Source organism: Typopeltis vanoorti, chromosome 15 (assembly GCF_054136105.1).
Source record: "Typopeltis vanoorti isolate ZY-2024b chromosome 15, IOZ_Tvanoo_1.0, whole genome shotgun sequence".
NCBI classification, from domain to species: Eukaryota; Metazoa; Arthropoda; class Arachnida; order Uropygi; family Thelyphonidae; genus Typopeltis; species Typopeltis vanoorti.
The window spans coordinates 10066080-10138168 of record NC_143563.1 but is presented as its reverse complement, the minus strand read 5'-3'; the positions used below and the strand labels follow the sequence as shown (position 1 = coordinate 10138168).

At 36.7% G+C, this 72089-nt stretch overlaps 2 protein-coding genes across 5 annotated transcripts; one reads left to right on the top strand and one right to left on the bottom strand.

Annotated features, from left to right (window-relative positions):
* Window positions 1-11470: 11470 nt before the first annotated feature.
* On the bottom strand, window positions 11471-35305 carry LOC150098369 (clotting factor B-like). Of its 3 annotated transcripts, XM_090405469.1 has the most exons (4): window positions 35208-35305; window positions 27917-28410; window positions 27409-27584; window positions 11471-11535 (listed from the first exon to the last, which is right to left on the bottom strand). In XM_090405469.1, exons 2-4 carry the CDS (start codon window positions 27929-27931, stop codon window positions 11532-11534), a joined length of 195 nt encoding a protein of 64 aa, XP_090261595.1. In that variant the 5' UTR covers window positions 27932-28410; window positions 35208-35305; the 3' UTR covers window positions 11471-11531. The 3 variants fall into 3 exon arrangements, with proteins under 3 accessions (XP_090261595.1, XP_090261593.1, XP_090261594.1); XM_090405467.1 differs by lacking the exon at window positions 11471-11535 and having other exon boundaries at window positions 27356-27584; XM_090405468.1 differs by lacking the exons at window positions 11471-11535; window positions 35208-35305 and adding an exon at window positions 35139-35160 and having other exon boundaries at window positions 27356-27584; window positions 27917-28627.
* Window positions 35306-35567: 262 nt separating this feature from the next.
* Window positions 35568-69547, top strand: LOC150098368 (clotting factor B-like). Of its 2 annotated transcripts, none has more exons than XM_090404707.1 (8): window positions 35568-35721; window positions 46388-46476; window positions 61547-61615; window positions 61813-61889; window positions 64936-65048; window positions 65190-65446; window positions 65530-65684; window positions 69204-69547. In XM_090404707.1, exons 2-8 carry the CDS (start codon window positions 46413-46415, stop codon window positions 69399-69401), a joined length of 933 nt encoding a protein of 310 aa, XP_090260833.1. In that variant the 5' UTR covers window positions 35568-35721; window positions 46388-46412; the 3' UTR covers window positions 69402-69547. The 2 variants fall into 2 exon arrangements, with proteins under 2 accessions (XP_090260833.1, XP_090260832.1); XM_090404706.1 differs by having other exon boundaries at window positions 35574-35731.
* Window positions 69548-72089: the final 2542 nt, after the last annotated feature.

Here is a 72089-nt window from a genome sequence, read left to right as displayed (position 1 = left end):
AATATCAAGTTTGTAGCCTTTGTTGAAGCCTTTCTTCATATATCTAATAATTTATTAGGATACCTCTTGGCAATACTCATAGAAGGGTTGTAAGTTCTGCTCACTACAAACTTGATATTAACTAGGTCTACCTACTCACTGATGAGACCTCAATAAAAGTTGAAACCGGTCTGGGTAGTGGCCTTCTCTCATAATGTAGAACAGTAATACAGCTCCTAGGTGCTAAGTTCACATTATGGGTAAATATCAAGAAGAGTGATCGGAGCTTGCTCCACCTTAGACACGAGTTGCCTCAGCTTGCACTACCTTAAGGGTCAGTTGCTGCAGTATAAAGGTATTTGCTTACGCTTGGAATCGCCGAACTTTATATATATATATATATATATATATATATACAGGGTGTTCGGGATAAATTTGACATATTTATAATTAATTATATTTTTCCGTAAGTTATATGTATTAACACACACTTCTCTTCATTTAAAAGTTTGGACCCTTCTTCATTCATATACAAGATGTCAGAAAGGATGGATAGCTGGAACCCACCTGAATCATGGAAGAGAATAACTTGTATCATGATGATTCGTGCCCGCCATCAAAATAAGGATATTACGACTGCTGCCCAATGCTCCCTGAATACAGTAAAAACAATCAGGCATGAACTAGAGACTTGCAATGGTGACTACGAGGATGTAGCAAGAAGAAAGATCCCTAGCAGACGATCTGATTGCGTTCGTACAGCAGAATTCCTCGCAAATCTGCAGGAACAGGTGTTGAAGAACCCTGGCATTGGAATTCGGGCTTTGTTCGTGGAGTTGCTAACTGTAGTCAAGCCCTGGATAACAAGGGTAGGCAATGGTAGGCCGTATGTATGGCAGCAGGATTCGGCCCCTTGCCACACCTCTGGGAAAAGTCAAAAATGGTTGTCTGAAAATTTCTACGACTTCACCAGTCCAAATGTTTGGCCTCCAAACTCCCCAGACCTTAACCCCATGGATTATTTTGTATGGGGCGCAGTTGAAAAAGACACCAATCGCACTTCCAGTAATACAAAAGCCCAGTTAATGGATAAAATTAAAACAGTTTTTGCGGCCCTTCCCAGGGAGACTGTAGCATCAGCTTGTTCGAGGTTCCGAAGCAGAATTGAAGCTGTGATCGATGCTAATGGTGGTTATTTTGAGTAAATCTTGTTGATAGTATTGTAATTAACTCTGCCTGTAATGTTTTTTTGTCAATTCATTAAATTTAATAGATACAAAGAAGATTTTCTTTTTCCTTACGAAACTGTCAAATTTATCCCGAACACCCTGTATATATAGTTTCTACTATATTCGGCATGAAACTCTTTGAGTTTCTTATTCGGCTAAGAAACGATATGGGATGTAATATCCCTTAACTTAAACATTCCATACTTGGTTTATTTGGGATCAGTTGAACTCCAAGATGCAACACCGTATGAAGTTCAACGCTTAATGCTTCACGAAAATTTCACGCATGTCCATCCCTACAATGATATTGCTTTGATCGAACTGTCGGAAGAGGCTAACCTCAACAGCAAGTTATTTCCAGTCTGTCTTCCCACACCATCGATGTCAGATCCCTCATACATCAAAGAGAAGACCATGGTCACAGGTTGGGTATTCATCATATTTAGTAGGTTTAGAGAAAACAGTCCTTCTTTCCAGTAGACATTTTCTCCCTATGTTTGGACTAACTACATTTTTATTTTCACCAGATGGATCCAACAACTATAACCTTCAACAGGCTGAAATCCCGATTATATCAAATTCGCTGTGTAACGAGACATGTACACAAAGGAAATTTAAAAAGCCTTTACCAGATGGCTTTGCCAGCAGCATGTATGCACTGGGGATCAAGCTGATGTATGCACAGTGATTAATCTGCAATATTCTATAAGTTCAGTTCAGGTTTAAATATGCTTAAGGTTACATTTATATATATCACACGACAATGACCGTGTGAAGAAATGGGTTGGAGAGAAGAAATTGATATGCTTTGTGAGTACCGGTGGGTTGAAATGATGGATAATAGAATAACGCAGAGATAATTCCAAAGAGCAGGTGCATGTGGAATGAGAGAGGAGTATAAGAAATTGGATCGATGCCATAGGCTGATTTGCATGAGTGTTTGATGACCAACCGCTGCTCGTGCTATTACACGATTTTAGGAAAGTGAAGGGGCGTTAGCGGCCGGTTTACTGGAGCAATCTCCATGGAAACGTATGGAAAAAACAACGCAGCAACAGAACATCTATGAGAAAGCGAGTGTAGAAAGTTCGTGAAAGGGATGTCGTCTATTAAGAGAACAACTCTCTCCCAAATATACCGAAGCTTTTTTACGGAGGTTTTATGTGAACCACCCCAATGAGACCAATCCTGTTCCAAAACATGATTCGTTATGGAATTAAGATTTGAGTTTCTCCATATTTATCCATGTCATGTGTTCAAAGTAACGTACTTTTAGATAGAAGATTTTTTACATTGGCGGAATCATACTTGTACTCACTACGTAAATGGTCAGTTGCCAGGAGTTGAATTAGGTAGCTTTTGATGACTGTTTTCTATTACTTTTGAGACTGTTGACTTCACTGAAGTAGGGGGACTAACAGTTCACTTTCTTATCTCTCTTTATTGAGAATAGTATATGGGTGGATATAAGTTTACTTTCAAGCAGTTGCATAAATGACTGATAAGTATGACCTCATATAGATGCGATTAAAAACGAGTGTTATGGTTACAAGATGGGTGATAATATCAGGAACATATTTGAAATACAGAAATTACTATCAGAAAAGTTCCTTAAGTAATGTCTCAGTAAAGCTGAAATTAAATAAAAAAAATCACACTTTATAACTAAACTATTACGAAGTAACTTATGTTTCTAAAATAATGATTGCTTGGAAATATTTGACTTAAAATATGACTTCATGATTATAAGTAGAATTAATATTTTTGTAGTATATTAAATAGGTTAACTGCAATCGAGTTGGCTGCAGATGTTCAGGCGTATGGCCACGATTCAGTGTAAGATTGGAGTAAAATAACTTAAAAGAACACACATCCCTCGTTTATTTATTTATTTTTTTCTCCAATTTGGACTATACATGCAAACCTCAAATGTATTATTTTGTTTTTGTTTTCAGTTTCAAAATATTTCTAATAATTTTAATTATTCACATTAGATAGAGTTAATATATTACTGAATGCATGTCTTCACTGCATCTCAGTCATGCAATTTCACCAACTCTATAAATTTTGAGATTTTTTTCCTTTTCATTTAATGAACAATAGTGAACCTTTTGCTTGTTCATTTTAGGGTGTTTCCGGAGGCCCTCTGGTGATGCAAGAGAACAAAACGTGGTACCAGATTGGAATTGTTTCATTCGACTATGACTGTGCACAGCCGGAATATCCACCCACATTTAATCGAATCACTTCGTATCTTGATTGGATTAACAGCTATTTGAAAGAAAATGAAGAGTTCGTTTCCTGTAGTGAATAGACTTGCATTTGTTAATTCATTATATTGGATAATCTTGTTTTTTGTTTCTTAAAAATAGTGATTAAGTAAACAAAATGGACAATACAGAGCTACTGAAGGCATCTTTTGAAAGACATATATGTTTAGTTTTAAGAAAAGCCTAATACAAATATATGCAGTTAGAAATGCGACTTTCTGGCTTCCGCTTATCTGACTGACATTGATAAACTAACGATGTGTGAGCGCCACCTATATTAATCGATTGTCTGAGCAAAAAAATGTGTTTATATTTCTGGGTACATAAAATTGGTTTTTCTTCCTCTTTGACTCTAACAATTACCAGAATACATATTGCGATGTGTGGGCAAGAGAAATGTAAGAAAGGGGGATTCTGTATTTTGCTTGAAGAGTTGAGGGTGTGATCTGTGGGACAGGCAGAGTGAAGGGAGATTTCCACAGAACAGAAGTAGATGGAATGAAAGAGGAGGTAGTGAAAATGGTTCGATGAGTTTCAAGACAGACTGTAAAAGGGTGTTGGTTAGCACTGGCTCTTGTTTTATTGATTTTGAAGGAGAGTGGAGGAATAATAGTGGCCAATTCAGCAGAGTCTATGAAAGTATGCGTAGAAGAGGCACAAGGCAGAAACAACGTATATGAGAGAGGAATTTAAGTGGGTTTGTGAGAGAGGGATTACCGATTAGCCCGATTGCCCTCTTCTGGATGGAATCAATCAATCTTAGACAAGATTGTGGTGAATCACTCAAAATATGGGAGCAATATTCCATAGCTGGGAAGATTTGGGATTTGTATAGAGTTAGCAGCTATGAAAGTGTGAAGTAATGTCGTTTACGAAAAAGTACACCACGTTTATTGACTGCTGTAGTTGGAATGTGTTAGTCCCAGGAAAGATCGGAAACGCAGGTCAGTCCAAGAAGTGAAACCTGATCGTGCTTGGATATGCCAAGTATTACTGAAGGTATGGAAGAGATGCGAGCTTTTTCTTTGCGAGAAATCCGACAAGACTGAGTTTTGGTGGCATTGAAATTTACAAGGTTGTCTTTATCCCACTGTGATATAGCTAGGAGTTCAGGACCTGGTCGTGGTAGATTTTGAGGATTCTAATATTTGATCAGTAACGGATTTGTCGATGAAAAGGAAGAATGGAGTGTACTCTCATCGGCAAATCTGAGGGTAGGATTGGAATTTTCTGATAGCAGGTCTTTTATATACCCATCTTTGCCGATGATGGTATATTCCAGTCCTCCTTTTCATTCGACAAATCTGTTAATATCTGAAAGAACAGAACCCTGAATACTCCTGCATTGGTGGGGAATCTGAGGAGAGTAAACCGCCGACAATGACACGTATTAAACGACTAATGAGAAAATTTTCGATCCAGTTACAGAGCGAGGAAGGCAGGCCATAGAATGGCACTTTCATAAGTAGGCCCCCCTGTGCTAAACCCGATCAAATACCTTAGAAATGTCGAGGGATAATTTCACTACGAAAGCGATTAATTTGTTGCTCCGAAAGTACTTTATTCTATTTCTGACAATTTGAGTCGCGACATTTTGAAAATCCATCAGCATCCACTTCCGCATTTCATCTTTGTAGCAGTTGATTGTGTTTTTCGTACGCTTTCACGAAAGGGCGATGTTCACGATCACCACACGTATTTACTCTTCGTGTTCTTTGTGTTATGCGTTTTATTTTTTCTAATTTGAAACGCTAGTCTGGAGTTTAATTTCGGATAGGTACTAAGCTGTGCACAAAAATAGTAGCCCAGCACCGTAAAAAGTGTAGAAAGAAACGGGAAAATGAATATTTATATAGTTGGAGAATAGAATAAAATCTATTCCCCAACTGTAGGCCGCCCAGCTCCATGACCACAACCAAGAGCTACCAAGGGACCTCCGCTATTGTTTTCTTATTTAAATATAACATAATGTTTTGAAGAATCAGCGAAAATTTATTTCTTACTGAGATATACAATGAAATCATCTTTCTGATTTCTATTGAAACGAATGAAACAACATTTAATATAAATTTTTTTTTTTTTTTTTTAATCCATCCGTATTTTCTATCCTTCACTTCATTGTTACAGTAATATTCAAGTCGAACCCGAAATCGCTTGAAGGAAAACTTTCTATCCATGATATAAATAAAGGGTAAAGTAGAAACTTCGTGTGTGTGTAAATTCCGGTGTGTGTGTGTGTGTGTATACATATATATATATATATATATATATATATATTAGGATAACCAAGTTATTTTATAAACTTGGTTATTTTAACTCCTAATTTGTTTCAGGCGCAAACTTAATTGAACCAAGTTTATAAAATATCTTGATTATCCTAATATACAATATTCCCAAGTTAAAAAATTTATTATATCTATATCTTCTCCAGAGATTTTTATTAAAAATAAAAAACACCTTGTTGCAACTTGTATGAGTAAAGTTGATAAGGTTGGAGAGGGGAAAATGCTGAATAAAGCATCTTGCTTCACCCTTAAAGACATAAATGTCAATTGTCAATTGTCAATGCTGAATACTCTTGGAGGTAACGGATGGCAATGCTGTAGCTAATGAAGTTTTAACTGAAGCTCGACTATTGCTGTTACCCTCCTGCCATGATCAGAGCTTTAGTTGCCCATAACAACTTATCCATACACTGTCCTCTACAGATAACGGGGAAGATGAAAAGCATTCTTGCTTCGCCCCTTTAAGCCAGTCCTTATAAGGACTACTATATACTATAGGAGTTTTGACCCTTGGACGGTAATGGATGGCAATGCTGTAGCCAATGAAGCTCTAACTGAGGCTCGGCTATTGCTGTTACCCTCCTGCCATGATCAGAGATTTATAGCCCAATACTATACTATAGATTACGAAAAATGATTGAATCGACCATGAGCTGCGGTGATTGGTTCACTAATACCCTTGGATGGTAATGGATGGCAGTGCTGTACCAATGAAGTTTAACTGAGGTTCGGCTGTTGCTGTTACCCCCTTGGGCGATGAGATTTGAGAGTTTTTGAGTTCGCTCTCTTAAGGTTTTTGCCTTAAGGGAGCAATTTGAGTCTCCGGGGAAGGTGTTCTCCGGCACGGCCCGCTGAGGGGCTTTTTCGGTGAATTATTTTCCTCGGAATTTGAGCGGTTCCGCTCGATGGTGGGGGAGCCCGTCACTAAGTGGAACTAACGCTGAGATGAGATATGGACGGTCTTTCGCCCACTATGGAGTGGCCTAGAGATCGTCCGATTTTTTGAGATGTCACCTTTACTTACATAGTCGGTGATTAATACCCTTGGAATGTAATGGATGGCAATGCTGTAGCCAATGAAGTTCTAACTGAGTCTCGGCTATTGCTGTTACCCTCTTGCCATGATCAAAGCCTTAATAGCTCAATAACACCTTATCCCTACACCGTCCTCTCCCGATAACGGGGAAGATGAAAAGCATTCTTGCTTCACCCCTTTAAGCCAGTCCTTATAAGGACTACTATAGGTTCTGGAGCTGGGTGAAAGATTAACACTGCGAAGAAAAACCCTTGGAGGGTAATGGATGGCAATGCTGTAACCAATGAAGTTCTAACTGAAGCTCAGCTATTGCTGTTACCCTCTTGCCATGATCAGAGCTATAATAGCTCAATAACACCTTATCACTCCACTGTCCTCTACAGATAACGGGGAAGATGAAAAGCATTCTTGCTTCGCCCCTTTAAGCTAGTCCTTATAAGGACTATGTACTATACTATAACCTTAGTATTGGTATATATATTTAGGGTCTAGCTACTCACTGAGGAGACCTCAAAAAAGGTTGAAACCGGTCTGGGTAGTGACCCCACCCATAATGCATTGCAGTATACATCTGCTAGTGAGATGTGCTTTACATTATGGGAAAATACTAAGAATAGTGATCAGAGCTTTACCCACCTTTACAATGAGTTGTCCTGGTGTTGCACCATCTTTAGACTTGAACTTTGTTTCAGGCGCAAACTTAATTGTTTGCATACTTGGGATTAGGAGTTAAATAACCAAGTTTATAAAATTACTTGGTTATCCTATTATATAATATCCCCAAGTTAAAAAATTTATTATATATATATATGTAATATATCATGTATATCACGTATGGCTAAAAGTATAATGAAACATGAGACAAATTGTAAAAGGAATTTTTCATTAAAAATTAGAATATCTACTATTCCAACTAGTTCTTTGTTCCCCAAAATCTTAAATTACAAAAATTCAGATTATTTTTTTCCCATTTCCTGTAAGAATGCAAATGCAGCTTGGTTTCAAACCGACAACAGGTTACTCATCGATCACTCCGATTCTAAGTGCTTCAGAGGGTACTAAAAAGAAATTCGATTCGATTCTATTATTCAACTGTTTCCTAGGTAACAATTGTGTTCCTTAAGAACTACAAATTCACAAATTAATATTTGTAGTTTCCTTCCCCATCTTCACAAACTAGAAACAAATAGGCTTGGCAGCACTAGGCTTAGCTTCACAAAGACCTAATACGCTTAGCAGCACTAAGACTATTGGGTCAACTGACATCCGCACAATAACAATAACACCGTTTTGCTCGGAACTCATTCACCGACAAAGCACTGCAAATGACTTGGCAATTCGTTTCATTCATTCACCACTCTTCAATCAAAAAATCTTTTCCTCACGCCCTTGTGAAATGCCAAAGTAACTTAATGCCAAATAATAATAATGAAAAGAAAGGTTGTTGCTATGACAACTGCTTGGCTTATGCTACGAACGTGGATCAAAAAGTAGAAGGGTATTACATGGATGCGCTAACTTAAATGTTCAAAACAAATAATCACAGAAATATCATCGCATAACAATTTTTTTTTTTTTTTGCGATATTATTTTTGAATTATTTCTGTGCCGTTTGTTTAGCAATTAATTTAATTATTTTTTTCTTTTGACGAAATCACGCAATTAAGCTATCCTAACGATGTGCTTAAAGAGTTTTCTAAACCGGATGGTACTATCGTACCAGAATGTTTTTTTTTTTTTTTTTCATATGTTGATTGACTGTGTGTTATTCATGGTTATTTATGACTGAATGCTGAACTACAAAGCAGGAAATTATGACCAACTGAGGAGAACACTGAGTTCAGTGGAATGGGATCGGTTGATGGATGGAAAGAATACCGACAGTGCATGGGAAGCATTTAAACAATACTTAAATGATGCGATATCAGATTGTGTCCCGAGAGTTCAAAGAATAAATAGAAATAGGAGTCAAATGGATGTAACATTTGACCAAGAGATTCGTAAGAAACAGATGATGTGGAAGGAATACCGTGTGCATAAGGATGATGTCAGTTATAACAATTATAAGCAGCAGGCCAGAAGAGTTGCATCTCCTGTACGTAAAGCAAAGTCTGAGTATGAAAAGAAACTGGCTTTGCGTGCTAAAGACAACCACAAGAATTCTATCGACACGCTGCAAGTAAAAGAAATAATTTATATGAAAGAATAACTCTTCTTAATGGAGATGGCGCAACATTGATCACACTGCTCCCTCTTTACTGGATGAAGAAACTCAGGCGTATGAGGACGAGATATTAAAGCTGTTGCGCGAACTGAATAAGAATTCAGCAATGGGGCTGATGGGATATCAGTTCGTGTGCTAAAGGAGTGTTCAGCTTAACTGCCTATTCCTTTGACCAGGCTGTTTAATATGAGTCTCAGATCAGGAAAGATTCCATAGGAATGGAAAGAATGTATGATAATTCCTTACCATACATTCGTATCTCAAGAATATAGTAATGTATGTTAACCATTACAACACATTGGTATCTCAGGACTGCTGATGAAGATTTTTGAAAAATTGGTTAGAGCTCGCATTCAGGAATGGGTTGACAGTGAATCTCTACTTTTCAATGAGCAACGTGGGTTTATTGAGGGAAGGTCGCGTTTTAGCAACTTACTCACATTCTATAACAATGTTACCATTGAACTGGACAAGGCGAATGAATACACCATGATACGTTTGGATTTTGCTAAGCTTTTGACAGAATACAGCATGGTAGACTTTTGCATAAATTGAAGAATATGAGTTTGAAATATAGAAAATTAGCGTGGATAAGAGGAAGGATGACTGACAGATATCAAAAAGTAGTCTTCGTGGGATGTGTCTGTTAGAGCTAACGCACTAGGCTACCAGATAATGACAGTATCGGCAGAGCATAAGAGATGGACATCTTTACTTCATGGCTCTGTTGATGGCGCTTCCCTTTTTGAATCTTACAAGGTGCCGCCCCTCTTTCAATATTAGTGGATTAGGGATGGTACCAGATTACTCCCAGGATATGAATATTAGGACTTTTGCCCACGAGAGTCCGTACAGCTCGTTGGGGGTAGAGATGATATTAACTGTAAGGCTGGCTGCCACTACACTGAACCTCTATCTCACATCTCTCAGTGTTGTTTCAGAACACATGGAATCCGTGTACGGAGAAGGCATGTTGCTGTGGTATCCATATTAAATAATCGTTTAAGAAATAAAGGTTGGAGACCATGGTAGAACCTCACGTCCGTACACAGCAAGCATAAGGAAACCAGATTTGATAATAAATAAAGAAAAAGAAGTATAGGTTATTAGTGCCCAGGTAGTGGGTACTGGGCGCCCACTCACCTAGCCATCTTAACAAGGTGAAGTATTACAAGCAGAACCAAGACCTTGTAAGGCAAATACAAGAGGAGTTTGGTGCAACTCCTCACTTTGCTAGTGCTAGTATCTCTTTGTGCGGGGTTTGGTGATCCACTAGTTATAAAGATCTCTCTTTATTATGACTCTCATATGGAGACTTTAAAATTGTGTCCCTGCGTGCTCTACAGGGCACACTTGTAGCTTGGCGCTGATATCAGCGTATGCTGATGTCAGTTAGAATGCCTCGTGTCGGAATCGGGTGATCTCTTGTAAAGACTTCGGCCTAGTAAGATTAGTAAGTGTAATAGCTCACTCACAGTATAAAATTTAATTAAAAAAAAAACAGTGATGTAACACAAGGATTAGTGCTTGATCCACTGTTATTCAATCCGTACATTAATGAGATTGGGAAGGATTTGACAACGATATAGAGCTGTTTGTTGATGATGCAAAGATAGGTAGTGTAATCAGGAATGCTGCTGATGTGCAGCATTTGCAGAATGATTAGAATACGCTGGAATTGTGGGCATGGGAAAATGGGTGTCAGTTCAATGTCTGTATATGTAAAGTCACGCACTTCAGAGTGAATAGATATCCAATGTCGTATTATATTAGTGGGATTATGCTAAAATAAAGTGACGAGGTTAGGGAACTTGGAGTGATAGTAGACAGGAAGTTGAAGTTTAAGGGCCATGTGGCAAAGATTACAAATACAACTCAAAATATAATTGCAATGCTGAAATGAACTTTAACATTTAAAGATAAGGATGTCATTTTGCCTCTTTACAAGGCTTTCATAAGACCTCACTTGGACTATTGTAAGCTGGTCTTGTCTCCTGGTTTCTGTCGTGATTCTGATATATTGGAGAGAGTGCAAAGGAGAGTGTTAAAAATGATATCAGGATTGTGGAATACTGATTATGAAGACTGATTTGTATACTGCAGATACTAGCAAACAGGAGAAAGAGGGGTGACATGATTACAAGAGTTACAAACTTTTGAAAGAGTCATACAAGATATCAGTTGATGGAATGTTTCAATTTATAGAGGGTAGGTAGGGGTGAGAGAGCTAGATTTTTCTCTTACAAGGTGTTGCGTGGTTACCATTGGACGTTGTGTGCGCAAACAGGTGAATAAATTCAGGATTAAGTATGATAACTGGTGCGTGTAGTATGTCGCCTCCCTCGAAGAGTTTCTGATTCCCTGGAGGTCTCTGTTAATTATTATATTATTATTGAGTCGACTAACATAGTTCTGAAGTTGACGTTCACATACAATGATCCCCTTCACGCAAAACGACCACTGCAGTACAACATTATACGAGCTACGCTTGTAGTATTTTCTATTTCATTAACTGTATTTAAAAAAAGAGTTCTTGATCAACACAAAGGATAATTTAAATCTTTTGATAATATATAAAAAAGAGAGAGAGAAAGAATACTTCATTTACCATATAACATATTTTAAAATTGTATATTTAATATGTAACACAAAATTGCTCTTATTGTAATGAAGTATGGGAATGTCCTGTCATTCACTCTGATCTAGCAAATTATTTTGCTGAAGTTGTTTGGTTGGTGTTTCTGCTTAACGAGATCAAGAACATTGTTATGTGTTTGGGGACAATTCATGAGGAAGACTGTTACAGAGGACAAAAGCAGATACAATAAAAGCGGAAAAGGAGAAACAAATTCAGCACTATTACAGCAATTGGTTAAATGATTGGCAGTTGTTGGACACATTTTAACAGGGTTAAGGGAAAACACAGGAACAGTAGATATCAATTCTGCCTTCAATGAAAGAACTCTCATAAAAGACACAAAGTTGAATTCTCTTTAATTGTTTGAAATGACCCCCGAAACAACTGAGGTAAAGGTGAGGCGAGTCTTGCATATTTTCCTAGCTGGTCTGCCTGTTTCCCAATATAAAAATCCCAGTTTCTAGGAGGACTTCTGTCACCGTCTTACAAGATTGGTTCACTCCCCCTTCAGTTTTAATGTTGTTACAAAAGTAATAACCCTCTTCCCAAATGGGAATTAGATTCAAGTCCTTCAAAACAAAGGACATTTTCGTTACCATTTGTACTAAGGAAGCTCCATATCAACTCTGTAAAATAGTGATTGCACTGAGAAAGAGAAGAGAAGAGATATAATCAATCTGCTGATCTGCACTTTTTCTGAACTTTCTAAGAGTTCAGAAAAAGTGCAGATCAGCAGATTGATTTCTAAGAATGATTTAGTGGTTTTGTTGTCATATTCTGCTATTTTACAGACTTGATATGGAGCTGTACAATGGATGCGAACGTTTCATGAAGCTGTACAAAGTTTAAGTCAAAAGATCTGATATTGATATAAAGGTCTGATGTTGTTGAGTAATTAGTTTTAAAAAAAGTCCAGCGAAAGTTGAATCTAGATGTTCTCGATTGGGCGGAAAAATCACGTGTTTAAACTCAAACTTGTTTAATGCATGTTGGTTGGATGACACATTAAAAACATTCAGGTACTAAGTATCGTTAAAATTCCTGCGAAAACTTCGAATTTCCTTTGACAGTCAAAATGAGCCTTTGAAGTCACTTTTATATCAAATAAAGGGTATAGGTTTACACATCTAAAGCTTATCCTATTATTTCGTAGAAATGAGATAGCTGTAAGCGAGGCAGCTCAAAATTGATTCTACAATGAGTATCAACTCCAGTAAATCTTATTGTAAAATCCATGTAGTAATATGATGCTTACTTCTACAACTCTCATAGCTGAGCACCTCGTGTTCGTGACTACGCAAGTATAACAACTGTAGTTCGCTCTTCTTTGTAGAGGTATTAACTTCGTATTAGTAACTGCAAAACGTTCGAGTGGTTGAAATTAAAGAAATGTTTCCACACGTATGTATAGTGTTTCTATAACGACATGGGAACAATAACAAGGAGTGTAGTTAATATCAAAAGAGAACAAGAGACAGATAGTAAATTGGATTTTAAAACTTAGGCGTGCACTATTATGAAATAAACGTTGAAGTGACATTTTCTTTCTCCATAGTAGATCGAGTTGCCTCTAATGTTGGAACAATTGCTGGATCAATCTCAATCTGGATTCATCGAAGTAAGCTAACTCTGTCTTCCTTCTTTCGTGAGCTACACGTGTTTTTCTGAACAAAATTACTTACCGAATCTAAACCAAAACTCAAGATATTATTCGTCAAACTAAACGATATTACATTCACTAGGATTTATACGACTTAGCTAATCCTAATCTTAACTCCTAATCCGCGATAGCCACCTGGAGTCAAAGCTGAAATCTCCATCGTAATACTAACAGATCAGACTAGTACTAGTTGATCACTTTGGTTAAAGCATTTACCCAGTCATCACCTCTGTTCAAGAGCTAAACAGCTCTTAGGAAGTGTGGGTAAACTTTTAAGGAAGGTGGATTCTAGAATCCACTAACCTACTAACTTTTGCCTAACCCTGCCTTTCGTGGGGAGGTAAAAAACACCACGCCCACGGGGTGGCAGTAATAACCTTTATAATAACCTAACTTTAAAAAGACAACTTTGAAAACGTTTAGCACTTAAACAGTCTCTGTGAATAACTTCATCGACTGTCCCAGCTACTGGCCTAAAAGAAAAAAAGAATTGACCCTGTTGTCTGGAGGAGCGTGCTGATGCAGCCTCCCCAAGACCACAAGGACATAAAAATAAAAATTAAATTAGCAAAGGACACTTTAGAGGGTAGTTAATTTTAAACTGTTATACGATTTAAATAGAATTTCTTTACTTTAAAAACCAAAAGGGAGTTTAAATTACATTAAAATTACATATAATTGTCTCAAACTTTAAGGGAATTTAATAACTTTTAGAGTAGCAAAACTTTGAATTAACAGGTTAAATGTTTAGACTTTTTCTTATGTTTTTTCTTGACTTGATCTTGACATTTAGAAACATCAGTGTCTCCACTGATAGACCTGGATCTTTTAGGGCCAACATTTTCAGGTTTTATAACAGACAAGTCGTCAACACAACTGTACATTGTTTGGTTAAGTCTACCTTTTTATAGTTATCTTTTGGGGTTTCTTGACTGAGTGTCAAGAGAGTACTGTCATCTGACTTGATCAAATGTTCAAGCCTTATACATTCCTTGTGGAGGATGTCAAACTCTTCTTTAGGATTTAAGTTGTTAACAATTTCTTCTGGAGATTGTATGCACTCTTCCTCTAAAGGTTCTGAAACTGTATCTTTATATGTACTGTGGGTGTCATCTAATGTAGAGACTATAACAGACGGTGGAAGAGTGGCAGGAATATTTCCTTCTTCCTCAATAGTGCACAATATTGGTTCTTCTTCTTCTATAACAGTAATACTATTATGTGGAGTTGAAGGAACATGGTCTGAGTTGGACTTATAACTGATACTTTCTTTTCTGGTAGCAGGAAGAGTGGGAAACTCTTCTAGAGCCAGGAGTGATGTGTTGAATTTAGAACATTGATATTTGGAGTGGGAAGAATTCCCACATTGACTGCATGGATCCTTGCACGTCACCTGGGAGTGTCCGATTTTGGCACAATTGCCACATTTATTTAAGGGACAGTCTCTAGCAGTATGATCTTCCTTTTGACATCTTCTGCACAGCCTGGTCATTCCAATATAGTTGACCATGATTGTGTAGTTACAGATGTCCACAAAATTAGGGACAGCTTTGGTCATTTTAATCTTTAAATGTATTTTATCCCCTTGCTCTATCTGTGGGTATTTCTGAAAGTGAGGGCGGACTATTCCTAGAACCTCACCAAACTTTCCAAAGGTATTTTTTAGAGTTTCATCGTCTATTTCAGCTGGTAACTTTCTTAAGTAAACAAATTTCACACCACTGCCGCCTACGGTAGTGGGAAAAAATCTCTGACCTTGAAGTAGAATACCTTCTTCTAAGAGTTTGTCTTTAATGTCATAGGTTTTAGAGGTAACTTCGTATAATCCCTTCTGGAAGTCCCAGCAGTTAATACACTTGAGATTCTTTAAATTATGATCACCAATAAGATCAACGATGGCATCAGAAAGCTCTTCAGGTTGATATGCTTTTTTTAAAGTAAATCTAACTGTCAGGTCTCTGTTTACTTTCTTATTAGTCATCTTGAGATAGAACAGGTACTATCTAATAAACAAATTAGTGGCTTTATAAAAGACAGCTTCTAGTAAGCACAGATGCTACACTTTAGTGTAGGGCAATCACACCTTATACATACAAGGCGGTGGAACTGATGGTGTTACGGGGAGACTATACTAACTGACAAGTATCTATCACTCGATATCGAGTGATATATCAAAGTCCTTATAAGGACTGGCTTAAAGGGGCGAAGCAAGAATGCATTTCATCTTCCCCGTTATCTGTAGAGGACAGTGTATGGATAAGGTGTTATTGAGCAATTAAAGCTCTGATCGTGGCAGGAGGGTAACAGCAATAGCCGAGCCTCAGTTAGAACTTCATTGGCTACAGCATTGCCATCCATTACCATCCAAGGGTATTGGATTCCATCAGATGATATATCAAAGTCCTTATAAGGACTGGCTTAAAGGGGCGAAGCAATAATGCTTTTTATCTTCCCCGTTATCTGTAGATGACAGTGTAGGTATAAGGTGTTATTGAGCTATTAAAGCTCTGATCATGGCAGGAGGGTAACAGCAATAGCCGAGCCTCAGTTGGAACTTCATTGGTTACAGCATTGCCATCCATTACCCTCCAAGGGTATTGGATTGAATGAATCAATCACCGCATCTCACGGTCGATTGATTCCATTCCTCCTTTTCCCATATATCAAAGACCTTGACTATTCTAATGTCAGAACGGTGTGCTCATATATTATAACAAAGATAAAAAGTCAAACAGCTATTTTTTCTGGCGAAGTTAATTAATTTAAGAGGATAAAAATCCCTTATTATTTTATAGCCAGTATGCAAAACTCTGAGATCTAAAACTACGATCTAAGAGTTTCATGCCGAAGAACTATCGGCGAATCCCAGCGTAAGTGAACACCTGGTAGTACAACAGTGAGGGAGCTTGCTTCACCTTTGCTTCGAGTTGCCTTGGTGTTACTACCAGGGGTTCACTTACGCTTGGATTCGCCGATAGTTCTTCGGCATGAAGCTCTTAGATCATCGTTTTCGATCTCAGACTTTCGCATACTGGCTGTAAAATAATAAGGGATTTTTTTAAATTTAATTAATTTAATTTAATTAACTTCGCCAGTAAAAGTAGCCGTTTGGCTTTTTATCTTAGGATTTTGTAGTTATTCTCTGAAGTGAACGTATTGCTTTTATTACAGATAAGGAACATGAAAAGACGCAACAGGATATATATATATATATATATATATTCACCATTTCATAAACATAGAAAGTATCTTTTGTTTCTGTTTCATTAAATTACAGCTCAAATACTTTGCATTATGAGGTATAAATCTTATAGGTCGAAAGTAGCTTGAAAAAAATCTAAAACAATAAATACATTTCTAAGACCTATGGAACTTAATGGAAGTGACGTTTGCATCCTCTGTGCTAGGCCTCACGAAGATGAGACTTATAGTTCGAGTCTAGTCGTAGTCGCACACTTGAGGAACTTTTTCTAAGCCTTTCTTCGAGTTCCCTAGTTAGCCGATCTCTGGCACGGGTAAGAGGGTTGTTTCACCCCAGAAACTCGGGTTTTTCATCCAGAAAACTCAAGAAAATCGATCGTAGAAACAACATTATTTCAGTCAGTAACATATACTGTAAGGGTTAGGTATAAATAGATGGCAGCACTTGTTTACCGGTCTTTTCATCGGTGGCTGCCTATAATGAGTGATAGACATGGGCCTGCTGTCTCTGATCGGCTACTGGTGGAGACTAAATTACCCTCTCAGTCTCCAAAACCTAGACTGGGTTTAAACGTCTAGCCTAGCTGATTATTTATTTGTTTATTTAAATACATTTCTAAGGAAACTTCTATTTAGACAATGGTTGTACATTTTTTAACATAATTAATGTTTTAAATTTTAGCGTTAATAATTTAATTATATCCAACGGAATTTCTGAAGATAAAGTGAGAACGGTAAGAGTGAATTGTCACCTGGGTTTATGTTCAGCGTGTTGTAAGTTTATTGCTAAAACAGTACTTGTATCATTGCAGAATGCGGCCTTCGTATGGAAGACTTGCAGCTTTTGTTTGACGAACTACCAATAAACGGAACTTCTTCAGATGCAAGTAAGTATCATCTACGTTTATTGTACACTCATCAAATCAAAAAAAAAATCAGCTAACGCCTTTTTTTTTTTTTTTTTTTTTTTATTCCCGTATTTACGGGAGTAGGCGAGGCCATTTAGCCCTATCTAACTTTTGGAGACTGAGTGGGCAGTTCAATCTCCACTGGTACCCAATCAGAGACAGATGGCCCAAGGCTATCACTAATTAAGCGGTACGCAGTGAAGAGAGACGGCTCAAATGTGCCGCCATCTCGTGGTCTCTAACCCTAACACAATATATTTAATGTCTGAAATAATGTGGGTTCTACCTAAAATATTTTGTACTTGTCTATACATGATAAACTGCTCAAATATACATTTCCTTAATAGGTGGAACCGATGCGGGTCTCCACTCTTGGCCGTGGATGGTAAGTGATGGAATCTCATATTCGAGAAATTTATTCAACGAATTTAAAACTTTGAAGCAGGCAATGTGTCCTTCACTTCTCAATAATACAATTTATTTTATTTTGCTAATATTTTCCAGTTAATACCCTAAATATTTGAAGATTAAAATATTACAAAAATATTTCAGTGTTTTTTTCAATTAAATTAAATCGTATGCCTCGCTTCTTTTTTCCCCAAAAAAACTCCTTTGGAAGTCCCGAGAAATTATGCACACATCTCCTAATACATTCAAGATCTTCAATTAATAATTCTCTGGTATCAAGAACACAAACAACCATTTCATTATTATAATATTTTTCTCTTATTTATAATAGTATGAAAGCAAATATTTATCCAGTTCGACAAATTTATAAACTTAGTTACACAAAAAAATCACCAATCCCCACAAGGCTATCAATAATTGGCAGCATGAGTTCCGTTTATAAACTGTATAATTTGTGCCACTCCCGAAACAACAGTTCTTTTTTTGATTCTTTTCACTGGTAATTTTATTTTTGCTCTTTTAATGATCGTCACTCGGAACTTTATGTGTATTGGTTTCTAAAAGATTATTTTTATTTCTGATGCAGGTAGCAATATTCGGCAATGGGTACTTTCACTGCTCTGGAACTCTGATTACCAGAAAATTCGTACTCAGTGCTGCCCATTGTTTTTTCGATCAACTGTAAGTATTCGCGAAATCTACCCAGTGATTTATTATGACCCGATTTCGAATAGTTATTTTCTTATAACCATATATTTTTACAGTATTTTCATGAAGGTGTCTTTCTATTTTTCTTTTGTTAGGGACTTGTATTACTTCATTTATTTGGAATCCATTATACCCTAAGATGGAACCCTACATGAAGTGCGACGAGTAATACTCCACGAAAATTACACCAACATTCACATCTACAACGATATTGCTTTGCTCGAACTGTCGGAAGAGGCCAACCTCAGCAGCAAAGTATTTCCTATCTGTCTTCCCCCACCATCGATGTCAGATCCCTCATACATCAAAGAGAATGCCATGGTCACAGAATAAAGATACCCCACATTAAGTAGGTTTAGAGAAAACAGTGTTTTTGTTTTGCAGTCATTATTCCTCCTCCTATATTTGGGGTAATTACATTTTTTCCTTTCTAGATGGGATAGTGAACGATAAACTTCAGCATGCCGAAACCTCGACGGTATCAAACTCGATGTGCAATGCGAAATATGCAAGGATATCCAAAATGATTTTTCCAGATGGTATTGTCAGCAGCCTTTTATGCTCTATGAATCCAGCTGGTGTATGCATGGTGAGTAATCTGTGATTTCTTCAAGATTAATTGAGGATTAAATATGTTTATATCTATTTATACATATCACGCGACACTGACCGTGTGAATGTGCACCAAGAGCTTAGAGAGAAAAAATTTTATGTGCTTTGTGAGCACCTGTGGGATGAAATGATGGAGGATACAGTAACATGGAGTAACCAGGGCCTTTGAAAGGAATTTTATGAAGGGGTACAACGTCTGACAAGAATTTTATCAGGGAGTTCAAAGTTTCTTTTGGGCCCCTTAACTTCTCCATCAGGCATTCTGTTGTAATGCCTCCCGGATCTCCTTTTTGACTGAGGGCAAAGATAAGATGTATCCACTGCACCCCTCTCAGAGGCTTCTGAGATAATTCCAAAGATCAGCTGTTAGTCCTCATACTCCTCTTTGTATTCCATATATAGCTGATCTTTGGAATTATCTTTTCAATGCTGTGAAGTGATTATCTTTTGGAATAATCACTTCACATCATTAAATCATGTACAAGTGATTTTAGAGGGCAGTTTACTCTTGCTGAATCCATGGAAACATTTGGAAAAGACAACGCAGCAACAGGGCATCAATGTAGATGCTCGGTTGAGTAGATGCTCTTAAGATAACGACTCTCTCTCTTTCTCTTGAATATAACGAAGCTTTGTCAGGGAAGTTTTAGGTGAAACCAAATATGAGAACAATATACAAGATGGCAGATTTGAGAGTTATAGGGTAAAAGGAGAGGTTTATCAGAAAAGAAGTGTTATTTAGAAGTAAAAGGGGATACCATGCTTTCAAGGTATCCCCTTTTACTTCTTTTGGGACACCCTGTATATATATATATATATATATATATATATATATATATATATACAGGGTGTCCCAAAATTCACGCAAGAAGTAATTTTGATAGAAAACAAAGGTTTTTAATTAAAAATTGTAATTTCGTATTGATTCATAAAGTATACAGTATAGGGTTATGCATGGAATAGCATATCGGGTAAATGGCCTCCACGGCTTTGCTGGCACATACGCACTCTTTTGTCGAAATTTTCCATGACCGTTTTGCATAAATGTGGCTGAATTTCGTTGATCTCAATTTCTTCCTTCAAGGCGTGGGTGGTCGTGGGTTTGTTGGCATAAACCTTAGACTTAAAAAAATCCCAAAGAAAAAAGTCCAATGATCTGGGCGGCCAATTCTGATCACCAAAATGGAAAATTACACGACCAGAAAATGACTCATGCAGTAATTGAATTGTTTCTCGGGCTGTATGGCATGTGGCACCGTCTTGTTCAAACCACATATCGTTCACATCCATATCTTGCAATTTCGGCACAGAAAACTGGATTTTCATGTCGCGATAGCGAGCACCAGTAACTGTTATTGCCTTACCAGCCGCATTTTCAAAGAAGAATGGACCGATGATGCCTCCAGCCCAAAATCCGTACCAAACAGTGACACGTTGGTACGGATTTTGGGTTGCAAGTGTCAGTTGTGACACTTACAACCCGTTCCACTCCTATATATAACTTCAAGGATAATACTGTTAATGGGTTCAAGGATAATACCTATCCTTGAACCCATTAACAGACAGAGCACGGGTTCAAGGATAGGTATTATAGATTGTGTGTGTGTGTGTGTGTGTGTGTGTGTGTGTGTGTGTGTGTGTGTGTGTGTGTGTGTGTGTGTGTGTGTGTGTGTGTGTGTGTGTGTGTGTGTGTGTGTGTGTGTGTGTGTGTGTGTGTGTGTGTGTGTGTGTACTTAAGCTATTATAATTTAGCTTACCTTTCCAAAATAATGACCGTGGAGAAATATGAATTAAAATAGACTTCATGATTTCAGAAACACAACGTTTTTTTTTTAAATTTTAATATTACGATTTTACGTTAACAATTCTAAGTTTAAGATTGGAATAACATAAGCTAAAATTTCAGACAACCCTCGTCTTTTTCTTGTTTATTTCAGGGTGATTCCGGAGGCCCTCTGATGATGTCAGAAAACAAAACGTGGTATCTGATTGGAATTGTTTCACTCAGCTATAAATGTGTAGCACCTGGATATCCAGGCATAAATACTCGAGTTACTTCGTATCTTGATTGGATTAACAGCCATTTGAAAGGAAATGAAGATTACATCTCCTCTAGTGACTAGACTTCCATTTGTTACTTTATTATATTGAGATAATATTGTTTTTTTTTGTCTTAAAAGTGTTCAAATAATAAAAAAATAAAAGAAAGGATAATAGAAAACTATTGAACGTATCTTTTGAAATATTGTAAGATTTCAAACCCCTTTTTTGTAGATGTATGCTTAGTTAAAAGAAAAGCATAGTAAAACTATATGAAGTTATACACTATATAACTATATATAGATAAAGTAAAGGTGTATGAGCGCCATCTACATTAATCAATTTTTTGAGCATAAAAGATGAGTTGAATGCAATTCTTTTAGGTTTTCAATTATTAATAAAAGCAATTCAAGAGCTGGTATGAGGGTTTCGTATGCTTTGACAGCTTTGAACTGTCAAATCAGTTCAAAGCTAACTGATTTTGTAATAGTCGTTTTATAGTGATACGATGTTTCTTATAGTGCTTACTTACTTTCTATGTTCCCACGCCTGAAGAAGTCGGATGATCCGATGAAACATGTTGCGTTTTGAATAAATTTAATTGTTATTCTAGTCTCGGTTATAGTCAGTATGCACACACACACACACACACACACACACACACACACACACACACACACACACACACACACACACACACACACACACACACACACACACACACACACACACACACACACACACACACACACACACACACACACACACACACTGCTGTATCATCATATACGATAATTAATTAAAGTAGAAAATATTACGCCCCTTTATTTTATTTTATATCTGTGTATATATTTAAATAGAGAAAAATAATAATAAAAATAATTTTACAGAAGCTCCTTATTAGCTTTCGTTAAATGTTACGACGATAGACAGCCTACATAATAAAGTCCATCTAGGAATTATTCACTTTAACCGGTTAAAGTGAATAATTCCTAGAGGAATCTGGTAAATGTAATAAAAACATGTTTACAGGTTTTCATTCTCAATAGAAATTATAACAGCTTAGGTTAGGTTAGGTTAGTTTATAATGAAAAGAGTAAGGAAAGTACTTCTTTTGTGCTCAATGAAATCAGAAATCAGAAATCATTATAAAATAACCTAAGCTAAACTAACTTAACCTTTATTGGTTAGGTTAGTTTATAATGAAAAAAGTAAGGAAAGTACTTCTTTTGCAATCAATGAAATCATAAATCCTTATAAACTAACCTAACCTAAAGTAACCTGGATGTTGCATATCGAACCAGAGTGCAGTCGTAGTTTGTCGTGGGCAGATTAATGGGGATGAAAGATAAACGTTCTTGTGGGCCGAGCTTAATGATTGCGTGCAGATAAATGGGGATAAATTAAAGTTATTGTGGGAAGATGAATGGGGATAATAGATAAATCAGAGAAGAACTGATCAGTTTTTTCTCCATTGATGAGGAAAGGAGTACAGCAACGACATTTATCTATAATCCCCATTCATCTGCCCACAACAACTTTTATTTGTTATCCCCATTCATCTACCCGCAATCATTAAGCTCAGCCCACATGAACCTTTATGTTTCATCCCCATTAATCTGCCCACGACAAACTACGACTACATTCTGGTTCGACATGCGACATCCAGGTTAGGTTAGTTTAGGTTAGTTTATAATGATTTCTGATTTCTGATTTCATTGAGTGTAAAAGAAGTACTTTCCTTACTTTTTCCATTATAAACTAACCTAACTTAACCTAAGCTGCTATAATTTCTATTGAGAATGAAAACCTATAAACATGTTTTTATTACATTTACCAGACTCCTCTAGGAATTATTCACTTTAACCGGTAATTATTAATAATAACGGATTTATCACTTTAACCGTAACACACACACACACACACACACACACACACACACACACACACACACACACACACACACACACACACACACACACACACACACACACACACACACACACACACACACACACACACACACACACACACACACACACACACACAATGTGTTAAAGATACCAAGTTATTTTAAATATAAACGTGTTTTTTTACTCCATATCCCAAGTAAGCAAACAGACAAGTCAGTCAAGTTTGCGCGTGCAAGTGTTGCAAGTCTAGCTGACCCTGCACGTAGTGCAAGTCTAAGGCAACTCGTGGTAAAGGTCGAATAAGCTCTGATCACTATTCTTAATATTATGGTAACTTGTGTTACTTAATAATGGTAACTTGTGTTGGTAAAATATTTATAAACTCTGTATTACTTAAAACTTAGTATTTCTTAGCTTGGCTCCCACTGATGAGACCTTAATAAAGGTCGAAACCGGTCTGGGTTGTGACACCTTGCCTTTAATACATAGCATCTTAAATCTCCTCCAGGAGATGTGCTTTGCATTAAGGGTAAATATTAAGAATAGTGATCAGAGCTTATCTAGCTTTACCACGAGTTGCCTTGGACTTGCAGTACGTGCAGGGTCAGCTAGACTTGCAACACTTGCAGGCGCAAACTTGACTGAGTTGACTGTTTGCTTACTTAGGAAATGGAGTAAAAAACCACGTTTATATTTAAAATAACTTGGTATCTTTAACATATATTATACCCAAAGTAAAACACACACACACACACACACACACACACACACACACACACACACACACACACACACACACACACACATATATATATATATATATATATATGCAGAATGATTTGAATAGGAAGGATTTGACAAGCGACATACAGTTATTTGCTGATGATTCAAAGATAGGCAGGGTAATCATGAATGCTGTTGATATGCAGTCTTTGCAGAATGATTTGAACAGGTTTAAATTGTGGGCATGGGAAAATGGGTGTCAGTTCAAAGTGAGTAAATGTAAAGTCATTCACTTCGACATGATTAGATATCCAATATCGTATTATATAGGTGGGATTCGGCTAGAAGAAACTGATGACGCTAGGGATGAGGACTGCAGACACTAGCAAACAGGAGAAAGAGGGGTTATATGATTGTGACTTACAAACTTCGGAAAGGATCATACAGGATTTCAATGGATGGAATTTTTTAATTTATGGAGGATGGGGAAAGAACGACAGAGCATCCTTGGAAGCTGAGAATGAAGGTCGCCAAGAAGGGTGTGAGGGATAGATTTATCTCTCAGAGGGCGGTTCGTGATTGGAATGGATTGCCATTGGATGTTGTGAGTACAAGCAGTGCGAATGAATTCAAGAATAAGTATGATAGCTGGTGTGTGTGTAGTAGGTGGTCTCGCTCGATGAGTCTCTGACTCACTCTGACTCTCTCTGACTATATATATATATTAAATACATCAAGATTTTTTTACTTGGTTAAAATAAAGTAAAGCGCATTCAGCGGTAAGTTCATTCGTCTTTCGAAAAGTGTCTTCAACATTTCCTCTGTTTAAGTTAAGGGGATAAAAATCCCTTATTGTTTTTCAGCCAGTAAGCGAAACTAAGATCGAAGACTACGATCTGAACGTTTCATGCCGACGAACTGTCGGCGGATCCAAGCGTAAGTGACCACTTGGTAGTGCCACACCACGGCAACTCGTTGCAAAGGTGGAGCAAGATCCCTCACTATTCTTGATATTTTCTCATAATGTATATATATATATGTATATATGTATATATGTATATATAGTGACACACCCTTCGGGAATCATATAGCAAAAGTATGTAAGTTCTTTTCACTTAAACTCTGATATACTAGGTCTGGCTACTCACTGATGAGACCTCAAAAAAGGTTGAAACCGGTCTGGGTAGTGACCTTCCCTCATAATGTAATGACAGTATTACATCTCCTAGGAGCTGTGTGTTTTTACATTATGAGAAAATATCAAGAATAGTGAGGGAACTTGCTCCACCTTTGCAACGAGTTGCCGTGGTGTGGCACTACCAAGTGGTCACTTACGCTTGGATCCGCCGACAGTTCGTCGGCATGAAACGTTCAGATCGTAGTCTTCGATCTTAGTTTCGCTTACTGGCTGAAAAACAATAAGGGATTTTTATCCCCTTAACTTATCAACCTCTCCAGATAAAATAGCCGTTTGGCTTTTCTTCTTATTTCCTCTGTTTATTTTCTGTTTGAGAAATAGGCTATTTGCGTGATTATGGTTAAATATTTCGCGATATGTTGTGGAACATATTCCCCTACAAGTCCAGTGAAACATCAGTGAATAATTTAGTGAAACATCACAGAAAACGAGACGAGCAATTCATCTTGAAACGAAGTTGCAAGTTATAAAGCAACATGAAACTGGTAAGTCCGTCAATGTGATAGCAAATTACTTCAGATGGTCTCATTCTATAGACGGCCATTTTCAAAAATAAGGATAAAATCGTAGAGTCAGTGAAAGAATCTGCTTCTATTAAATCAAGTGAAGAAGTAACGAAAAGGTCCTCTGGGAGATATAGAAAATGCATCATGGATAGAGGACCTGAATCAAAAGCGCATGCTCCTTAGCACTATGACCATAACCACCAGGGCACAAAGTCTCTTCAACATATTGAAGAGGAAAGCAGGGCCCGATTACGAATACGAATTCAACGCTTCTTCCGGTTGATTCATGAGATTCAAGCAGAGTTTTGCACTGAATAATGTGAAAATGTATGGGAATCTGCACGTGCCAATGGAAAGCCTGCCAAAGAGTTTGTGATGAAATTGGATAAAATTATCATGGGGGGGAAATAATTTGCCACAACAAATATTTAATACGGATGAGAGACCTCCTTGCTTTGGGGAATAAAAACTGTCCGAGCGGAAATTCGTCCACCAAAAGCTAAAATTTGTGCCTGGTTTCAAAGCTATTAAAGACCATATCACGATTCCGTTAGGGGGTAATGTGGCTGGATCTAAACTGAAAACATTTGTGTTAAGGCACACCGAGAATCCACGAGCCTTCAAAAATATTAGGAAGCATACTCTTCCAGTTCATTATCGCAGCAATAAGAAATCACAAATGACTCAAAAACTGTTTGAGGATGCCTTAATCCACTGTGTTGAAATGGAAAGCTGTTGTGTGAAAGAAAATGCAGAATTTAAAATTTCATTAATTCTACATAATGCTCCGGGGTTCTTCACCCCAAGATCAGGGTTATATGTCTTCCTCCAAACACTACTTCATTGATCTAACCGATCAATGGATAGTACTTTCAATGTTGAAGTACTAATGTAGTACTAAACGACCGAGGGGTAGTACTTTCAATGTTGAAGGCTTATTATCTACAGAGAACTTTTTCACAAGCCATTTCTGCAACTGAAGGAAATTATCAGACTCTCGTGCAATTCTGGAAAGCATTCAATGTCTATCATGCTACTAAAATGTTGCTGTAGTTTGGGACGAAGTGACCCCTTAATGTATGAATGACGTATGGAAAAAACATTAAAAAGGTTTGTGCACGATGTTGGAAGTTTTGAAAAAAATGAAGACCTTTCGTAAATTTCGTGAAGAAATAGTGGGCCTAGCAAACAATCTTAATCTCGAAGTGTATGATGAGCTTATAGTTCAACTCATAGAAAGTGCACTTGAAGAGTTGACTAACAAAGACTTGGTCGAACTGATGGAGTAAATAATTTATTTATTCGGATGTGCTATTTCGGCTATAACGTTTCAGTCTTCTTCCAACTCATTCATTCATTTCGTATGGTGATTCAACGGCCGTGAGCTCCTTTTTTAAGGGGAGGTACGGCACTACCTCAATCACCCCTATTTTTATCCGGGCTCGAGACCGGCATAGCGGACAATTCAGACCTATGGCTGGAGGGATTGTCTTAAGTATTCCTGACTGTATCCGTGTGTGTTCACGGGGCCAGTTTGCCTGCTTGCGGGATGATAAACCCCAGATACACTGAGGAAAAATCCTGCTGTCCACGGCCAAGACCAGCTAACTTGGCTATGGCTGAGGAAAATCCTTAAGATAGTGGTTGCGAAGCGCATAGCCACTAAGCTAACTGCGCGGACTACTTCCAACTGAATTCAGTTCAATCAAATCAATACAGGATGATTCTGGAACGGATACAAAGAAATTTGCTGTAAAATGTGTTAGAGAACAGTCATTTAAATTGCCAATGGTTATCTTTGAAAATCAACTCAGATGAAAAGTGCTAACTGTGTTTTTTGTTGTAGACATGCTGTACAACAATTAAATACCAGTAAAAATAGCAACTTAGATTCGTGTAGCTTCTTTCGATCATCCAGTCCGGATAGGAAGCGACTTTAGTGGACCCAGTTGGATAACCTTGCTTACATCGATGGCCACTCGAAATAACACCCAGAAGATACCAAACGCGTTTCTCTTTTATCACTAAAGGAGTTCCAGAATCATCCTGAAAATAATCAATCAGAAATGAGATAAAAGCCACATGTCAATAGATCTTTAATTGTTATGGTTTTAATTTACTTATTTTAACAATTTTAGTATATTTAATTAACCGAATTCATTAAATTATTGTAAATTATTTTAAACAAAAAATTGTAATTCTCAAATACACAATGCATCTGTAAGATATAAAATATTAAAATTAAAAAAAAAGTAAAATCAATAAATAATAAAATTAACTATATTGTGGCTAACTTCATTTCCTTATTTAATTCTAAGATCTGTTACTTTCGGTATGTCACTGAAGGAAATATCTATTAAACGTTTGAGATATCTCACCTTACATGCCTCCATTTTCCAAACATTTGCTTCTGCACACAAAAGGTCCGACACGTCACTGATGTTGTTTGATGAAACTCACCTAAGGAGTTCTGCATATGACTGATTGCACTGCGAATTTGACAGGGTGGTGATTTCTGCAACGTTACCTATTTTGCCGTTCTCTTTCTCTCTCCCTGGTGAAATGAAGGAAGCAGAATCTCATTCAAAAAGAGTGGACTGTTCTCTCTGTAACTCACCAAATGTGGCTCTACCGCATCCATTGACCATGAGCTTCCTACCGATGTACGAGGGTACACTCATGGAAGATGAAGGCGGATAGATAGGAAAAACCTTGCTGCTCGGAGTGGCCTTATAAGATAGTTCCATCAGGGTGATATAAGAGAAGAACTTTGCCGCTGTATTTCTCGTGAAGCACGACACTCCCTATATCGTATGGGGTTCCATCATTGGCTTCATTCGATCCCATATAAACAACGAAAATGGAAGCATTCCTGCAACAAGAAAAAGTAATTAAAATGTCTATTGGAAAACCAGGCCTCTCTATGATTGGCCAAGCACTCAACAGGAAGTAATTCTTACACTGACATGGGATCGATTTGTTTAAGAACTGGAAGAAAGCAGTGGGCAGCAGTAAGGACAAATCTTCTGTTAATCAAGGATCCACCACAGAAAGTTTTTCTGATTGGACCGCTTGAAGAATATTGCAGCCTACAACATAAATAAAGAGAAATCACCTAAAGGGAAGCAGTAATAAACTGTTTCGCTTAAAATGATTAACTGAATTAAAACATTTGAAATCAGAAGCGATATTCTAACAGAATGAACACATTTCAAATAAAGCAACGAAAAAACTAAAAATATGCAAATAGCTGTTTTACCATTAACTTCGGAAATGATAGCTGTACAGTTAAGTATTTTATTTAACGCGCACACTGAATAAAATTAATACATTTTAAAATAATTTTAAATACTCAGGGGCTCACATTGGTGAGTACGGGCATGGCAAACCCTAGAAACCCGAGCTAGACCTGATGTTTCGTCCTACAAAATACACGTGATAAATCATATCTGTAGACTGGTCTTCTACTCTTCTTTCCTATATTCTCCTTCTCTCTCTCTCTCTCTCTCTCTTCCACTACCTACTAAAAAGGCAAGCCTAGTTGTCTTAAGGTGGCAGCCCCACCACTAGGATACCTATCGTCATGCTGGTCACTTGACATAGGAAAACACATGTTACTTTCAAGTCTCAATGAAATCCAAATCTGACAGAAAGCACGGGAGAAGACCCCAAACCAGAAAAGGTTAAGAAACTTTGGAAAAAGAAATGAAAAACGTAGTGAAATATGCTACATGGAACATTAGAAGCATAGCACATAAAGAAGAAGAATTGGATAAAATTTTAAATGACGAAAATATAAAAATTGCAGTTCTTACAGAAACAAAAACGAAACTTAAAGGAACGAAAGAAACAGCTAACTACAATATCATATATAGTGGAGTGGAATGAACAAATACATGCAAAAGCTGGTGTAATTATTTGGATCCATAAATCAATTAAAGCAAAAACAACTCATTATACATTAATGAAAGAATATTATTATAATCATCTGCCTCACTCATCTACACGTCATCCTTATAATCAAAGACTGCAGATTTTGTAACAAAACACACAGTAAGGTGTATAACAATAATGAACATACTGATAACATTATTCAAATAAGCTCTGCAAAGCTTCGAGGAAGAAGCCACCCAAAGAAACAAGTAAATATTATAATCGAGTTAATAAAAAATTAATCATTGTAAATTTAAACGAATCATTGCAAATATGAATGTATAAAAAGATGTAAAACACATTGTGAATATCATTATTTATTAAATTTAAAAAATATATTTTCCTAGCATTCTATACTGAAAAAAATTATATAGGTAGATAGATAATAGTGTAATATATCCTGTGTAACTGAACTATAACTGATTATAAACTATTACTAAAATCGTTATTACTACTAATAACACGCGAATTGTTGTGCTATATGACTTGCGCACTGTACAAAGTATGCGATAAATTGGAATCTGAAATGAACCACAAGTGAAAAAATTGTGGTATTATCTTTAAATTGTATGTAATTATACAGGGTGTCCCAAAATTCACGCAAGATTTAAATTTAGCGCCATTTGTGCGGTAAAGTGTTGCCAACGAGAAAAAAAAGACAGCGTGACAGCTGTCAGTTCAGGGTTATTAAAAATGACCACACACAGCGAAGAGAGTTCGTTGAATGGATTATGGAACAACAAGTGGATGCTTATTTTTCGAACAAAATCATCTTCAGCGATAAGGCTCATTTTCATCTTGATGGCTTCGTTAATCGAGAAAATTGTCGAAATTTGGGGTTCAGAAAATCTACCAGTGATTGTTGAGAAACAAATGCATCCACAACGTGTCACTGTTTGGTGCGGATTTTTGTCTGGAGACATCATCGATCCATTCTTCTTCGAAAATGCGGCTGGTAAGGCAATAACAGTTAATGGTGCTCGCTATCGCGACATGATAATCCAGTTTTTGGGCCTAAATTGCAAGATATGGATGTGGACGACATGTGGTTTCAACAAGACGGTGCCACATGCCATACAGCCCGAGAAACAATTCAATTACTGCATGAGTCATTTCCTGGTCGTGTAATTTCCCGTTTTGGTGATCAGAATTGGCCGTCCAGATCATGTGACTTAACGCCGTTGGACTTTTTTCTTTGGGGTTTTTTGAAGTCTAAGTTTATGCCAACAAGCCCACGACCACCCACGCCTTGAAAGAGGAAATTGAGCGCTGTATCAACGAAATTCAGCCACATTTATGCAAAACGGTCATGGAAAATTTCGACAAAAGAGTGCGTATGTGCCAGCAAAACCGTGGAGGCCATTTTCCCGATATGCTATTCCATGCATAACCCTATACTGTGTACTTTATGAATCAATAAGAAATTACAATTTTTAATTAAAAACCCGTGTTTTCTATCAAAATTACTTCTTGCGTGAATTTTAGGACACCCTGTATTAAATTGTACGTATTATATAAATATGTGTGCTATACGTATCATTTAAATTGTTATTTAAATTGAATTTATAATTAAATTGTATGTATATGTACATAATTTATTTGACAGATAATAAAGTATTATTTGAAAAAAATATTATTATTAGTATTATTATTATTATTATTATTATCTGAAACCTCCAGAGAGTCAAGGACTCATCGAGGGAGGCTGTAATTTACCCAATCCAGCTATTATACCTTCCCTTAAATTCATTTACACTAATGCACTCACTACCCATAAGGGCAAATTATTCCATTTACTCGCTGTTCTCTGGGAAGAAGGTATTAGAAGTGCGATTAAAATTAAAAAAAAAAAATTAACAGTTGTTGGAGTGTATGCCCTCCTGAAAAAGGAAAAGAATAATAAAATTATTACTTTTACAAAGAGTTATAAGGAATATATGAAAAATTAAATAAAAACAGATCATAGAATTATAGTCGGAGATCTTAATGCCAGAATAGGAATGAAAAAAAAATTAACAATAACATAAAAAATTTGGAGAACCAACAGAAAACAAAAATGGAAAGCGACTGATTGATTATATAATATAAAATAATTTAAAAATAATAATAATACATTTTAAAAACATAAAAATATACTTAAGTATAAAGAGAGAGCTAATAAGCTTCATTTCGGCAATGAAAACATTACTTAAATTAAGGGGATATTAAATCCCACATAGTTTTAAAACCGAATAAGAAACTCAAAGATCGGAATCAGAGAGTTTCTTGCCGAATATAGTAAACTATAAAGTATCGGCGACACTAGCGTTAGCCAATGCAAGTGATCCTAGTACGTAGTACAATACTGGGCAACTCGTTGCAAAGGTGGGGGAAGTTCAGATCGCTAGGTCTAGCTACTCACTGATGAAGCCTCAAAAAAGGCTGAAACCGGTCTGGGTAGTGACCTCCCTCCATAATGTAATAACAGCATACATTTCCTAGGAAATGTGTTTTTACATTATGGAAAATACCTAAGAATAGCGATCTGAACTTCCCCCACCTTTGCAACGAGTTGCCCGGTATTGTACTACGTACTAGGATCACTTGCATTGGCTAACGCTAGTGTTCGCCGATACTTTATAGTTTACTATATTCGGCAAGAAACTCTCTGATTCCGATCTTTGAGTTTCTTATTCGGTTTTAAAACTATGTGGGATTTAATATCCCCTTAATGTAAGTAATAAAAATGTACATAAATGTACATGGTGTGCAAGAGAACAAAAATTAATAATACTTCACAGCAAATGAAAAAGCAGCAAACTTCTTCCTAGATGTTAAAGTCTGAAGAAGGCTAGAAATCAACATAGATCACTATTTAGTGCAGGCAAAATCAAACTGGTTACCAAAATACAAAAATAAAATATTCAAAATCCAATTACAAAGTAAGGCTACTAAATAATTCAAGTATAAGAAATTGATACCAAAAGAGGCTTAATAACCACTTAAAAAATACAAGAAAATGAAGACATTGAGAAAGAATGGAATAATATAAAAGAAAGTATTGCATTAGCAGCATATAAAAGTCTAGAAACATACAAAAATCATAAAAAAATTACATATATGTAATGAAATAATGAAATAAAAACAATAATTGAAAAATAAAAAGCGCGGTTTTAAAAGATGGTTAAGTAGCACAAAACAAGAAGATGAAATTGAATATAAAAAAAGACGAGCAATAGCCAAAAGAGAAACCAGAAAGAGAGACAGAGAAAGCTGGAAAAAATTTGTATCATATCTTGAAAATGACATATAAAAAATAAGACTCAATGCGTACAAAATAATAAAACACATGAATGCAGATATAAAAGAAACCGCAAATATAAATTGTGAACTAGATAAAACAAAACCTACTAACTACAGAGGTATTAGTTTATTGAATGCATGTTACAAAATATATAGTAGAATACTTAATGAAAAACTGAAAATATAAATATATAAAAAATTTAATTAGAATGTCAAAATGGATTTAGAAAAGGACGCTCTAAAAGGATGCAGCTTTCAGTTTAAAACTACGTAGAGAAAAATGAAGAGACCTTAATTTAGAGACTCATCTTTTCTTTATAGATTACGAAAAAGCATTTAACAAAGTAAAAAGATATATACTGCTTGATATATTACAAAGAATAAATATACCTAACATTTTACTACATGCAATATTGAATATATATGACGATAATGAAATAAAAATAAAAATAAATGAAAAGTTGTCTGAAAAACAATCTATAAACTAAGCAGTAAGACAGGGATGCCCTCAGTCTCCAACACTTTTCAATATTTACATTAATGAAATATTAATACAGAAATTTCCCGGAATAAGAAAATAAATACGCTATTATTTGCAGATGATCACGTAATAATATCAGATAAAGACAATTTACAAAGGGCAATATATAATTTAAACATTATAGTAGAACAGTTTGGAATGAAAATATCCATAGATTAAGCTAAAAGAATGGCATTTTGTGGACAAACTCCAGTTAGAAGCAAAATAGTTATTAATAATAAAATAATAGAACAGATAAATACTTTCAATTATCTTAGATGAGAAATATCATATGAAGGAGAAAAAGACATAAAATTAAAAAATTCAAAATTTTTTACAGATCATAGGCCTGATAAATACAGCACTCAACCCAAATATAGTACAAAAAGAAGCACTCTTGAAAATATACAATACTTTAGCAGTGCCCAAACATATGGCAGTGAAATTTGGGCAATAAATAAACAAGATAAACATAGAATAAAAACAAGTGAAATGAGATTTATGAGAAGAACTGCAAAATACACATTATTAGATCAAAAAGAGGATCGACGACATCTTAAAAGAACTAAAAACAAAATGAATAGCAGAAAAACTAAAGAATTACAAACAAAAATGGATCGAACATGTAAACCGAATGGCCAACACCCGACATCCTAAACAAATAATAAAATATACGCCAATTGAAAGAGAAGGCAGGGTAGACCTCAAAAAAGGATTTGGATGGATAATGAAATGAGACCGGAACTGACCAAAGATGATGAATTATTTTAAAAATAAATAATGATTTCAATATTTTGTCTAGCTTCTCCGAATAGTGAAAAGATATGCTAGAAAATAAGCAATCCTAATGAGAGAAACATTTCAGAAAATCTTCAAGATGATTTATTCAAATGGCTCCGATTATAGAACTCCTTCATACTTCCCATCCATGGCCAACTACGGATCCGATTCATTTTCGCCAAATACAAGTACGGAAGCTGAAAATAAAATAAAATAAGACCTTCCAGACAGAAACAATAAATTTTACCTGCAATGTATCAGTATCTACTGTATGTGTTGTGATATGTATGGAAGGGGAATAGAATAGATTGAAATAACATGGCGCAACAAACAAATAAACAAACTTTTTTTTGCATTCAAATAAAATTTATGATATTTTAAAAAATATTTTAATTGAATCAATACCAAATCCATAAGTGAGTTTGTAATTCTACCACCTACCACTTTTCAAGAATCTGACATTTTTTTAATTATAACGTACGGACAAGGTTTGAAAAAAAAGTGTATTTGATACTGTAAAAAAAAACAAACTCCAAACTGGATTTTTAGTTTAAACGTATTGCATTATATCCAAGGATGAGAGACCTGAATACTTCTTGCTTAGTCGGTTTTCGACAACCTCCTTTGGTTGAAAGGACCTGGATTCCATTCTCGTCTAGAAGGCGACGGACCTTCATCAAAAGTTTTCACCTGAAGGTAACTTCGCCGAACTCATAGAGAGGAGGAAGAGTGAGGTCTCCTTCATGAAATTCAGGTTTTTCAACTCGAAAGACAGTCAAACCTATCAGAAGGACACGCACAATGCACAATTCGTCAACACACACACACACACACACACACACACACACACACACACACACACACACACACACACACACACACACACACACACACACACACACACACACACACACACACACACACACACACACACACACACACACACACACACACACACACAAAATAGTTCATAAAATATAACACGTTAATAGATGTAGTGAAAAAATATAATACGATACTTAAGATGTTTGATTTCCCGTGAACGCAGGTACCTGTTCAAATGCTAAGTAGCGGTTAAAACCTACCTTATCTGCATAAGAGATCGAATGGCTTCGAAATCGGCTAAAAAATGAAACAGAGAGCTTAATAGGTACCTGGAATAAACCCTATAATGTTCATTCTTTTGCAGATGTAGAGGTGTACAAATTACAACAAACCAAAGTAGCCAAATAAACGGCAGACTTACTAAAAAAACGTATTACTTTTATTTATCTTTTAGCTTTTATTTATTACGATTAGAACGATTATATTTTATTTGTTTAGCACATGTTCGAATTATTTGCAAAACATGATATAGAACACAAACAAACAAACAAACAAACAAAAAAAACATTTGCTCGTTTCTTGATACAATCTGAAAGCGCCTCAAACAGTTTATACAACTGCTCTTTTCGAAGCCTGCATTCTGTAATGATATAAACACTATCATTTGAATGCAGTGAAATTCCAATACAGCATAAAACACAACGCGGAACACCTATGGGGAACGCGGACCACCTTTTGAGATACAAATACATCGCTTGTAGCTTACGTATATTTAGACTGGTATCTGCAGAAGAGCTTGAAAAATATTATAATCAACGTATTCCTTGTTTCAAAGAAGAAACAGTGAGTATTGGTGCGTTCATATTTCTGTGTTATATATAGCAAATAATATTTGCACAGTTAGTTTAATATGTAATTAGAAATTTCAGAATAATAACCGTGTTAATAATAAAAGAAATAAGATCATCATCATCATACTTTTTGTGGATTTAGGCATACAATAACCTGTTCCGGCCTCAGAGATCATCGTTGAATCTTTGTAGACGTAGATCTGGTTTTCTTTTTTCTAATGGTTTATATATGTTTATATATTTTTTTATTTTTCTATTACTGTTTTCTGGTTTAATTCTATCATAATTTCTTCATTTGTTTTTGGAATCGAATAGAGTATACTCGCAGTTTTTCTCATAAATTTCATTTCAACTGTTATTAATTTTTATTAATCTTTTTGTTTTATTGTCCAGATTTCACTTCAATACAATAGTACTGGCAGGGATAATGCATTATTATTATTATTATTATTATTATTATTATTATTATTATTATTATTATTATTATTATTATTATTATTATTATTATTATTATTAAATATACACATAGTTCCCATACGCCTAAAAACACTAATATACAAAACACTAAGCCAAAATATACTAAGAAACGCTAAAACAACGTATGCTTTCTGTGCACCACACAAATTAAATAGATTAACATCGCTACAGTACAAAATGACAAAACTGATCTTTTGGAAACAAAGAGAAAATCACGACCTTATAAACATTGCAATGTCAGAACACAAAATGCTGACAGCAAAACATTTATGTCACTATGCAGCTTTGCTAAAACATTATTTCGATGCCAACTACAGGACAGTTAGAAATACATACCGTATAACAAGACCTCAGACTACTAATTATATCACATATAAATACAATCATCACTACGGAAAGGCCACGCGAAACTTCTACATCCCAGACATGATAAACAAATTACCTTTTGAATACAGAAACCTTACAAACTACAATAGCCTGAAAAGAGCTCTAAGGACATACTACGAACAAGAAACACGCACCCAAAATACCATACAAACTTAATGAAACACAATATACTCGCTCAGGCTTCCAGTTCAGCGACGCATCAGTACATTCCAATTTATTGTGTGTTTGGGGGGGGGGTGAGTGCGTGCGTGCGTGTGCGTGTTAGTGCGCGCGCGCGAATTTCTCAATCATAGATTCCGTAGCATCCTAACATAGCAAAAAAAAAAAAAAAACAATACATAATAACCAACTGGTGTCATCCTCAGATAAGCTTACATTTAAGCTTCGAGGATGAAAGGAAAAAAAAATTACTTCTCATCCAAGATGTATCATATGTAACCAAATGCATGTAATGTACGTATCACAAGAAAACCAATGTATGTATTATATGTAAACCAATGTACGTAATGTAAATATCACATGTAAACAAATGTAAGTAATATATCATATGTAAACAAATGAATGTAATGTATATAATAACTGTAACAAATGTATGCAATGTAAAAAAAAAAAATATTTTAAACGTAAATCATGAGTTTACACCGTATGTTTGTGAAAATAAGGACACATAATATTCAGATTGCATATGTGTAAATACTGTTGTATAATCACACCTTTTCAAACTTGAAAAAAAAAAGTAATATTATACAAGTTATGTAACTCTGAACAATATAATTGTAAATTATTATTATGATTGTTATATAAAAAAAACTGTTATCAACATTACTATTTAAATCTCATTATATGTAGCACAAAGTGCTGAACCTTGTAAAATAATATACTGAACAGATGATCATTGTACATATGTAAATATTTGAAAGAACAATAAAAAAAAAATTATTATTATAACTCTACCCTATCAGTCATCTCAAAAATTCTAGAAAAATTAACGCAGACCAGACTACAGAACTATTTACAGAAGTACAACATCATCTCACAAAACCAATACGGCTTTCAGAAAGCAAAAAGCACCATCACTTTATTAGAAGACATCGCCGACACAATAAACAAAGTCCTCGACCAAAAACAAGCACGCCATCCTTATACTACTTGACTTAACCAAAGCATTTGATACGCTTGAACATGACATACTACTCACCAAACTATACTCAATAGGTATAAGAGGAACACTGCATACATAGTTCAGGAACTACCTCTCAAATAGAACACAAGTAACAAAAATAGGTACATGTCACAGCCGGAGTATACAAATAAAACACGGTGTTCCTCAAGGTGCCATTTTATCACCCATTCTATTCAACATATGCATTAACCATGTTCATAACATGGCCATAAAAAGTCAAACATTTCGGTATGCAGATGACACCGCACTACTAGCAATCCACACAGACATAAACACGGCTCTCTCCAAAGCACAACATACTTCTACCAAAACGCATTTCTAATCAATTGAACCAAAACACAGATGTTGATAATACACAACCCAAGAGTCATGCGTACCGCATCACTATCGATACATCGTCACATATACCGCTGCATTAAAAACAAAAGTACCTGCCAATGTCCCGAAATCAAACCTGTAACACACGCAAAATACCTTGGTATCTACATAGATTGTTACCTTAAACGGACAAAACATATAGAATACCTACATACCAAACTCCGGATCATCGCAGCAAAACTCTTCCAAGTAAAAGACATTATTCCATCCAACATAAAAAAACTCCTATCTCACGGTATCTGCGAATCCCTACTAAGATACGGTATAACAGTCTATGCAACACGTCAAACAGCCACCTAACAAAATTAGAAATATTACACACGAAAAATATGTCAACAGTGATCTGGACACCTTACACGCAATAACCAATATCCGACCAACACATGGCGACACACAGAATCCTGAGCATTAAAAACCTGAAATACTACATGACATTAAGAAGGATTTACTTCAACATCACCTATCGAAACAACAGAGACACATATCATATAACACGACCTACAACAACTCTCTACATCCCCACACCCTTCAACAACACATACGGTTCTTTTGTGAGATCACATCAAATACCCATGGAACTCGACAACCTACCAAGAAAGTTAAAACACGTAAATAACTACAGAACATTAAAAACGAACTCTGGAAAATATACCAACAAAGTTAAGATACCATTAACACTAATATACAGATCACAAATCACTAGCATCCAATGCCAACATCCCACCCATAAAAAGTAGCAGCAACATAAATAGTGAAGCCTAAATCCCACTCTCTTCATAAAAGCTAACCCAAGCTTCAAAGTAGGTGGGATTAATATGCCTCACTCATCTACACGTAATCCTTATAATGAAATAATGCAGATTATGTAACAAAACAATCAGTAAAGTATATACCAATAAAGAAGATACTGAAGATACTGATTATTATGTGATAATATCATTAATTATTAATTATGTTATCATCATTATTATTGAAATCTCATTATATGTAGCACTTAGTGCTGAACCTTGTAAAATAATATACTGAATGTTACTCAAGGTGATAATTGTATATATCTAAATATTTGAGAGATCAATAAACATTATTATTATTATTATTATTACTAAGACAGACTCCAGGCAGTCAGGGATTCATCGAGGGAGGCCACATACTACCAGCACCAGCTATCATACTTATTCTTGAATTCATTCACACTGCTTGCACTCACAACATCCAATTGCAATCCATTCCAATCACGCACCACCCTCTTAGAGAAAAATCTAGTACTCACCCCCTTTTTGGCGGCATTCATTCTCAGCTTCCAACGATGCCCTCTCCTCCTTTCCCCACACTTCTTAAATTGAAAAATTCCACTAATTGAAATCCTTTATGAACTTTATGAAGTTTGTAAGTCTCAGCCATGTCACTACTCTTTCTCCTGTTTGCTTGTGTCTGCACGCTACAAATTCTAAATCTTTCTTCATAGTTAATATTCCACAATCTTGATAACATTTTGAACACTCTCCATTGTACTCTCTCCAATATATAAGTATCACAACGGAAACCAGGATACCAGACCTGCTCACAATAGTCCAAGTGAGGGTTTATGAAGTCTTTGTAAAGAAAGCAAAATGTATCCTTATCTTTACATGTAAACGTTCGTTTCAATATTGCAATTATCTTTTGAGTTGTATTTTCAATTGTTGCCACATGCGACCGATCCACCAGCTCTGTAACAACCTCCCACTATGTTATTGATCTTGTTAGATTTCATCTCACACCAGATGGCTTCGAAATCAGTGCTGCATGAAATACTGCTAGTAGTAGTACTTCAATCATAGGTCTCAACTCCATCTGGATTCAAGTCATCCGATATCGTTAGCAGCACGCCCCTCCTCTCCTATCCTGTCTATCTTTCTTAAAAATACTGTACCCTTGACACTCGATACCAGTTAATAGGTCTACTTCTGATAGCCAGGTCTCAATAATACCTACAATCTGAGGTCGCAACATATTGACTAAGGCAACAAACTCTATCCCTTTGTTTCAGATACTCCTAGCATTCGTGTCCAGACATAATTATCTACCTGTTTGTTCTTTTGTATTGTCTTGTTCGCAGTCTGCTGACACAATTGAACAACTTGAAGATCTCTTTTCTTATGTAGTGCGTTATATATGTAGGCACTTTTGCACACGTTTGGTGGGTCCGAACCTTACGAACACAAAATCGAAATCGTTCTCTCCTCGTCAACATTTCCATGACAAAGCCCATCCCCGTCATTAAGACAGTTACATAACATTGTCGCGCTTACACTCACATTCTCACCATTCCTCCCTTTATAATTTAGTTACCCTGACTCTTTGTGTTAGGTTTCATACCAGTTATTAGCTTTTCTAGGTTCCTGATACCAAACACATAGAGGTGTAGGCCTTCACTAGTATACAAATCCAATCTTCCCTCAGACTCACTCCACACACCCATTCCTTCTATACAGCCATCGAATCGTTTTCCACCATAGTCCTTCTTCGTAATTCACTTTTATCATATTTTCACGATTATATAGAGAAACCAGTGGGGAATTCATGACTTAATTTAACACACGTGAACCACAGTAGTAGGTTTTTTTATTAGGTAAATATTTCGTTCTAGGTATCTTAGGTCATCATTACAGTAAGGCAATACTAGGAATAACAAAAGAAAGGGCGCATACGTACAAAGGACGTATGCGCAATTTGGATTCCTTTGTACGTATGTGTCCTTGCTTTAGTCATTCCTAGTATTGCCTTACTGTACTGATGATGTCCTAAGATACCTAGGATGAAATATTTACGTGATAAAAAACCTACTACTGTGGTTCACGTGTGTTAAATTAAGTACACCTGTGATTTTTAAATATTTCGCAAATTTTAGGTTTATATCTTCTTCATTTTCATGTGTAATCATACATTGTAAGTAGTTAAATGAATTCTCCTGTTCTAAAACCTTGTTATCTATTAGTATTTTATTTCTTATTGGATCACGTCAATTAAAAGCCATCGTTTATGATTTTTCTGTCAATATTACCGTTTCGTAATCTTTGGCTATTTCGTTTCAATTTAAAATATCTTTCAGAAAGTTATCTTTAGAATTTGTAATTAGCATTTGATCATCGGCAAAAAGGAGAGTGTTTAAGTTTGCAGTAGGGGAAAGTTTAATCCCTTGATGGAAATTTTTATTGGATTACATTATTATTTCATATTAAAAGGGTTGCTGAGAGGGGACATTCTTGTCGGATTCCATTGAGAATTATGAACTATCACATCCGGAGATCCGAGATCTGCCTCTCTCCAATGTTAGTTCATAATTTAATCTTTTATATTTGATTATTTTCATATGTACTTAGGATAGCATTTAAAATATTATTTGGTATTTGTCTTTCTTTCAATATATTGAATAAATATACGTAATATATGTAGTTTCATTTCCGCCATCACGGTGACTTGCACGCTTGCAGCATTGATGTAGTGATGAGCGATTCTGTGATTTTTCAATCACAGTACGATTTGATACCGTGAAGTTTTCATGTCAGTAATTTTGAACTGTCAGTAGCTCGTGGCACCCGTAACGTGTTGTGTTGTGATTCAGCTGTTACTCGCGAATATTAGATATCAGTGATGGATTGAACGTTTAAAGACTCGTCACAATATTGTGAATACTTAAGTGTGTGGAGAAAGTAACAGTGTTACAGGGGAAACTGTAAGCTAGTGGAAACATGAACTAAAGATTATTATTCAGGACTACGAACCGAAAAATATTTTCAATATTGATGAACCTGAGCTCTTTTATAACATTCTGCCAAGTAAAACATTGTGTTTTAAAGGATAGAAGTGTCATGGAAAACTCAGCAAGCAGAGGGTAACTGTTTTGTTCATCGTCAATGCTGATGGATCAGAAAAATTACCTCCACTGGTAATTAGTAAATTTAAAACGCCAAGGTGTTTTAAAAACGTGAAAAATCTGCCTACTAAGTATGATGCCAACAGCAGCACAGCATGGATGACCAGCAGCATCTTCACATCCAACATGCATGCTCCGGGTGCTAAAATGGGGGAAAATCACCTCAAAATACTACTACTGCTAGACAAATGTCCTGCACCCCCTGAAGATCGGCAGCTCAGAAACATTAGATTAGTGTTCTTTCTCCCTAATTGTACAAGTCAGCTTCAGCCATTAGATCTGGGCATCATTCATGCATTTAAATGGAAATATAGAAAAATGCTTGTTGAAAAAAGCTGTGCTTATGCATGATAATGGTATGGACCCAAACAAAATGACCATATCAATCCTCGATGCCATGCATTATGTGGCCAAAGCATGGTTGCATGTTACTCCTGAAACCATATCGAATTGTTTTCAGAAGGCAGGAGTTACGTTTGTGGAACAGGAGGAACAACTACAAGAGGAAGAAGAAGATATGTGATGGATAAGTCTTCCTCATTTCAAGACTATGTTAATGTTGATTCTGGTGTGATCACATCAATGGTACCAAGTAGAAGACATCCTTTCCAACCACCTTGGTGAAGAAGAGGAAGAAGTGGTTGAAGAAGACTGTGATCAAGAACCTACCGTCCCTACTAGTAAAGAAGCAATGGAAGCTACATCTGTTTTGAGGCGGTATATTGCAATTGCATCAGGAGACGATGGGGCATTTAATGGCTTATGCACTGTGGAGAGGCAGGTGGAACGTATAAGAGTGCAGAAAAAGGCAAAAAAACAATCAACAATTAAAGATTTGTTTAAATAGATAAATGCAAATAATTGTAAATTCATTCATTTTCAGTTATTAAATTTTGTAATTTAGTATGTAGAGTTACATACTATCCCCGTGAACACACACTGACTACAGTCATGAATACCTCCAATAGGGATGCAGCAGAGGAGTGCCGTGCGAGCTGCATTATTTTGCCCTGACTCCTCATTAGGATCCGTCTGAATCAGACGAAAGGGAGAGATAGATAGCTAGTATTACCATCTTCTGTATGACCAGAAAGTTACAGAAAATCTTTCCTTAATCTTGAACTGAGGATTAGAAAGGAAAATTCATGGACATTGGCAAAATTAGCATGTCACACGCAGTTTTGGGTTAATACTTTACATGAATGCATAAACCCAATACAGGACAATATATGGAAGAGTATTGATTTTTCGATTGCCAATATTCCCATTTGTTATCTGGCGATATCTATGAGGAAATTTCTATTTAAAGAATTCTATCCAGTGGTGAACACATTTGCAATAGTTCAAAGAGTTTGTCAAATGTTACAACGTCTTTATGATATTCTTATTCGTTTCAAGATTATGTATTCCACACATATAATTTATTTTGCCGAATTTCTGTCTAACCAATGTCCAAATTAAAATCAAATTATTTTATTATTAATTTATTATATTATTACACACATTCACACATGTGTAACCGACTATCCTAAACATCATATTTCATGGGTCCCATTCAGATTTCATATAGCATGAGTTCATAAAAACGATGAAATTTTATTCAGTCAAAATGTCGTTTTGCAATCTTCTGGACCTGTGAATAATGCATTTGATAAATTCGATCCAATTTCAAATAGTTCAAATTTCAAATAGCGCGCGAGCACGCACGCACGCACGCACGCACACACACACACACGCGCGCACACACACACACACACACACACATGCATGTCCAATTTCTTCAAGATACTGATGAATGCAATCAAAGCAAAAATTACGAACATGAATAATAAGAGCAAATGTATATTATGCGATCAGAAAGATGAGACTATAGAACATCTAATCAATGACTGCAAGATAGCCCAAAGTGATTATAAACACCGCCATGATCAAGTGGCCAAAATAATTCATTGGCATGTGTGCAATGGCTTTCGTACTCCTGATAACGGGTGGCACCATAAAATAGACACAATACGGAAACTAAAACAGCAAAAGTTCTCTGGGACTTCAGAATACAAACTGATCGGCATTTGGAACACAACAGACCTGACATCACAATTATCAATCATCGACAGGTTTGGATTATTGATGTCCTTGTACCCAGTGATAACAACATTAACAACAAATAGCTGGAAAAAATTAATAAATGTCGAGATCTGGTAATCGAAAATTGGCAGGCTGTGGCTTAAACACACCAACGTCATCCCAATAGTTATCGGTGCAGTTGGTGCAATCTCAAAGAAGCGCTATCCAACTATTTACAGCAATTAAACATCAAGGTTGTGATCCCATATGACCTATAAAACACATCATTACTTGGAACAGTTCATATTTTACGACGCATCTGACAGGCCATTTTTAGATTCTTGGGTGGAATCTGAATTGTTCAGTATCAGCAGTCAGATTGTTGTTTAAATGATATCTTGTTTTGATTGTGTATCAATTACTCGAATAAAATTGTAGTTGCATTAGTATCGGAAGCCATATAGTGGCAGCAATAGTTCTTTGGGCAATTGGGAATTACGTTGCTCCATTTATTAGGGAAACACGTAAGTTTGGTTCATATCATGAAGATACAAATCATTATATGTCTCTCTCTCTCTCTCTCTCTCTCTCTCTCTCTCTCTCTCTCTCTCTCTCTCTCTCTGTCTTCTTCTTCTTCTTCAATTGAAGATGAATTAGCCGATCTGGTGCAGTATTAAGTTTTTTCTCCTGGACACTCAGCTTTTCATCCCGCATGGAAATCCGCATTGAGAACAGACGCAATTTACAGACAAAAATACTGGTGCTAATGGTGGCGGGGAAGTAGTTACCTTAAATGACACACTGAAGTGTCCATCTATTTATCCATGAAATTCCGATTTCACATTTCTGTCATCTGCCTCACTACTCAACACACCATGCTTTTTTATATTGACGTAATTAATAATTACTTATTTATCCAATTAATCAATATAATTTATAATATAGTTAAGTTTCTGCACCTATTTCAGTGTTGTATAAAATAAATATCTTTCTCTTCTTTGCTACGGTTCACCTCTCTTTTGACCCAAGAAACGAAACCCGAACTCTGTGTCTACCATTATTTCTAAATCCCATACTCCAATACGTAGCGTGAATAGTTTTCATTTGTGTAAAGAAAAAAATCATCGTCTTACTTATTGACTTGTATTCCCATTAATCTTTCCATATTTCAAGTCTGTTGTAATTCTTTCACAAGGTCATCACGCCTTTCAATGATTATCACTCATCCCACCTTTCCATCATCAGAAACTGACTGACTATCTTCTTTATTATAAATATTATAAATATTTTCAATAATATTTATAAATATTATTATAAATATTAAATAATATTTATAAATATTATTATAAATATTATTATAAATATTAAATAATATTTTAATATTTATAATATAATATAATTTAATATAATTATAATTAAAATATTAAATTATTTTAATATTTTAATTTAAAAATACTTCAAAATTTTAAGATAATTTAATATAATTATAATTAAAATTTTAAATATTAAAAGTATAATTTAATATAATTATAATTAAAATTTAATATAATTATAATTATTAAATTTATAATTACATTAAGGTTCTAGTAAAAATTTAATATTATAAATATTAAATAATATTAAATAACAGATTTTATGTTATATCAAATATTATAAATTTATAATATCTATAATTATAAATATTTATAATATCTACTTTATTATAAATATTATAAAGGCATTTGATGAACACTTTTATTCTTAAAATATTTTTGTCAATTTTTACAAACTCAGCCAGGTATTTAAACTCAATATTTAAATACTCTCAACTAGTCCACATTCCCCCCCCCCTCCAACACACACAACCCAAGGGTAATTGAAACAATATGGTTTCTATTTTTTTTATTTCAAAGAACACAGTTAAGAAATCAGTCGTTATGAGTTTATTTTTAAATTCACATTCATGGAAAATATATAGTAGAATGTTTTTTTTTATTTGAAAAACAATACCATTGAATGCATATGAACTATAACAATCGCACTTAAGAGAATCAAATCACGTGGATTTACTGCAATTTTATATTTTAACGTTTAGAACATTAGCATCGTAGGTGGCGCAGTGGTGTTAGCAAGAATAACATCATTGTTATTTATAAAAATGCTTGTGGGCATAATTGATAAATATTTATATGTAATCTACTCGGCAGGTAAACAATATATATTTTTATGCAAAGTACAGTTTGTTTAGATTTTGTTCTAATTTATATTTTACAGACGCGACAACTCTGCAAATACTGAGATGGAAATCTGGGAAATCATCGTCATCGGTCTTTTGACAAGCTTTGTGCGATCGGACTACCCAAGTAAGTAACTTAAAACGGATAAAAATTTTATATTATTTATTAAAAAAAATGAGAAGTTATAAACTTAGTTATATTAAAATTTATAAATGCATTTAAATATTAATTTGAAAAGAAAACTTTTCTTTTTTGCATAATATTAGCATTACATTGATATTATATTTAAACACACCTTTTATAGTTTTTCATATAATTAATATTCATGCTATTCTATTTATGAGTGCATGATTCGATGTGCTATTTAGATTCCCGAAAAGTCCTTTTTAGGACTTCCAGGGTGACAAATGGCAAAATGCTAAATGCTATAGCCAATGAAGTTTTAACTGAGGCTCGGCTATTGCCGTTACCCAGCCATGACTAGAGCTTTTTAGCTCAACTCAATAACACTCTATCCATACAGATTTACTTCATTCAGATGACGGGATAAAGAGTCAAGGACTCAGTCCATCGCCCAGTTCTTTTAAGAACTTAAGTGCATGATTCGGGAGAGAAAGTCCTTTTTAGGACTTCCAGGGTAACAAATGGCAATGCTGTAGCATTGCCATTTGTTAGCCTGGAGTTTTAACTGAGGCTCGGCTATTGCCGTTACGCAGCCATGACTAGAGCTTTTTAGCTCAATAACACTCCATCCACACAGATTATCTTCATTCAGATGACGGGATAAAGAGTCAAGGACTCAGTCCATCGCCCAGTTCTTTTAAGAGTGCATGATTCGGATATAACTTTAATATAGGTATCCCAGTCCTTTTCAGGACTTCCAGGGAAGATGATGGCAATGCTGTAGCCAATGAAAATTTATCTGAGGCTCGGCTATTGCTGTTACCCTCCTGCCATGATCAGAGCTTTAATAGCTCAATAACACCTTATCCCTACACTGTCCTCTACAGATAACGTGGAAGATGAAAAGCATTCTTGCTTCGCCCCTTTAAGAGAGTCCTTATTATAAGGATATAAGCGCATGATTCGAGATTGAGCCTGAGGTCAGGCCGCGTAGTTTTAATTCGCAGTTCATAAATTAATGTAAAAAAAAAATACGTCATTGAATTGAACTCGCCATTTTAATTGAATGAATGCTTATCCATACAATAGTGAAAGATTTTGTGGAATGATGTATGGAATTCTGATCACTTGAGCACAAGGTAAGACTTTGATTTAGATGCAATTCAATTGCTATTGCTTCGTTTATCCTACGCTTGGTATTGCCGGCAGTCCTTTGCGGCTGCGGGATATTCTACAAAATTTCTGCTAGCAGGTCTTTAGACCACCTGCGGGATTTCTATTAGCGCTCATACGCAATTAAATCGATATGAGCGTGCCTGACCTAGACGTATTCACTGATTTACTCGATGAAGAACCGGCTCTTATACTCATTAATAAACTCCAGAAGTTCAAGCTGACATGGCCTACTAGCATGATCGACCCCGACATCATTATCGAGTCACTCGATAAGGGGCTAGCACTCACTTTTATTAAAAAGCTTCTCAAAAAAGTTCGAACGGGATTGGCCCGGTTACTTAAACTTATATTCTTTACCCGAAGTCGACATTGAGGAAAATGAAGACTCTCCTCAAATGGAGGAAAAACTCAATCTAGTTGTCTCTACCCCTAATCCTTTTGATCAAGGAGAGATCCACGCTCGTAAGAAGCGAAAAACTCTAGCTGCTGAACCAACAAATGATGTTGGTATGGATGAGGACGCTCCCATTTCAGATCCCTCTGCCTCCTCCAATGAAAAGGTGCCACCGATTATCCTAAGGGAAAAGCAGAGATGGACAACACTAAGAACCATCATGGCTAACTTACAAATAAGTTACAGATCGGCTAAAATGTAGATGAGGGCATAAAAATTCAGCCCTTCACGGTGGCTGATTATAGAAATCTTACAAAGGAGCTGGACGCAAGAGGAACACTATCACACATTTTCACTTGCCTCCGAAAAAAATCTGAAAGTGGTCCTACGAGGAGTCTCCGAGCATATTGATACGGATGAAATAGTTACTGACCTCAACTTACAGGATCTACCTCCCATAAAGGTCACTAGACTGTTTAGATCAAATAAGACACCTATGCTTCTAGTCTTAGTAGAAATTCATAATATTTACAAAGACATATACAATCTAAAATCAATCTGTGGACTTAAAATCACCCCAGAACCATTGAGAAAGAGAGCATCTTCTGGGCAGTGCCACAGATTCCAAAAAATTGCCCATGCCTAGAAGCTATGCAAAGCCCAGTACAGATGCCTAAAATGTGGCGAGAATCACCCCCACAAACACCTGCGCCAAGCCAAAATCCACCCTGGCTAAGTGAGCCAATTGTGGGGGTCCTCACCCCCAAAAACAGATGGAACGATCCAAATAATCAATCTATCTAGTTATCTAGTGCGAAAATTCCTGAAGTTCAAGCTCCTCAGTCCTCCAAGAGTGAGAACATGACAACAGGTGCTTGCCTACCATTAACCGAGTCCCTTAAGAAAATGAATCTTCAACATCAAGCGAGAACATATGCTGATGTGGCATGCTCCAAACAGATAGTACAAACCCAGAACCTGGCTAATCCACATTCAAATCTATCAGATATTATGACCTCTTCTCTTGCAAACATGCTGCGGGATTTCAGCAACTCAAATCCATCACTAAGTGTTACAAAAAGATTCTTTCAGCAAACCCAATCCATATTATCTGCACTCTCTGATGCATAGTGAAAAATCGCCCCAGATTCGCTTAGCATTATCGCTTGGAATGCCAACGGTATCAAAAATAAAGTGTTAGAAATCCAGGAATTCAATAACAGATATAACTCAGATATATTTCTAATCAATGAAACTCACCTGAGGCCTGCTGACAACCTAAAAATCAGAGGGTATCAGATTTACAGAAACGACAGACATGGGTATAGAAGTGGAGGTACAGCCACCCTTATCACAAACTATATCAACCATCATTCAATAACCAACCCTACAACCACCAACCTCGAAATCACAGGAATAAATGTCCTCACAAACTCAATTGGAAACCTTAAACTTTTTTCTGCTTATAATCCTCCATTAAAAACATTGTTGACCTCATATCTGGATGCCATCCTTGGAATAAAAGCAGCGGTCGTCATCGCTGGAGACTTCAATGCAAAACATCCTGCTTGGAACAGTAAATCTACCAATAAAAATGGTCGCATCCTTTCCAACTACACAGGATCAAACTATGCTGTTGTGGCTGGACCTACCGAACCAACTCATCTCAGTACATTTGGCACTGCTGACATTCTGGATATAGCTATCCTTCAAGACATTAAACTTCAGTACAGCCTTAAATCACTAAACGAGTTGTCATCGGATCACAATCCAATTCTACTACAATTGGGAGAACAAGAATACGTATCTCTTCCCTCTCATTCAGGCATATCGTTGGAGAGATTGTCTAAAGCACTTAGGAATAAAATTGGACCTGTCCCTCACACATGCACAGCAGAAGGTGTGGAATCTGCAGTGACTAGCCTCACCCAACAGATTAAGTCCGCTATAACGTTTGCAACATTCCACAAACCTATTCCCAAGCCTGGTCGTTTGCCGGAGGATATTATGGACCTGATCAGAGAGAAGAACAGAGCTAGGAAGAGATTTCGTAACACTCGCGCTCCTCACAAAAGAGTCCTTAATAGATTGAACGGGGCAGTGAGAGATGCACTTAAAACTCATAGAAACCAAGTTTGGGATAAAAAGTTAGCCTCTATCTCACCTATTGATCACTCTATATCGGGGTTACTGAGAAACATCAGAAATAAAAACAGATCCCCCCATAATCTCAAACCAGGGCTTAGTTCACACAGATGTAGATAAGGCAGAAACCATACTAAAGAATCTAGAGGAGCAGTGCAAACCTTCTTATAACAACTTAGATTTCAATCACTTGTACAAAATCCACAGACAGGTAAGACACGCACTAAATCTTCCAGATACCAGTGCTGACCATATTGCACCCACATCACTTGTTGAATTATATGATATTATTAAAAAACTTAAGAACAATAAAGCTCCTGGACAGACGGCATCTCAAACAGGATGTTCAAGCTGCTGCCTCGAATAGCTGTAGTGCACCTGACCAGTATAATAAATGCAATCTTAAGATTTCACTATTTTCCTTCAGCCTGGAAACTGGCTGATGTAATTCCTATACATAAGCCAGGCAAAGACCCACACTTACAGCAGAATTATCGTCCAATCAGTTTCATCTCCAATCTGGGTAAGGTTGCAGAGAAGGTCATCCTCTAACGACTCCAAACCTCAGTAAATGACCTAAACATCCATAAAGAACAGTTTGGTTTTCGGCAACACCATAGTACTACCCAGAAAATCCACAGAATTGTCGAATACATCACCACCAGCTGCAACTGGCGCCAGTGCACAGGAGCGGTTTTCCTAGACCTGTCCAAACCATTTGACAAAATCTGGCATTTTGGACTCTACACAAACTTACCTCAGCCGGTACCTCACTAAAAATGGTTCATCTAATCCATTCATATCTTCAGAATAGATCAATGCAAGTTAAAATAAACGGTTCTACATCCTCCCAGCGCCATATCTTTGCTGGAGTGCCGCAGGGATCTCTACTGGCTCCATTGCTGTTTTCTGTTTACATGTCAGACATCCCACACAATCCGATGACTTCCATTTTGGCCCTGTATGTGGACGATACGGCAATACCAACCAGATCTCTCAGACCCCACTTCGTAACCAGAAAGCTTCAAGAAAACCTTCTAAAGCTGGAGGGTTGGTTCTCCAAGTGGAGATTGAAAGTCAACCCCCTGAAAAGCTCAGTCGTTCTTTTCTCAAAAAGGCCAATGTCTCTTGCAGGAGATGTGTTACTATTCAATACTAAAATTCCCTGGCAGACAGAAACAAATTACCTGGGTGTGATTCTCGACGAAAAGCTATCTTTCAACCAACACATCAAGTCTGCATGCGCAAAAGCATCTAAAGCCATAGCTCAGATCTATCCACTAATTAACAGAAATAGCAAACTCAGCAACAGAATCAAATTGCAACTATACCAGATGACGATTCGTCCTATAATCACCTATGCCTCTCCAGCCTGGAGCCACACCTCTAATACTAACGTTATCAAGATACAGCGAGTGCAGAACAAGTGCTTGAGAATGATTCTGAACACCCCGTGGTATGTTAGAAACAATCAACTTCATAGAGATACAAATATTCCCTATATTTTCTCTTCTCTACAATCCTTAGCATCCAAGGTTCAGCTAGCCGCAACATACAAGGCAACGGACATATTCAAACATCGAAGACCAAAAGCTATATTAGCCTTCTATAGCGATGCATAATCTCCATGCCCATTCAGGGCGAGGAGATTATGCATTCTTGCTTCATCCCTAAAGACATAAATGAAAATTGTCAATTGTGCATGATTCAAAAAATGACGGAGGCGATTAGTGAGTTTTGGTTTTGGTTTCGTTCAGTAAAGACGTATTTCCAAGCGTTCTTCTAGTTTAAACAGTGATAAAAGTTTTGGAGATAAAATATCGATGATTTTTTCACAGCTCCTTTTCTACATTAAAATAATGATTGTTTGATGTTCCTGCTGTAGCGTCAACAGCGTGCTCGATCAGCAGAGCAGGTAAGACTTTTTATTTTCGTCTCCGAAATTTTTTCAGGCCCTCTCCTGTTCCCCGCCCTGTGCCTGGTACACTTGGTGATTGGGAGGGACAAGGCAGGTCCTGCCCCCACTTCAAGTCCAGATTTAGTTATGGATTCACCATATGAGGACCTCATTTTCAAGGAACTTGTAGCTATTTTTCGGCACGTAGGTAACATATTACACCCGAAATGACCAGGAAAGGTTGAAGTCCATCAGATTAAGGAGGTAGAGAGAGAAGACCCTCAACCCTCCGAACTTTCTCCCAACCTTACACATGACAGCGACAATTCCCTCGCTTCAACAACCGACGTCATATCCTACGCAGATTCTAATGATTATCAAGAGGACAGCAGAAAGAAGAGAAAGAAAGAGTCTCTTGCTGCAGAACCTGAATTAGCACCTCAATCCTTGGAAAGAACAGCTCCAATGGACACATCAGCACTATCGTATGAAAGAACAGCGACAGATACATTGACACAGCCCAAAGAGAGGATTCCACCAGTAATCTTGAGACCTAAAGAAAAATAGTCGTCACTTGCAGAGACGATGAAGAACACTAACATCAAGTTCTCATCAGCTAAAAACACCGACGATGGAGTCCGCATACAGCCCGAAGGAACAACGGACTACCGCCAGCTCACCAGACTTTTGAATGAACAGAAAGTTCCATATCACACGTACCAACTTAAAAATGAAAAAAACCTTAAGGTCTTATCAGAGGTTTGATAGAAACCATAACATCTGAAGAGATAGCTATTGACCTCAGATCACAAGGCTTGGAGCCGGTCAAGATTTCTCTCATGTACCGAGCAGACAAGCTCCCCATGCCCCTGGTCTTAATGGTGATCAGTAAAAATCAGAGGGAAATTTATAACCGTAGAATAGTCTGCAACTTAGTCATCAAGACCGAACCACTCAGAAGAAAGGCATCTGCTGGTCAGTGCCATCGATGCCAAAAATATCGGCATGCGCAAATGTTATGTAGAACAGATTACAAGTGTGCAAAGTGCGGTGGCAACCATCCCTCGCACACTTATGTCAAGCCAAAGACCACACCTGCTAAATGTGCAAAAGTGCGACGGCCCACGTCCTGCCAATTACAAGGGTTGTTCTCTCCACCCATCTAACCTGCAAAAGTCTAGATAGGCGTTAGACCCGCCCATTCAGAAAAGTATTACGAGATCTGCGCTAGAAATTAAAGCGCGGATAGTTACACCGGATAAATCATATGGTTCCCCGCGTAACACCGTGGTACTCCCTGCAACTATCAGTCAAAACTCCTCAGCAATTCTAGCTGCCTCACTAGGGGGGATACTAACGGCCTTTAGCAAAACAAATCCCAGCCAGGCCGACACCAACAAATTCCTTAAGCATACTCAAGTCATCTTCTCCATGATTAATGAATAACCCGGCTTCAACATCAACCTCTATGCAGATAGCATCCTGGAATGGAAATGGTCTCAACAACAAAATTTTGGAATTACAGGAACTTGCAGATCACTTACAAATTGATATTCTCCTTATTAACGGGACTCATCTACGTCCCTGCGATAATCTCAAACTCAGAAACTACTCGTTACTTAGGCAACTTTGTTAGAAGGAACATCCGCTATAATGAAATCAAGAAGACTACAACTACTAACCTCGAGGAGACAGGCATAGAAATACATACCAACAATGCAGGCAGCTTAAAGATTTATTCTGTATACAACCCCCTGGCAAACCCCTCCTACTCCCTGACCTCTCTCAGCTACTGGATACAAATGAAGCAATACTTGTGGCAGGAGATCTCAATTCCAAGCATTCTTTATGGAACAGCAAGCGTTTTAACAACAACGGAATGATCCTCTACAATTTTGCCTTGAAGAGAAACATTGTTATTGCAGGCCCGATCAAGCGAGCACATTACGGAGCGACCGGTAGACCTGATGTTTTGGATATTGCTATATTTAACAACATTTCTCATCAATTCCAACTTCAAGTGGTTGACGAGCTCAGCTCAGTCACAATCCAGTACTTTTAAGTTTAGGAGGGGATCCTGAGCTCATTCCCAGCCAATCCCACACTAACTTTGTAAAATTCAAGGATAAAATCAACACTATCATAGACTCAGTACCTACTATCTCCTCCCGTGAAGAAATGGACCCAGCAGTCAGCAATCTTGAATGTAAAATCCATTCTGGCTTATCCGCAGCTTATTATATTTTCACCCCAGCACAAGTAAACTTACTTCCTGAAGAAATGCTTGCTCTAATTAGAAACAAAAATAGACTCAGACGCCGCTATCACAACACGCTCTCTCCGCAAGACCGTCGAGAACTAAATAGAGCGTCTAACCTAGTCCGTTATGCATTAAAAGATCACAGGAACCAGCAATGGGAAAGAAAACTCTGTTCTCTCAAAACTGAAGATGATTCTCTGTGGAAATTGACAAAAGCTCTCCTTACGGATCGTTCTAACACCCAGCCCATTCACGGAGAAAGATGCCTTGTTTACAGAGACGATGAAAAGGTGCCATGGTGACAGATTACAGAAAATTAACAAAGGAAATGAACGTCAGAAGTATTCAGTACCATACCTTGTTACTCAGTTCAAAAACAAAAATTAAACGTGGTCCTCCGTGGCGTCTGTGAAGACATTGACCCAGAAGAGATAGCTGCTGATCTTAACTTACAGGATCTGCCTCCTATGAAGGTCAGGAGAATATATAGATCTGACAATACTCCCATGCCGTTAGTCCCTGTAGAGAGCCACAACATATACAAAAATATTTGCAACTTAAAATCATTCTGCAGGCCCATCATCACACCAGAACCATTCCGGAAAAGGACATCTTCTGGGCAATGCCACAGGTGCCAAAAGTTTGGCCACACCCAGAAATTGTGTAAAGCTGAGTTTAAACGTGAAATGTTTGGATAGCCACCCAACCAATATCTGTACAAAGCCGAAACCACCTCAGCTAAATGTGCCAACTGCGGTGGCCCTCATACTACCAACTATAAGGGATGTATTCAGCATCCGAAGAACAGACGGTTAGAGACAGCTAAACAGTCCTCCTCCTCTAACACAAGAATACTAGAGCCCCCCCACCACCACTACAGCCGGAGGCCACAGTCGGAAGCCTTCAAAAATAGAGGGAGCCAAAGGCAAACAAGAAGGTATGGTGATGTGGCCCGTACAAACAAGTCAACAGCAGAACAGAATCAGCCAACAGCACCTACAAACCTGACAGCTGTTATTACGGCTTCTCTAGCAAACATTTTTCAAGACTTCAACCTGTCAAACCCCTCAGCAACCTCCACTAAAAGACTCCTCCACGAAACACAGGCCATCCTCACAACTCTTATAGATGAATGGAATCAAACTAATTCCAACCTCTCTACAGATCGTTGCATGGAATGCAAATGGCCTCAGAAACAAAATTTTAGAGCTCCGAGATTTTGCCCATAGATATCAACCAGATGTTCTAATAAGAGAGACACATCTAAGCCCCTCGGACAGCCTTAAAATAAGGGGTTATCTTCTATACAGAACCGACAGGTTAAACTATAGAGGCGGCGGCACTGCAATCATCATTAAAAATTATACCAAACACCATTCTGTAAACAATCCTCCAACCACCGACCTAGAGGACACAGGCGTGGACGTATTCACTAGCTCGGCTGGCAGACTGAAAATCTACTCAGCTTACAACCCACCCTTAAAACCTCTAATGCATTCTGATCTAAATGCCATCTTAGGCGTTAGACAGTCAATCATTATTGCCCGAGACTTAAACTCCAAGCACCCTGCCTGGAATTGTAGAACCACCAACAAGAATGGCTGCATCCTTTCCAACTACATAGGATCAAACTATGCTGCTGTGGCAGGCCCCACCGAACCAACTCATCTTAGTACCATTGGCACTGCTGATATCCTGGATATAGCTATCGTGCCAGATATTAAACTTCAGTGCAGCCTAAAATCATTCAACGAGTTGTTATCTAATTATAACCCAATTCTACTACAGCTGGGAAAACAAGAATACCTGTCTCCTCCCTCTCACTCATTTATTTCGTAGGAAAGATTGTCACAAGTACTTAGGGATTACATTGGACCTGTTCCATACATAAATTCAAAGGAAAATGTTGGAACCGCAGTCACAAGCCTCACCCAACAAATTAACTCGCTATAATGGCAGGCCACTTCCTAAAAATCTGTCTCCAATCCTGGTCGTTTACCCGAAGACATTATGAACTTGATCAAAGAAAACACAGAGTAAGGAAAAGATTCACAACACTCGCGCGCCACAAGACAAAACAGTTCTTAGCAGACAAAATGGGGTAGTGAGAGATGTACTCAAATCCCACAAAGACCAACTATAGGAAGAAAAGTTAGCTTCTATCTCACCTACTGATCACTCTATCTGGGGACTACTGAGAAATATCAGAAACAAAGGCAGATCCCTTTCCCCGTATACTTTCTGACCAGGGCCATGTTCACACAGACGTAGAAAAGGCAGAAGCCATAGCGAAAAATTTAGAAGGGCAGTGCAAACCTTCATATGAAAACCTAGACCGATCACTTGTATAAAATTCACAGACAGGTCAGACACTCATTAAAACTTCCTGATACAGGTGCTGACCATATTGCATTCACATTACCTGCTGAAATATATGATATTATAAAAATTTAAAGGACAAAAAAAACTCCTGTTGCAGATGGCATCACAAGTAGGGTGATAAAACTGCTGCCCCGAAAAGCTGTAGTGCACATGACCATAATAATAAATGCAATCTTAAGTTTTCACTATTTTCCTCCCACCTGGAAACAGGCTGATGTAATTCCAGTTCATAAGCCAGGCAAGGACCTGCACCCGCCTCAAAATTATCGTCCAATCAGGCTCATCTCCAATTTGGGTAAGATTGCAGAGAAGGGCATCCGCTCACAACTTCAAGCTTCAGTAAATGAACTAAACATCCTTCCTAAAGAGCAATTCGGTTTTCGGGAACACCATAAAAATCCTCAGAATAGTGGAATATATTACCACCAGCTACAACTGGCGTCAATACACTGGAGTTTTTCTTGATCTATCCAAAGCATTTGACAAAATATGGCACTTCGGATTGCTACATAAATTCTTTTTAGCCGGTATCTCACTGAAAATGGTACATCTACTTGGATCATATCTACAGAATAGAAACATGCAAGTCAAGATCAATGGTACTATTGTTCGCCACCGATTAGAGATCCTTCGACACTTCTGCGCATGTCCCAAAAAGGAGAATCCATTCCGATAATAGGGTAATCAATCCGTCTTCTGGGATGAGTTTGTGTATTATTACAGGTCGGGAAATTTAGTTTTTTCTTTTACGAACATTGTAGTTTTTAAAGTGGTAACTATTTTGCTTGTATAACACTTGGAAAAATGCACGTAGAGTATTAACAAAAATTAAAATAGGTATAGCATAAAACAAAAATTTAACGGAATTTATTTTTAAGAAAGTTTTCTATAAAATAAAAATAATTATACAGAAAAACAGAAATTATTTCAAATGAACTTAGATATTCTAAACTTACAGTTGAGAGAACGTAGACACTTTAATGTCCTAAACCGATTAATTGTTTATGACTTGTTGTGACTCTTTTAACAAATCCATGCAAAAAAAGGCTGGAAAAAAATACCATTATCAAATCCTTTTAATCTTCGTAGTCATCTGAATCGGTGTCCGAATCGCCATCACTTTCACTTAAACTGATCACCAAAGGTTCGCATAATTCTTCGATAATTCCGTTTCTGTCCCAATACATATTTTCCAATGAGGTGACATGAGAGCAATATTTTCCCCACTTTTGAACTGTAATACTTTCAATCGCCTGTTCTGAAAGCTTAAAAAGTTTCGACATGTCAATATCTCCAGTTACGTCCCGACGGCGAATGAAACTTTTCACTTCTGCCCAAACATACCCAATAGCATTAAAACAAAATCCGATTTCATGAAGTATTTTCCTTAAAGTTTCTTTTTTCCAAGGAAAATTAATGTTTTCTTTAAGCACAGGAATCAATTTCGGAATAGTTGGCACTCTTTTCTCGACCACGTAAAATTTGTGAATAGTTCTTATAACGTCTACATCAAAATCATTCAAAGCTACGGTTTCGATGGGTTTCTTTCTCTGGCGCTTTTTTAGGCGATTTAAATGTTGGCTTACCTTCACCTTTTGATTCCCTACGAATTATTTTAACAGTCGACCCCGATACGCCCGCAATTGCACTTGCACGTTTAATGACTTGAGAAAGGGGAACAAGGAGACGATTCTTTTTTCGCAGAATGTCAGCACATTATTCAATATTCTTTTGCAAGAGCTAATGAAACGTTTAACAACAGAACTTGTTGACTGTACTGGGTCCATCATACAAATTAATAATAAAAAAAAATAATGCAAAAAAGCGACAACAAAAATCAAGCTAGTGCAGCGACAGACAAGAAAGCACCTACTTGATTTCGCATGTTGGCGACCAATTCCTACATCCTTCATTTTTTTCCCCTTCAGCATGATTCGACTATTCTTGGCGAAACGCCAAGTAGAGACCTACAAACGGTGAGCGAACTATACCTCATCCCAGCGCCATATCTTGGCCAGAGTTCCGCAGAGATCCCTGCTGGCTCCATTGCTTTTCTCTATATACATGTCAAACATTCCGCACAACCCAATGTGCGGAATGTCTGCATGCAGCATTATTAGCCAGATATCTCTGGCCACAGCTAATTACTAAAAAGCTTCAAGAAAACCTTCTAAAGTTGGAGAAATGATTCTCCATATGGAGACCACAAGTGAATCCCCCCAAAAAAGCTCAGCCATTCTCTTCACGAAATGATCGATATCTCCTGCAGGAGATGTCTTACTTACAGCCAGACAGAAACAAAATACCTTGGTGTCGTGCTCGACAAAAAATTAACTCGACAAAAAATTAACACATCAAGACTACGCGTGCAATGACAACTAAAGCCATCTCCCTGATCTAGCTCCTAATTAACAGGAACAGCAATCTGAACATCAGAATCAAATTGCTTTTATACCAGCTGACGATTCGTCCCGTAGTCATTTATACTTCTCCAGCGTAGAGCCATACCTCCAATACTAATATTCTCAAATTGCAACGTGTACAAAACAAGTGCCTGCGAATGATTCTAAACGCTCCATCATTCGCCAGAAATAATCAACTTCATCGAGATACAAATATTCCTTACCTCTTTTCTTTCTTATAATCTTTAGCAACAAAGTTTTTCCTAAAAACCTCCATACACTCCAACGATCTAGTTCAGCAACCTGTAGCCTACTAGGCTACGGATATATTCAAACATAAAAGACCAAAAGCCATTTAGCTTCCTGTAGCAATGCATAATCTCCATGCCCATTCAGCGAGCAAACTGCTCATAAACGTTTACCCTCACTATAGCCGTAACAGATAGCTGGGAATGTGAAAAGCATCTTGCTTCACTCCCTAAAGTTAGCACTGAAAACAAGCTACGGATTTACAAGTCAATCATCAGACCCACTTTAACATACGGATCACCAGCTTGGAGTCACACTTCCCCCAGCAACATCAAAACACTACAAATGATTCAAAATAAGTTTCTCCGTATGATTTTTGATGCTCCCAGGTTTGTCAGGAATGCTCTCTTCCATCGTGATGCTAACATATCGGATATACCCACGTTTCTTCCGGGACTTCCTCTACATACTTCGCTCAGGCAGCTATTCATCCCAATCAACCCACTCAAGAGTCATCTAACTACGATGAGAACGACAGACGGAAACACAAGCGCCCGAAGGCAGCTCTGCTCATCGCTACAAGCGCTCTCACACGGCCCTACATTGGGCGAGCCAGGTGCTCAATAGTCGTTTATACATATAACCAACTCCTTAGGGATGAAGGGATAAAAATCCAAGTGACTGTCATCCATTTTGGCATAAAAGTTAGTTAACAGTTAAGAGTGTATGATTCTTGACTGTTGTTGTTGTTGTTGTAAAATCGACAATTTCAAATATCAAATATGAAAAATATAATAAAAGAGAAAAAATTAATCGCACAATACCTTGTTCGTTTGGACAAAAACGAACTTGTTTTTGAGTGTAATATCTTTGAATATATTTTATATTCAAACGGTCCAATTTATAAAATAATTGTAATGCCTATCTATGGCGCGCACTCACGCACGTACACACACACACACACACACACACACACACACACACACACACACACACACACACACACACACACACACACACACACACACACACACACACACACACACACACTGACCTGTGCAAAAAAAAGTAAAAAAGAAAACGATTTTCTTTTCTTCTGTAAATACAGGGTGTCCCAAAATTCACGCAAGATTTAAATTCAGCGCCATTTGTGCGGTAAAATGTTGCCAACGAGAAAAAAAAGACAGCGTGACAGTTGACAGTTCAGGGTTATTAAAAATGACCACACACAGCGAAGAGAGTTCGTTGAATGGATTATGGAACAACAACAAGTGGATGCTTATTTTTCGAACAAAACCATCTTCAGCGATGAGGCTCATTTTCATCTCAATGGCTTCGTTAATCGACAAAATTTTCGCATTTGGGGTTCAGAAAATCCACGAATGATTGTTGAGAAACAAATGGATCCACAACGTGTCACTGTTTGGTGCGGATTTTGGGCTGGAGGCATCATCGGTCCATTCTTCTTTGAAAATGCGGCTGGTAAGGTAATAACAGTTAATGATGCTCGCTATCGCGACATGATAATCCAGTTTTCTGTGCCGAAATTGCAAGATATGGATGTGGACGATATGTGGTATCAACAAGAAGGTGCCACATGCCATACAGCCCCAGAAACAATTCAATTACTGCATGAGTCATTTCCTGGTCGTGTAATTTCCCGTTTTGGTGATCAGAATTGGCCGCCCAGATCATGTGACTTAACGCCTTTGAACTTTTTTCTTTGGGGTTTTTTGAAGTCTAAGGTGTATGCCAACAAGCCCACGACCACAAACGCTTGAAGGAGGAAATTGAGCGCTGCATCAACGAAATTCAGCCACATTTATGCAAAACGGTCATGGAGAATTTCGACAAAAGAATACGTATGTGCCTGCAAAGCCGTGGAGGCCATTTACCCGATATGCTATTCCATGCATAACCCTATACTGTATACTTTATGAATCAATAAGAAATTACAATTTTTAATTAAAAACCTGTGTTTTCTATCAAAATTACTTCTTGCGTGAATTTTGGGACACACAATACTTTTGCATGTGGGAATTATTGCTAAAGATAAAGCACACAATGAATGAGAACCGCAATGGTTACTTATTGCCAAAAAACACTCGCTTTTCTGTACTGCGCGTTGCCATCATTTTTACAATACGGAAATCCTTGTTTCTTTGCAGGATGCGGACTCCGAGAGAAAAAGCTGGAAGAGGTATTTCCATCAGCTTCCCGATTAGCTCGTGCACTTCGTAAGTATTCTTCTTATTCCTCTTCGTCTACTTGCGTGGTTTCATATTTTCTACCATTGAATATAAAATGATACATGCACACAGCAAGGCCTTTCTATTGAACTCATATGCCTGCTGTCTGTTCTACACATTTTCGCCTCCCATTTCTTTATCTTTTTAAATCTAAAGATATATATTTTATTTTTCTATTTTTTTAGCTGCTACCAATAATAAGATTTTTAACCTTGCATTCGTTGATGGAGGGCGTGCAAATCTAATGCGTTTGCCGTGGGCGGTAAGTAAACAAATTCTTTGAATCATTGTCAATTGCTTAAATCAATCCACGGAACATTTTTTACATTGTTGCCATTAGTTTAGACATCCTTCGGTTTAAGATCTTAGTAGTTTAATGAGATAAAGAGAAACCGAAATATTTGAATATCGCATTCAAATCAATGGGCATTCAACTGCAATCTGTATTGAAAACATATTGGGAGTTGAAGAAGATGGCTTCATTTCGGCGACGTAAAATTACTAAATGAAAGGATGTAATGAATATTTCTAAATCGAAATATTTGAAACTCAATTTCAGTTTCGAAATAGACCTAAGTGTTTATGAAAATGCAATCGACATCGGAGTTCCTGTCATATTGTACTACTTAAAAGGCACGGACTCTTCCCCAAAGTCCATATATTCCATTTATTAGTACATCTATTTTTTTACATTTTAATTAATATTTATTATTTGCAAAAATAGAAAATTTCATGAATTTGATTTCGTTTTCAGGGAAGAAGGGGGATAATTATAGATGAATAATTATTTCATTGCGAATTAACTGATTTTGAAATAATTTTAATAATTTGATTCTACTTAAAAGAAACGACCTGGCATTTCAATAATTCACAGACACGTAATCAACAGGTCAAGAGGTTACTTTAGAAAAGTTCTTGTCAAAATGTTATTAGTAACTTATATATTCCATTTTAATGTCTAACTAAGCATAACAAAGATTTCGATATAATCACAAAGAAAACTATGAAGTAAAAAAAGTGGTCTATTTTTATTTATTCCGGCTACACTGGTTTCCATAAATTAAGGAACAAAGAAAAAAAATCGCAATGATCAGGGGACGAGAGAATTAAAAAAAAACATCTAAAAGGCGGGTGTATTTTGTAAAAACCAATGTTGCGTCTGATTATCATATACAAATTAGAAGCACCATAGGTGATATATGCAAATCAGTACGGCGTAAAAGCAATCGTTTTGGGATCAGCGGAGTGATTTTGAATTTCTTGTCCGAGGTGAAAACAAACATTTCTCGAAAGCAAAATTCCTGGATTTTTGGTTTCAAAGCATCATTTAACCCATGAATTCACGTGAAGAGCTACTATATGCAGGCCAAAGCCACGCGGAGATAGCCAGAATGTTTGCATGTGAGTTGTTTGTTACTTCACAGAATGTGGAACCAATTCCTCTTCGATTGTGCACAAAAAGTTTCACGAAGGTGATTTGTCTGCTAGGTAACTGGAAGTCTGTGTGCCCCTATCCCCACGAGTCCTTATTTGCTCCACATAGCGATAGCATTCATACTCACTGTGATCTGGAGATAACCCGATCCGTGGAAGGAACATCTATAGCGGAGGTGATGTGATGGTTTGCGGAGGCATCTTGATGGGTGGACGCACCGACCTCTACGTCCTTCCTAGCTAATCTGGAATGTTGAATGTTGAATGTTGAAGATATTATTCGAGAGATGCTCGTGGTTCGAGAAGAGACAATCGTACGTATGAACTGGTCAGCCCAGTCTCCTAACCTTAATCCTATTGTGCATGTCTGAGATGCTTCAAGTACAGATGTTGTTAGTCTCGGTCCTCCTCCCCAAAACTTTGAGAGTTTTAGCAGAATTTTGAAGGAGCAATGGTTGTTGTTAGTAACTGAGACCTGAAAACCATATAAACAGAATGATATATCGCTATTAAGTTCAGGGGATAATAAATCCCTCATTTTTTTTTCAAGCCGAATACAAAACTCGGAGATCGAAATCTAAGAGTTTCATGCCGAAGAACTATCGGCGAGTCCAAGCGTAAGTACTATCCAGGTTGTACTACAACCTAGGTAGTACAACCCTAGGGCAACTCGGAGCAAAGGTGGAGCAAGATCCATCACTGTCCTTAATATTTTCTCATAATGTAAAACGCAGCTCCTAGGAGATGTATTACTGTTTTACATTATGAGGAAAGGTCACTACCCAGACCGGTTTCGACCTTTATTGAGGTCTCATCAGTGAGTAGGTAGACCTGGATAATACCAAGGTTTAAGTGAAACGAACTTACATACCCTTACTATATGAATTGCCAGACCGGTGTACCCATATATTATTATTACTACGATAAAGAGCCAAGAGGCTATTTTTCCGGTGGCGTTAGATTTCGATAGATTTCTATTTCCGAGTTTCGTATCCGGCTTTAAAATAATGAGGGATTTATTATCCCCCGAACTTAATTTATTTACATTGTAAGTGGAGGTTTCTGTGGTTTAGAAGTTCACATGGCATATTCCGGTAATTGGACCACATTTTTTTAATAAACTATATAAAACACAATCAATTAATAAAAGACCCAACAAGTTTCGTAAGTCGTTTGACTTACATCTTCAGGGATAAAAGGTAACTTAAAGTTTAAAACACAAAGAAAAGAGAAATTATTAGTAATAGTTCATACTATACAGTTGTAGCCGTCTGACTATTCATAAAATTAAAAATCAGAATGCAGATTCAAAGCAGTGCTGAATTTAAACAATGCTGGATGATGCCACGTTCTGTTGTTCACGTTCATAATGTCCGAGGTCTGATTGAGGTATATTTTTTATTAAAGCTGACCAAACTTGGTGGAGAATTAATCCTCGATTTTTATTGCATTCTGTTGGTATTTCAAGCATGTTTGCAGCTTCTTTAAATTTCCTTATGTAACAATATTTATTTACATTTCTTTGAACATTTGTTTCCCGTTTCATATCATGCTTTTGACCGAATTGCATAAAAATTCATCAGACAGTTTTTGAGTTATCATGGTTTTACTCTCTTTTTTTAATTTAGGGAAACTAGAGTATTTATGCTATCCGAGGAGCGCTATCTATCAGCAATTTCTTTCCCTAAAGAAATTATTTAAAGAGATATGACTCCTTTAAATTTAAAGTAAACTATATCATGTAGGTGCGCCTATAATATTTCTCTACAAATTTCTTCGTTCTTGTTTAAGCATTTTTAAATGAAGTTTACGAATAAGATCACTTTGTATATTTTCGAGTTAGTTTTCAAAATATCTTTTTCATTCTGTTTCAGGTTGCGATATTTTATGATAACTCCAAAGTGAGCCATTTTATATGTGGTGGAGCTTTGATAAGCCGTAAATATATCCTCACCTCTGCTCACTGTGTTTCCAGTCGACTTCCTCTGTAAGTATACCTCAATATTTACTTATTTTCAGAATAAGATCATTGATTTTGTTTCTTTGTGGTGTGTGTGTGGGGGGGGGGGTGTAAACATTCTATTGTCCTTATTTGCTAGTTTTAAGAAATTCTACTTTTTTTTTGTAGTAAGAGTGGCACTAAATTGCATGTTTATTTGGGATCAGTTGATGCCAAGTTTGGAACTGAGTACAAGATAAAGAATGTGAAGATCCACGAGAAATACACCAGCGCACAAATCTACAATGATGTTGCTCTAATAGAAATTGCGCGAGAAGCAACCTTGAGCGATAAGGTCTATCCTATTTGCGTTCACCGGGAGTCCCAAAGTGACTCTGAAGATAAGAAAGTGGTTCAGCTCATAAGATGGGGAGCCCTCGTGGATGGTATGTTTATGTATTTATTTATTAATGCTCGTTTATTTTATTTTATTTCTTATTATTTCTAATGTAATTGAAATTTTTCCCAGGACGGGGCACTATGCTTCGGGAAGTTAACATCACAACGGTATCCAATCCAGAGTGCACTGAAAGCTATTCGACAAAAATCAACTCTGCCTTCCCAGATGGCATCACGGACAATATTTTGTGCGTAGGCACGCTTCCCCGAAAACGAGGATGCAGGGTAAGATATCGCTAATGTACTCGAATTGTAGTATAAGGCTAGAACATTCAGTGATTTAAAAGGTTAATAAAATAAAATATGAGCTGTGACTATTAAATGACGAGACTGACTGCAAAAATGTGGTTTATTATTACAATTGTACAATTCAATTGTTATCCCCTTCAACATACTCCCCTCTTCTATCAATACATCGTTGCATACGAATTTTCCGTTGTTGGAAGCAGTGCTGCAAGTCATCATGTGTTATCTACTTCAGTTACGCTGCCATTTTCTCCTTTACCTCATCCACTGACTGAAAATGGGGGCCCTATAATGGGATTTCAACTTTGGAAAAAGGTAAAAATTGCATGGAGCTAACTTCAGTGGGTAAGGTTGATAGTCCAACACTTGGATCTTCTTATCAGCCAGATACTGCTTTACAGACAGTGTACTGTAGGCTGGAGCGTTGTCCTGATGGAGAATACAAGCGTTGTTCTTCCACAGATCGGGTCTCTTTTTCTTCCTCACTCGTTCTCTCAGCTTGGCCAGAACCTCAAGATAATAATGTTGGTTAACTGTTTGACCCTCTGGTATCCATTCAACCATTACTACGCCATTGATATCAAAAAAGAAGAAAAAACACATTTTTGACTTTTTTCATTCTCGGTAACGTGGGAGTTTTCCAGTACATCGATTGTCTCTTTGTTTCTGGATCATACTGGAAAATCCACGTCTCATCAAGTGTAATGATCTTCAATTTGAAATTAATGCGCTGCTCGCGTTTAAAGTTAGACATTACTCCGGCCAAGCGACTTCACACGGGTTTCTTTTATAACTGCCTAGAGACTGAATACGAGCGGTAGAGAACAATGCTTATCGCAACTGCTTCTAGAACCTTCAAGTTCATTCAGGACGTAAGCGTATACCACTGCTACGAGTACACGATTCACAGCGCACCATGTCTCGTTATTTAAAAGCCACACCTCGTACATTGCAAAAATACAATTAAAAGGAACAAAACATTTTTTTTATTAATGTGCAATTATTTACTATAACAATATTAAATATAATACATTTATAGGAATTTATTTAATTTATGTTAAATTAATTTTAGAGTTTGCCGAATTAAATAATGAATATTCATAAACTGCCATTCAATTAGGCCATCGTTCCTTTGGAAGTTTTGTCTTCTTTTTGCTGATGTTCTAATCCCACATTTTATACCCGTTCATCCTTGAATATATGTCTCCAGCTCCTTGTCGTATCGCAGATTGATAGTCATATATATACATTTATCCCTCATTAGGAGGGATAATTCAAGAAATTGTTCAAAATATCAAACTATGGTCGTCTGTGTTCATTTTATGGTCATTACGAGAAGTCGTAACGCATAACTGGAAAAGCATACCATAATATCTTCACACCCCTGTTCTTAACAGATTGGACTATATACTGTGATAACTGCTTTCTCCCGGAAGTTACCATACCGAAAGGATTAAAGCTCTATGTGATCAGTAAAACATGTATTGTGATTCATCGTCACATGTAACAATGAAAAATCCAGTGATGCGCATTGGGGGAACTCCCAGTCCTTTTCAATACACTCATCATTTTTCAACTGTTTATTGGTTCTTTCTGAATTTCTTCTTATAATAATGTCATTATTATTATTATAATTATAAATTCTTTTTAATAATGTCAGTTCCAATCTATGTTATGTACATTTAGTTTTTTATTATTTTGTGTACAATGAGTGTGTGTGTGTGTGTTATGTTCCATCGAGTCGTTTCCGACTCCTGGCGACTCCTCGAACATCCGCTCTCCATTTCGATCTGCCCCTGTCCATGTCTTTCAGAACCTCCAAGCGCAGTCCAGTTGCTTCTTTAACTCCATCCACCCATCTAATTCTTGGTCTTCCTCTTCTCCTGCTTCCATCAACTTTAGCAAGCATTATCATCTTCTCCAGACTGTCATTTTCTCGCATAATATGCCCGAAGTATAACAATTTTTGCTTGATGATCATAGCTTCAAGAGCGCAATCTGGCTTTATTCTGTCTATCACTGATTCATTGGTTTGCTTTGCAGTCCATGGTATTCTTAGTAAGCGTCTCCAAACCCGTAATTCAAATGCATCTATCTATCTTCCTTCTTTCACTCTTTCTCAAGGTCCAAATTTCACATCCATACAGCACCACAGGAAATATCATTGCTTTCACGATTCTGATTTTTGTTGCGTTTGTATCTTTATCTTCAAAGATCTTGCTTAAATTTGTCATTGCTTTCTTTCTGAGTAATAATCTTCTTCTAGCTTCTTCAGTACAATAACCATCTTGATCAATTCAGGATCCTAGGAGCACAAAATTATTAACTGCTTCCGTTTTCTCCTCATCTACTTCAAAATCATTAAGTTCACATGTTGCCATAACTTGTGTTTTTTTGAGGTTACATTTAAGATCGTATTTAGCACTTTCTTCTTTAACTTTCATAATAAGTTATAAGTTTCATAACAATGAGTGTACAATCGATATTATGCCTTCACGTGCCAGCTGTTAGTCATTAATACCGAGCATTCTTGAGAAATGTTGATGTCTGTATAAGTTTTGCAGCCTGTTGTATTTGATTTATGTCTATCGTCTAAGATAATGCATCCGGATGATGGGTGCTCACTGAATATTAGCAAAGGTGTTACCACTCTGAAATCACATGAATCAAACAGACTTCTGTCACTTTTTGAAACTAAAAAATATCTTTAATGTCTCTGAATACTGAAATTGGTTCAAGCACCGTTAATATCAACATCTCACTAATTTACTCACAATAATGACTAATGCCGTTTAGAAAAGTAAAATCCATGCCTAGTCATCTCCTCTGCTGGCTGCACTAAACGAATAATTATTAATATTTCTGAAATGTTAGGGTCACTGTGTACAGTAATTAATAGTCAAGACATAAACAGACGATACGCAATGCAAGGCATTTTAATTCTATTATCGCAGGAGTGATTATTTGGGTAATGTTCCAAACACATATCGTGATATAGTCCTGAAATACGGAATAAATAAATAAATGAATATAAATTCCTGATCAGAGAAGTTAGATATACCTAATAACCCTGTCTACTACCCCTATTTGAAAAGTAGGTGTAGTAAATGGGTTGGGCGAGTCATCGGTTCAAATGTGAAAGGATTTTCAGCAGCTTTGTATAATACGCTGCATAAATGATTAAGAATAGATGTCAGGAGCCCAACTCTTCATTCGGACTGATGGAACAGGAAAGCGTTTGGTACGAGGTTGTTCAAGATTCCTCTGATGTCATTCTGGAGGAAGGTTTCTCAAGGCATGCGATTTGTTCGGTTACAATTCGTATGCTATATTTGTAAAGGAACGCATCACTAGAATGTGTAGTCTCTTGACTGGGATGCCTGCGCATTGCATATTGTTGATCCATAGTGGATAGGTTAGTAATAAAAAAGATCTAACATTTTTTTTCTTTGGAATGATTTTAAAAATTTCATGGTTTTTATTTCCTTTTCATTTTAGGGCGATCCTGGGAGCTTTTTAATGAAGTCAGAGAATAGTATTTGGTATCTGGTTGGAATTATTGCTTCTGACTATGGATGTGATGAGGAAGGTTTCCCAGCTTTGTACACTCGTGTTCCTTCCTATTTAGACTGGATTCTTGGTAAAATAGATCTTCCTAACATGTACAGAAATGGAATTATAGAAAGGGAAGACTAGTTTAAACCCATCCATCAGCGTTTTGTTATATGATATAACCTACCATTTCACTGTGTATTTTTTTTACACTGTTGGAGTAAAATCCCTAAAATTGTAAGCAAGGATACAATAAAGAATAAATAAAGATCTTCATATGAATAATTTAAGACAGTTATTTTTGTCTCATTTTAAAATGTTCTCTGAGAAATCGGATTTTATCTACGCAAGATTCACACTTCACTCAGGGTAATATTGAGAAAAAAGGTTATAGTAAAAGCATCCACTATGGTATGTTTGAAATAAAAATATTTTTGTTTTTGTTTTTTACTACGAAAAAGATATAAACGTAAAAATTGCAAAATATTTAAATATGACAGGTGTAATTAACTCTACATTTAAACCAAACCTAGTTCAAAAACAAACCAGGCTAAAAGTATACAATACATTAGCCTGGTTTGTTTTTGATGTATGGAAGAGAAATCTGTACAATAAAACAAAAAGACAAACAAAGATTAACAACAGCAGAAATGAAGTTTATGAGAAAAACTGCAAAGTATACCCTATTTGATCACAAAAGAAATGAAGAAATTATGAAAGAATTAAACCAAGAACCAGTAATTGAAAAAATTAAAAAATGTAAACATAAATGGATGGAACACGTTCAAAGAATGAAAATAGAAAGATTACCAAAACAAGCCTTCAAGTACAAGCCATTAGGAAAAAGAAAAACCAGGACGTCCTCTTAAACGATTCAGCGATGACTTGTAAGGCCCGAACAAGCCACGCTAGGCCTAAATCGTTGATATGCATGATGATGATTTTTTACTACAAAAGTAAATTTGTTTTTTTTTTCAATTACTGGCATTTTGACATTACCATTGAGTTGATCTTTGGTATTGTCAAATTTTTATGCGCTTTGTGAACAAAAGTAAAATATGCATATCCAGTCATTTGCCTGGTGAAACACTGGAGAAAACACTGTAACTGTCCTCCTGCTAAGTGGATTGATCCGGAATTCTGTTCTTCAGCATGAATCTACGAGATTTGATTTATTTTTACCCTACTCCCTTAGCAACTTGTGTACCCCTCTGATTATTTGTATGCACTCGATGTTCTAAGATAATTTTAAGGTCTTTTTGAGAGAAGAAATAAAAACAAAGAGAATAAATTCACCCAGTAGTATACGTTAGAGTAGTATAAGGGTAAGATCACTTTTAAAGTCTGTTCTAGAGAACAAATATGGAACTTTTTCAAGCTGATTTGAAGATACTCTTTCATTGCCTTGCAGAACACACTGGCGGTATAGAGTACGCACCAGGGAATGCTTCTCGAATTCCCAGGTCCTGAATTCGATAGCACAGGATGTTGTTGTGTGGGGCTTAGATTTTTTTCTCGTCCTATATGTAACATTGTTTACGGCGCGAAATTAGGGAGGCACATAAATAGGTAGGTAGGCCCCTGCCCTAGAGACTAAACAAGGAACTGATTTTTCAAGCCACCTCAGGCCTCAAATATGCGGTGGTCTCCGACCGGGCGATGAAAATCATCTGTCACCTAAAGACAATAATCACGTACATTCATTCCCACAGCACGATTCGAATCCACAGTCTTTTGGTTGGACAGCAGGTACGCGAACCACCCTGCTAGCAATGTTATCAATTTGAAATAACGTTTCCAATTTTTTAGACGGAAAATTTAGTGTTCCCTTTTAGATTTTATTGTTTTTGCACAAGGAGCAAGTTACCCGCTAACATTATCGCTAAAATGTCGTAGACATGTAGAAGATTGATAATCGGACTTTTGGTGATAATTTTGATGTTTCCCAATGTTCATTTTTACAGATCTTGACCGTGTTTTGTTTTTTTTAAGGGCACATATAAAATTGTTTGGTGATGCGATGTGTAGTAAGTATGGAATATATGAACAAGGAATTAATTGGAGTCTGAACGACAAAGGTTATCTTTGCAGGTTATTACATGAAGCCTGATTTGGTCACTTCTTTTCAAGACTAGAGCAATTTTGCTGCACCATTTTTCTAATTTTCCAGAGGTATATTTGATCTAAGGATTGACAACTGGGAACAACGCGGAAAGAGCGCATGGTTTCAATCCTCGCAATGAGTACAGAGAAAGCAGTTTAACTAACCAAATTAACGAAGTGTAAATATGGAAAGAAAGCAAAAGTGTTCGATCTGTATAAAAAATAAGAGAAAGAAGAGACATTTGAATAGTCAAAGCACTACACATTTCTAAACCGTTTCTTCTTAATATTATTATTTAATTTAGCTCAAACGTCTTATTAGAATAGATGTAGCATTATAATCAGCACCATTAAAATCGTTCTAATGTAAACAACAATAATTTCCTCTCTCTTTTTATTAATAATAAATCACCGATATGTAATTCATAACTTTATTCATTATCATATCAACATAACTTGTATCACATTAAGTAACTTATATGATACAATAAGTTCTTCTTGAATGAATAAACACGTGACATGAATATACGCTGATAGTTTTTACTGAGCTAAACGCCATCTACAATTAAAGATTCGAATTAGCTTATGTAGTCCAGTTAATAAATTAAATAAACTTTATTTATTTTTGATTTATGTTTTGTGTTTTCCCAAAATCATTCTCAAAAATAAGTTCAATTATTTGTTTCTGTTTGGAAGAAATCTTGGGAAAGAAAAACTGACCCCCAACTG

Coding starts and splice junctions, on each gene's coding strand:
- LOC150098368 (XM_090404707.1), top strand. CDS start 46,413: ATGGAAATCTGGGAAATCATCGTCATCGGTCTTTTGACAAGCTTTGTG. Junction 46,477..61,546: donor TGTGCGATCGGACTACCCAA/GTAAGTAACTTA, acceptor GTTTCTTTGCAG/GATGCGGACTCCGAGAGAAA. Junction 61,890..64,935: donor TAATGCGTTTGCCGTGGGCG/GTAAGTAAACAA, acceptor ATTCTGTTTCAG/GTTGCGATATTTTATGATAA.